Raw genomic sequence first — 72,089 nt, 5'->3', positions numbered from 1 at the left:
ACTTGTGCACGAGCACTCCGGTGAGGGAGCACTGATGTGAGCGAGCACTCTGGTGAGTGAGAACTCTGTGTGAGCACTCACACGTATGAGCACTCCAGTGAGCAAAAATTCCTTTGAGCGAACGCTCCAGTCAGTCAGCTCCGGCGATCAAGCACTCCGGCAATCGAGCACTCCGGGGAGCAGTTACAGGAGTGAGCACCTCGGTGATTGAACACTCTCATTAGTGAGCACTCAGGTGAGGGAGCACTCATACGAATAATCACCGTGGCGAGCGAGCAGTCCGGCGAGCAAGCACTCCGGTGAGCGAGCACACCGGTATGCTAGCACTCCTGTTACTGAGCACTCCAGTGAGTGAGCGCTCACATGTATGAGCACTCCAGTGAGCAAGTACTCCGGTGAGCGAACACTGCAGGGAGAGAGCACTCCAGTGAGTGAGCACTCTGGTGAGCGAGTGCTCCGTTGAGTGAGCCATATGGCGATGAAGCACTCTGGCAATGGAGCACTCTCGTAAGTGAGCACTCTGGGGAGTGAGCAGTTACACGAGTGAGCACTCTGGTAAGCAAGTACTCCAATAAGTGAACACTCTCATTAGCAAGCATTTGGGTGAGGGAGCACTCATACGAATGATCACCCTGGTGAGTGAGCACTCACGAGAGCGAGCAGTCTAGCCAGTGAGCTGTCTAGTGAGTGAGCTCTCCGGCAAGTGAACACTCCGCTGAGTGTGAATTCATGTGAGTGAACACTTTGGTGCATGAGCACTCCGGTGAGTGAACACTCACACAAGTGAACACCCTGGTGAGCGAGCACGCTGGTGAGCGATCTCTCTGGTGAGCGAGCATACCAGCCAGTGAGCACTCTGGTGAGCGAGGACTCCAGTGAGTGAACACTGTTGAGAGAGCACTCCTGTAAGCAAGCACTCAGGTGAGGGAGCACTCTGCTGAGCGAACGGAGTAGTGAGCATCACTCCAGTGAGCAAGCACTCTGGTGAGGGAACACTCAATTGAGCAAGCACTCGGGTAAGTGAGCACTCCAGTGAGTGAGCCTCACATGAGTGGCCACAGCAGTGAACAAGCACTCCAGCGAGCGAGCACTCTGGCAAGTGAGGTCTCTTGCCAGCGAGCAGTCCGGTGAGTGAGCACACTAGCAAGCGGGCACTCTGGCGAGCAAGCACTCCAGTGAGCGCTTACTCCAGCGATCACTCTGGCAAGTGAGCACTCTGGGGAGTGAGTACTCATTCAAGTGAGCACTCTGTTGAGTGAGCACTCTAGTGAGCGAGAACTCCGGTGAGGCAGCACTCTTCAGAGCGGGCAGTCCAGTGAGTGAGCACACTGGTGATCGAGTAATCCAGTGAGGGAGCACTCTGGTGAGTGAGCACTCTGCTGAGTCAGCACTCACATGAGAGAGCATGCCGGTTAATGAGCACTCATGTGAACGAGCACTCCAGGGAGTTGAGCACTCCGGTGATCGAGCAGTCCATTGAGCGAGCACTCTAGTGAGAGAGCGCTTTGGTGAGTGAGCCCTGCGGCGAGAGATCACTCCGGTGAGGGAGCACTCCTGTGAGTGGACATTCTGGTGAGGGAGCACTCTGGTGAGTGAACACTGTTGAGAGAGCACTTCTGTAAGCAAGCACTCAGGTGAGGAATCACTCCGGTGAGCGAGCACTCCAGTGAGCGAGCAGTCTGGTGAGGGAGCACTCCGGCAAGCAAGAAACCCTTTGAGTGAGCACTGCTGTGAGTGAGCACTCTGGTGAGCGAACACTCAAGTGAGCGAGCACTCCAGTGAGGAAGTTTTCCAGTGAGCGAGTATTCCGGGGAGCAACAACTCAGGTGAGGGATGACTCCGCTGAGGAATCACTCCAGTGAGTGAACAATCCAGTGAGCAAGTACTCCTGTGAGGGAGCACTCCAGTGACTGAGCACTCTGGTGAGTGAACACCCTGGTGAGTGAGCACTCATGCATGTGAGTACGCTGGTGAGCGAGCACTCCAGTGAGTGATCAGTCCGGTGAATGAGCATTCTTTTGAGCAAGCACTTTGGTGAGTGATGACTCCGGTGAGTGAGCATTCACATGAGTAAGAACTCTGGTTAGTAAGCACTCTGGTGAGTGATGGCTCCAGTGAGCGAGCACTGTGGTGAGTGAGCACTCAAATGAGTGAACTCCCTGGTGAGGGAGCACTGCGGTGAGTGAGGATTGCTGTGAGCCAGCCCTCCGCTGAGAGAGCACTCCGGCATGTGAGCACTCCAATGAGCCAGCACTCATTCAAGTGAGCACTCCAGTTAGCGAGCACTCCAGTTAGCAAGCACTCTTCTGAGAGAGCACTATTGTGAGAGAGCACTATTGTGAGCAAGCACTCTGGTGAGTGAGCACTCCAGTGAGCAAGCACTCCGGTGAGCGAGGACTCCAGTGAGCGATTACTCCAGTGACCACTCTTGCGAACGAGCTCTCTGGTGAGCGAGCTCTCTGGTGAGTGAGCCTCACATGAGTTACCATGGCAGTGAATGAGCACTCCAGTGAGCAAGCACCCTGGGAAGCGGGCACTCTGGCGAGCGAGCACTCCGGTGAGTGATTACTCCAGTGAGCATTCTTGTGAGTGAGCACTCTGGTGAGCAAGCACTCTGGTGAGCCAGCACTCCAGTGATTGAGCAGTCACATGAGTGAGCCCTCCAGTGAGCGAGCAATCACGTGAATCAATACTCCGGTGAGCATTACGGTGAGTGAGCACTTGTGAGTGAGCACTCATACAAAAGAGTACTCCAGTGAGCAAGCACTCCAGTGAGTGAACACTCTAGGGAGTGAGTGCACACTCCCCAGAGTGCACATTCCCCAGAGTGTGCAGTCACAGAAGTGCCCACTCCCCAGAGTGCCCACTCCCGGGATAGCCCATTCACGTGAGTGCACACTCAGCAGAGCACCCGCTCACGGGAGCGCCCAGTCATGACAGAGAACACTCCCCGGAGTGCCCACTCCCCAGAGTGCTCACTCCCCGGAGCGCCCACTCACTGGAGCGCCCAGTCATGGCAGAGAACACTCCCCAGAGTGCCTACTCCCCAGAGTGCCCACTCCCGGGATAGCCCATTCACGTGAGTGCACACTCAGCAGAGCACCCGCTCACGGGAGCGCCCAGTCATGACAGAGAACACTCCCCGGAGTGCCCACTCCCCAGAGTGCTCACTCCCCGGAGCGCCCACTCACTGGAGCGCCCAGTCATGGCAGAGAACACTCCCCAGAGTGCCTACTCCCCAGAGTGCCCACTCACGGGAGTGCACATTCTCTGGAGTACCCACTCACCAGAGTGCACACTCCCCGGAGTGCTTGCTCCCTGGAGTACCCACCCTCCGGAGCATGCACTCACTGGAGCACCCATGCACCAGAGCACCCACTCACCGGAGCGCCTAATCATGGCAGAGAACACTCCCCGGAGTGCCCACTCCCCAGAGCGCCCTCTCACGGGAGCGCCCACTCACGGGGGTTCTCACGGGGGTGCAAACTAACAGAAGTGCATGCTCCCCATAGTGTGCACTCACAGGAGTGCACCCTTGCCTGAGTCCTCCCTCACCTGAGTGCTTGTTCACAGGCGTGCTCACTTGCATGAGTGCTTGCTCACCTGAGTGCTTGCTTGCATGCATGAGTGGGTGAGTGTGAGTGTTTGTGTGAGTGCTCACTCACGTGAGTGCTTGATCACATAGGTGAGTGTTCATGTGAGTGCTTGCTCAAGTGAGTGCTCACTCACATAGGTGAGTGCTCAAGTGAGTGCTCACTCGCATGAGTGCTCACTCATGTTCTCACTCATGTGAGTGCTTGCTCACGTGAGTGCTCGCTCGTGTAGGTGAGTGCTCACGTAGGTGAGTGCATGCTCACATGAGTATGTGCTCACATGAGTACTCACTCGTGTGAGTGCATGCTTGCCTGAGTGAGACTCCTTCGGAGAGGAGCCTAGGCGTGGCTGAATCCTGCCCTAGTCTCAGACTTGCTCAACGGTTTATGTCTCAGGGATTAGGTGTGCAGTTAGTCAGAGATATAACTCGGCAAAGTTCGCAGGGGTTCAGCACGCTATTAATCACTTCCCGAGGATCTGTGGCGGGTAAGGAATCTCTCAGCCTCGAGGAGTGACCGTGAGAGGTGTCCCTGCTCAAGGGGAGGTTCTGCAGTGCAGCCCGCTGCTGTGCAGGAGAGCTCCATGGGCTCTGGGCTGCCCTATTTATGGGGGGGGGGGGGGGGGGGGGGGGATGACTGACTCACAGTCATATTTGCATGCTAGATGGGCCTTAATTGGCGCACGCTCAACTAGCCCCTACATAGGTGCTGCTTACAGGGAGGTCAGGTTGAGGGGGAGAGAGCACATCGGGGGGGGGGGGGGGGAAGGAGCACACTGTCACGTCATCGAGGCCTGTTGAATTCCACACCTGTCGATTGGCTTCGATATTAATATTGAAGACCATCGATAGGCACCGATACGTCCCGTTGCCGACATGCACGCATACCTTTTGGTCTGTGGCCGATGTTGCTCTTGGTAGGCACCGATGACTCTCGACATTGACCGTTTTTGACCTCGACGGGTCTCGGTGAGTATTAATTTCCACACTTATTGCCAAGGCATGACATCCCTAGCTCTCCATAGCTCTCGGTACGCATTGCTCCCACTCCATCTTGACAGGCATTGAGGCCTGTCCATTTCCAGAGTTGCTTCGAGGCATCGAAAGCACAACAGATCCTTGGTTCTTGGTAGCTGTCGCTATCGATCCTTGCCGATAGCCATCGATACCTCTCCATCTCCACAGGCATCTATGGCTTTTGCTCGCTGCCCCGTTTCGCTCTCGGTAGGCGTCGACCATATCGACATGGATCCCTCTGAAAATGGAGCAGCATCGATGCCTGTCAAATTCCACACCTATCCATAGGGTTCGATGTGGATGTCAATAATAAGTGGAGGTGGCATGAGATATGTTGGAAGGTGGCCTAACACGTGCGGATGTTGCAGTAACAAGTGGCAGGGGGATGCAAAAAGTGGTGGTGGGGGGGGGCGATATCGATCGATAAAGATATGAAACCCTGTCGACAGGTACCAATGCCTCTGCTTCCCCACACCCGTGCATACCTTCCGCTCTGCGGCCCATGCTGCTCTCCCTACGCACAGACGACTATCGACATGGACCGTTTTTGACATCGACGGGCCTTGGCGAATATTCTTTTCCAGACGTACCGCTAGGGCCCAACATCCCTACCTATCCTTCCCTCTCGGGACGCATCGATACCTCTCCATCTCGACAGGCATCGATCGCTTTTGCTCTCGCCCCCCCTTTTCCTCTTGCCAGGCATCGAAGGTATCGACATCGCTCCCTCTCAATAGCAAGCAGCATCGATGCCCCTCCAATGCCAGACCTACCAAAAGGCATCGAGATGGATATCAAGAACGAGTGGCCGGGGGGGGGGGGCAGGGTATGTCAGCAGGGCATTTAATGATTTGAAAGGGTCATCATAAGTGGCCGGGGGGGGGGGGGGGGTTGTAATAAATGGTGGGATGGGCGCTCGCAGCCCCCCCAGGGCAGGGGCCCCCAGTACTGCCCTCCCCGGCTGGGCCCTGCCGCCGCCCCGGGGTCCCCCGTCCTGTCCTGTCCCGTCCCGTCCTGTCCTGTCCTGTAGCGCCAGGCACCAGGGCCAGCCCGAGCCCCCCGGGGCAGCCGGAGCCAGGCCCGGAGCCGGGCAGGGTCACCCCGGGCCGGGACCTGCCCAGGGACCCCCAGCGCCCCCAGCCCAGGCCCCCCGTGCGAGTGGGCACTGCCGCGCTGCCCCCGAGCCCTCCTCAAGCAGCGCGGGTTTGACAGGCGCCGGTGACAGGGCAGCGCCGCGGCGGCTCCCGGCCGCTTGGGCCGTTTCCCAGGGAAAAGCGGCCCCAGCCCCGGTGTTAGCAGGGGCCTCAGACAAGGAGTCTCAAGGGGGGGGGAGGGGGGGGGGCTGCTGCCAGGAGCTTCAGACGAGAATGCACCCAAGGATACAGTTCTCGCAGCTGTGACTGATGCAGCCTCAAGGAGCACAGCGAAACCAGCAGAACCCAGTTGAGACCAAGGCCAGGAACAAGGCAGCCGTCTCAAGCAAAGAAACGAGCCAAGCCGAGACCAATATGGCAAAGGAGCTCAGCATTCCTGGAAAAGGCACCTCGTCAGGGACCACCAGAGACCCCCATCGAAGCCCCCCGGAGACTCAGACCGCCTGCGTAATGACTATGTAAATGTGATAATTCCTTCCAGGAAATAGAATGAATATGTATAATCATTCCGGGAAATTTGATGCCTACGGATGTAACAGAGCAACAGAAACTTTGGCTAATGCAACACACGGCATGCACGTTGGGCGGAGCGGAGCGACCCCCCCCCCCTCCCCCCGCGCATCCGGCGCTGTGATACAGAGAACGCCTGCTGCTTAGTGCGACACTGGTGTTGAGGAGTTTTGCTCCCGATTTCGGTGACACCGGCGCCGCCAGAAACGGCGCCCGCAGGGGCCGCGGCCGCCACGTGCCGCGCCGGGCAGAGCCGCGCCGCGCCGCGCCGGTCACGCGGGGCACGAGCGGCCCCTTTGCGCCCTGCGGCGCCGCCACGCGGGACCCCGCGCACGGCGGCGCTTGGGGCAGATCTGCCGCGGCCCCGGGCGCCCCGCGAAGCCCCGCGCGGCTCCGTCCCGGCGGGGTTGGGGCGGGGGGCGACGATGCCCCGCGCCGCCGCCCGTCACCGGGCTGCAGCCAACACGGAGCGACCCGCCCCGGCCTGCGCCCGCCCCTGCGCCGCCCCAGCCGCCCTCAGCCGGCCCCGGCCCCCGCGCCGCCCGCGGCAGGCAGAGCCGAGCCGAGCCGAGCCGAGCGCGGGGTCCCCGCGCCGCCGCCGCCGCCGGGGCCGGCGCGGCTGCAGCCCGGGACGGGGATGGCGGGCGCGGGCGGCGCAGCGCAGCGCCGGGGCCGAGGCCGGGGCCGGGGCCGGGGCCGGGGCCGGACACGGGCAGCCCGGGCCCGCGGCGGGGCAGCGGCACCCGCCGATCGCCCCCGCGCTGCCGGGACGTCGCCCAGCGCGCGGGGCCCGGCCGAGAACGGTGCGCTCGTGACATACGTGGCGGCGGGGGCGGGGCCAGGGGAGCGGGGGCGGGGCCAGGGGAGCGGGGGCGGTGTGGGAGGGGGCGGGGCCGGGGCCAGGGGAGCGGGGCTGGGGGCGGGGCGGGCGGCAGGGCGCGTGCGCGGGCTGCGGCGGGCGGCGCGCTCAGTTCGGTGCCTCGCGGCTGGCGGCCGCTCGCTGCCTCTGTGGCTCCGTCACGGCGCGGGCGCTCGGGGCCGGGCGGGCGGCGGCGGCGGCCCCAGGTGAGGAGCGGGGGAGCTCGGCCGCGGGGCCGGGCGGGGGGAGCCGGGGCCGGGGCTGCGAGCGCGGCTGGGGCTGCCGGGCTGTGGCGGCCGGAGCCGGGCCCTGCTTCCTCCCGCGGCGCCGCCGCCGCCCGGCCCGGCCCGGCCCAGCCCGCACAGCGCAGCGGCTCCTGCTGCGGCCGCGGCTCGTGTCCCGCCGCGCCGGGGGCTAAAGCGCGAAGGGCCGGAGCCCGGCGCCCCCCCACCCGCCCGGGCTGCCCCGCACCCGGGGCCGGGGCCTCCCCTGCCCTCCGCTCTGCTGCCCTCCACTGCCCTCGCCGCGGGGCCGCCCCGGCGCAGCTCCCGAGCAGGGCCCAGAGCCGCCCGGGGCCGCCCGGGCTGGGGCTGCTGCGCCGGGCCCCGCACACGGCCGGGGCAGGGGCGGGCGGGGGCGACACGGGCCGAGTGCGGGGCTGCGGGGCCGGACACGGGCTGGGGGAGCCCGGCTGCTCCTGGGGCTGGAAGCACGGTCTCATTCCCGGGCTTCGTGCCCCGGAGCAGCGGCCGCGGGGGGCTTTGGGGGCTGGAGAAGGGAGGCGAGGTCGCTGCTTCCAGCTCTGCCGGGAGGGGCCGAATGCTGCGTTTTGGGGGCCTCAGGCTCTGCGTTCAAGCGGGTGCCCAAGGCCTGTGTTTCTGAGCTCAGCAGCAGGGCTGAAGCCCTGGGTTTGGGGTCAGAAACAGGCTTCGGGGGCTGTTTTGGGGGGTGGAGAGGGAGGTTCAGGCCTGCCTTTAGGGGCCTGAAACAGGGGCTTTTAGTTGGCTGTTCTGTGGTTGCAAACAGCAACTAAGGCCTGTGTTTTGGGGGCCTGAAAGGGAGGCTGAGGTGGCTGTTTTTAATCCTCAAAGCGGAGACCAAGTCGTATGTTGTCAGGTCCAGAAACAGAGACTAAGGAGTCGCATGTTTCTGGGACTCGGCAACGGAGGCGAGGTCAGCTGTTTTGGGCACTAAAAACAGAGGCCAGTGCTGTGTTTTGGGGCCACCGAGGGCAGCTTAGTCCCTGTTTTCAAGCACAAGAACAGGTGAATGAGTCCTGCATTTTGGGGGTCCAAAAGAGAGGCTAAGTCCTGTGTTTTGGGGGCCGCAAATGGAGGCTCACTTGGCTGTTCCTGTGGCTGAAAACACAGACTAAGTCCTGCGTTTTGGGGACTTGGAAACAGAGGCAAGTTTGGCTGTTTCCAGCCCCAAAGGGGAGGCTGAGGGGGCCCTTTTTGGGGTGGGGGGAGGCGGTGGGATGGGGGGGAGGGAGGGTGCGTGGACCCTCCCCGAAGGGGGGGGTCCATCCGCGAGTGCCCCGAGGGCAGGGAGGCTGGCATGCACCAGGCCGAACCTCGCGTCTGGGATAGTTTCTGGCGCAAAAGTGGTTTTGGGGAGGAGGAAACACCAGGAGACACCATCTTCCAGGGCCAATATTTATTCAACATTCATCCAAGACTTTCACCACTAATTAACCAATTAGCTTAGAAGTGTTGAATCAGTCCTGACCAGGGAGTCAATATCGATTCAATATTCACAAGCCAAATGCTCAATTAGTTTGAGGAGTCAACAGGGAGTGGACATATAGAAACCAATTAGTCAACATTCACACAAGACTTTCAGTACTAAATAAACAATTAGCTTAGAGGTTTTGAAGCAACATGAACTAACTAGTCACTAGGGATTCCATATGTGTAAGGTCATTAGTCATCCCTGAGTCAATGTCCCTGAGCTCATTACTCAGCCTTCACTGAATATTCATAAGGGAATTAGCCAACACTGATCCAATATCCATCAGCTAAGGCTTCAACACTGATGCAACATTCAGTGATGCCACCAAGCTCTGACCTGTGATAGCAACTGATTTATGGCCCTGTCAGTAATGAAACAGTAATGAAACAGTAATGAAACAGTAAGCTATTGGATCAGTCTGAGCTCATTAGTCCAGACTGATGCCATGTGCACAAGATGCCACCAAGCTCTGAGCTGTGATAGCAACTGATTTATGGCCCTGTCAATAACTCATCAATAACTAACCAATTAGCTATTGGATCAGTCTGAGCTCATCAGTCCAGACTGATGCCATGTGCACAAGCTCATCACTCCGCACCAGCCGTTGTGCCCGAGCAGCGGCTCTGTTGTGCCTGCGGCTCCGTCCGGCGCTCGCTCCTGGCAGTGGCTCCGGCGCTCCGTCCCGCTCCTGGCGGCAGCTCCGTCCCTCCGTCCAGTTCCTGCTCCCAGCGGCAGCGGCTCCATCCAGCTCCCGCTTGGCGCTGTCCGTCCGTCCGTCCGTCCGTCCGTGGCAGCCCCGCGGCAGGGCAGAGGCGTCCCGGGAGCGCTCGCGGCCCCACAGGGCTCCGCACCGGGCCCGGCCCGGGGCTCTCCCGAGGGTGCCCAGTGCTGCCCTCCCCTGCCCTCCCCGGCCGGGCCCCGCCGCCGCCCGCCCGCGGCTGTCACGGGGGCCGGGGCCGCCCCCCCCGCGACTCCCCCCGACCCGGCGCTCCCGGCGGCTGCGGGGCCGGGCCGGGCCTCTGCCCCCCGCTGCCCCGCGGACAAGCCCGGGCCGCCCGCTGCGACCCCCCCCCGGGGGGCCCCAGGTGCCTCCCGGCAGAGCCGGAGCCCGTCCCGCCTCCCCGCTACCTGCTGCTGCTCCTCTTCCTGCTCCTCCCGCTGCTTCTGCTGCCGCCGGTTCCGGTAGCGCCCCGCCCCGCCGGTTCCGGTTCCGGTAGCGCCCGCCCGGCACGGCGCGGGGCCGCCGCGCACCTGCCGCCCCTCAGCGCCGCTCGCCCGCGCACGGCGGCGCCGCCTGGCGGCCGCGGGGGCGCTGCAGGGCCCGGGCAGCCCCCGCGCGGCGGCGCCCCGGGGCCCGGCGACAGCGGCACGGCGGGGCCCGGAGCCGCGGGGAGAAGAGCAAGAGGAAAAAGAAAGGAAGGAGACAGAAAGAGAGAGGGAGAGAGAGGGGGCAGAAAGGGAGAGGGAGGAAAGAAGGAAAGAAAGAGGGAAACAAGGAGAAAAAAAGGAAAGAGAGAGAGAAAGGGAAAGCGGAATAAGGAGGGAGAGAGGAAGAGAAAGACGGAAGAGAAAGAAAAAAAGACAGAAAGAAAAAAGAAACAAAGGAGAAGGAAAGAAAGGATGAGAGAGAGGGAGAAAGAAAAAGAGACAAGGAAGACAGAAAAGGTGATAAACAGTGAAAGGGACAAAGAGAGATGGATAAAAGAAAAATAAGGAGGGAAAGGGAAAGAAAGAACAGGAGAGGCAGAGATAGAGAAAAGGAGAGAAGGAAAGACAGGGAGAGAGAAAGAACAAGACAGAAAGAGAAAGGGAAAGCATGAGAAAGAAGAGAGGGAGGAAGCCAGAGCGAGAGCGAGAGCGAGAGAGAGAGAGAGAGAGAGAGGGAAAGAAAGAACAAAGAGGGAAACAGAACCAGAGAGAGAAAGAAAGGGAAAGGGGAATAAAGAGGGAGAGAAAGAGAGAAAAAGAAGAAGGGAGAAAAGAGAAACAAAGAATGAGAAAGAGAGAGAAGGAGAGGGAGAAGGAAAGATGGAGAGCGAGCGAGAAAAGACAGGAGAGAAGGAAACGGGGAAGAAAGAGGGAGAAAGGGGGAGAGAAGGAGGAAGAGAGGCAGCGAAAAAGACCAAGACAGAGAGAGATGCAAAGCATGATAAAAAGGAGAGGGAGGGGGGAAGAGAGAGGGGAAGGGAGAGGGAGGGAGAACGAGAGAGAGAGGGAAAGAGAGAAAGACAAAAGGTGGGAGGAGGACGGGCAGATGGGAGAGAAAGAAGAGGAAAAAAGCAAAAGAGAGCAAGTGAGGGAGAGAAAGACAGCGGGAGAGAGAAAGCAAGAGAAAAAGAGAGAGAAAGTAAGAGTGAAGGAGAGAAAAAGGAGAAACAAGGCTAGTGAGAGAAGAGAGGGAAAGAGAGCGAGGCAAGAAGAGAAATGCAGAGGGACCGAGGAAGAGAGAGCAAGAGAAAGAGAAGACAGAGCAAGAGACAGAGGGAGAAGGAGACGAGATAAAGGGAGGGAGGGAGCGAGGGAGAGAATAACAGAAAAGGAGAGAGAGAAGAGAGAGGGGCAGGTAGAGGGAGAAATATAGGCTGGGGGAGAGAAAGGACCAGAGAAAGAGGAAGGTGAGAGAAGGCGAGAGAGAGAGAGAAAAGAAAAGTATGAGTGAGAGAGAAAGAGAAGAGAGCAAAGGAGGGAGAGAGAGGGAGGGAGAAGGAGCGAGAGAAAAAAGGGAGAGGAAGAAGAGAGGAGGCAGAGAGAGAGAGAAAGAGAGGAGGAAAGAAAGAGCAAGAGAATGAGAGATGGGGAGGGAAAGAGAAAGAGGGAAAGAGAGAAGAGCAGGAAGGAGAAAAAGGGAGGGAAGGAAGAAAGAAGGAAAGAGCAAGAGCAAGAAAGGGAGAGAAGGAAAAGGGAAAAAAGAGAAAGGTGCAGAGAGAGAAAGAGAAAGCGAGAGGGAGGGAAAGCAAGGGAGAGGAGAGAAAGGGCGTGCGAGAGAAGGGCAGAAAGAGGGAGAGGCACTGAGGAAAAGAGAGGGGGAAAAGAGAGGGAGGGACAGGGAGAGAGAGAAAAAGAGGGAAAGAGGGAGGAAGAGAAGAGTGAGAAAGGAAAAGAAAGTAAGAAAGAAAAGAAAGAAAAAGAAAGGGGAAGAAAGAAAGAGAAAGAAAGAAAGAAAGAAAGGAGGGAAGGAAGCCTGAGAGAGAGAAGGAGCGAGAAGGAGCTAGATGGTGAGAGAGAGCAAGAAAGCAAGCGAGAGGGAGAGAAAGAGAAAAGAGGAAGAGCAAGGGAAAAAAGAGAGAGCAAAGGCAAAAAGGGAAAGAGTGAAAGAAAATTGTGAGGGAAGGAGGGAGGGAGAAAGAGGGAAAAAGAGAGCAAGAGAAAAGAAAGTCGAGGAGAGAAAAAGAGCGAGAGAGAAAGGAATGGCGAAAGAAACAACAGAGAGGGAGTAGGAGGGAGATCAATACAGATAGAGGGAGAAGAGGGGGGGGAGAGAGAGAGAGACAGCAGGAGGGAGGAAGGGAGAGAATGAGAGTGAAAAAGAAAGAATGAAGGAGAAAGAAAAGGAGGAGGGGAGAAAGGAAGGGGAAGGGAGGGAGAGAAAGGGAGAGAGGGAGAAAGAAAGACGACAGGGAAAGAGAAGCAGAGAAAGAGAGGGAGAAAGAGAAAGGGGAAGTGGGATAAAGAGGGAGGGAGGGGAGAGAGAAAAGGAAAGAGGGAAGGAAGAGGGAGGAAGGGTGGGAGAAACAGAGAAAGAAAAAGAAAGAAAACCCGAGCAAGAAAGGGAGAGAGAGGGAGGGAAAGAGGGAAAGAAAGAACAAGGCAGGGCAAGAGAGGAGGAAGGGCGAGGGAGAGAGAACAAGAGAGAAAGAGGCAAAGAGAGAAAGCAGGAAAGAGAAAGAGGGAAGGAAAGGAAAAGACAGAGGGAAAGAGGGGGGAAGGGAGGAAAAAGGGGGGAAAGAATAGTAAAGAGAAAGAGGGAGAGAAAGAGGAGGGTGAGAGGAAGAGAGAAACAGAGAGGGAAAGAGACCAAGCGGGAGAAGGAGAGAAGGAAAGAAGGGCAGAGAAAGAGAGTCCAGGAGAATGAAGGTGAGAAGGAGAGAGAGAAGGAGAGAAGGAGAGAGAGGCAAACTGAGGGAAAGACAGGAGGAGGGAGGAGGACGGGCAGATAGGAGAGAAAGAAGAGAAAAAAGCAAAAGAGAGCAAGCGAGGTAGAGAAAGACAGCGGGAGAGAGAGAAAGCAAGAGAAAGAGAGAGAGAGTAAGAGTGAAGGAGAGAGAAAGGAGAAACAAGGCTAGTGAGAGACGAGAGGGAAGGAGAGAGCGAGGCAAGAAGAGAAATGCAGAGGGACCGAGGAAGAGAGAGCAAGATCCGTGCCTGACTTCATCAAAATATGCCCAATCCATTGTACGCGATGCTGCACTGATCATACCAGTGCCAAGGGGTAAATGATGACCCACAGCACAAGGGACAGAGAACTGCTGTCGTTATTGAATATGTCAGACCTGATCCCAGGGTTCCTTAAGCCACGTGTGCACCCCGACTGCAGGACTGAACCTCACATATCGAAAAAAACCCTAAAAGCAATTCAAAAATGGGAATGCTGCATATGCTAAGCCCACAGAAAAGATATCTTGAGTCTGAATATTAAATCCCGTTCAGTACACAAACTCATCTTCAAGTGCCCCCGTCCCGTCAAGGAATGGGTGGCAGGAACGTAAGCCACAGTAGTGGGCAGTAATGTGTCTCCTAACTAGGCTGACAACACTGGCGCACGTTTAAGGCAACGTGCAGTGCATCATCCTACACTTCTCCACAGCAACAACTATTATCAATTGGCTGTGATGTACGGAGGGAGAGTTAGGACTTATTTTCCTTTGGGAAGGATTTATAGACCTGTTAGCCACGAGGCAGACTTAATGCTATACTTTGGAAAAGGAAATGAAAGAGGAAGGAAAAGGAGTAATAAAGCAGATTGGAGCAATTCTGGTTTAGGACAAGTTCCCTCAGCCAGCCTTGTTTTTTTATAAGTCAGTATATTCTGTTTATTATCTGCTCAAGGGCCAGCAACGATTTTGGCCAGTTTCAAACAGGATAATGCAAACAGTGCTATTAAAAGGCACGTAAAATTAGTACAGACACATATAAAGTCTCCTGAATATGAGACAATCTGAAAGTCCTGCGAATTGTGCTGTTGTCAGAGTTCAGCTGCCTCTAGGCAGCTTTCTTCCACAGCCACTTCTGTGCCATCTGCAGCACATTTCTGTCTCCCTTCATGAGAATGAGAAGCTTGTTGTGAACATTCATTGCTGTAAGCAGACAGTGTTCTCAACACATGCTAGTAGAAGACTGAAAATTAATATTTCCCCTGTGGACTTCCTTATCCCTCCTCCTCCTGTCCTTTAGAAGAGAGAGAAATTTTTCTTAAAAATTAAAACAAGCTTTGCAGCCCTTAAACCCCATCCTCCTGGCTTTGAGACTTCTCATGAGCCCCCCTAGCTAGCTTTACATCCTAAGAACAGAATCTGGATTTACCTCTATTTTCAGGCAGAAAGGTTGTTTCGCTTCCCAAAGCTCTGCGGAGGTTTACAGCCCCCATTCTACTTTGGGTCCTGTAAGCATACAAAGTCATGCTCTTGGACCTGAGAGTCACTTTCCAAATCTGGTAGTCAGCTTTTTCCTTTGTACAAGCAAGTCTGCATTTATCTTACCAAAGTGCAGGCTCCTAGGGGCAGTGTAAAAGTGGACATACAGGTAAGCAGGTTCCTCCTTTCACTGCTGAAGAGAGAGGCATCAAAGAGAGAGATTAAGCTAGGAAATGCCTAATTCTCTCTACTGATTTTGCAGGAGACACTGTGCTCCTAACTGTTGTACCTAAAATTAGGTAGGATGAATCCGGGTCACAGTGCCAGAGCTGGTGCCACTGGGCTGATGTCACATAGCAACACTGGGAAGAGACTGTAAGGGTGTTTGGGAACTTTGGGATAGGCCTTCCTTTCCCAAAGTAAATGGTTATTCTAAGAAACCCCATTTTGGTGTACACGGTTTGAGACACCTTATGGAAATCTGATCCTACTTAAAAATACTTAAAGGTATGCCAAGTTAAGCCTGTTTGCCTTAAAACCATGGCAAACAAGAGCACTAGCTAATGTTTCAAAACATTACAGATTTTTAAGATGCTTAATCTGGATTAAAGAGGGAAATCTAGGATAATTTTGCATCACCATCCTCCTCTGCATGGTGCACCTGTCATTTGAGAGGGGCATGAATTACACAGGAAGAAAGATGGAAGATCTGCTTCTGAGTGCGTTTCAGACCAATTTAGACCTCAGGTTAGGCCACTCTGCAAATGCAGTACAGCTTCTGCCTTCTCTGGAGGAAGCTTATTCCAGCTACCGGAGGAGACAGAAGACCGGACCAGTCTGAACATGGGTCTGTTCTTCTTCGGCAAGAAACACTCCTGTCAATTGTAATATACAACTTAAAAATGCTGCTGTTACTCATCATAATTCCTCTGCTCAAAGGCCTCAGCAAAAACTTGTACTTCTCCACATTTCTGCCTAAATCCACATATCTTCATGGCATATTAAATGCACAGTCTTTCTGCACGGTCCAAGCTACTGCTGGCTACACACCTTCAGAAGCAGCCGTTTTCAGCAGGCCCTTCATAAACCTCCTTTGCTGGCTAATAAACCTGTAAGAGGAAAAGGCTCGGGGCTCTAGTGTCTCCGAATCTTATAGGACATGCATATAAAAATCAACACAACTTAAAATTTGGCAAATTCAGTGGACTCTCGTAGAAAATTTTGAGTACAAGTTAACTCAGGACATTTGGAAATTACTCTGGGGAAAAAAAACGTCCTTCCCTCTAACCTGGAAACTCCTTTTGTATCCCAGGTTTTTCTTGAATTTTGTGTCTTAGTAATGGCAAGCAAATAAGTTCTTGCCATATGGGCAAGCCCATACAAACCAAGGCGGAAATTTTATACTTAGGATACCTTGAGACAAAGAATCTGGTCAGAACCTCAGCTGTTATAAATTGATTTTCTTGATTATTGCTAGGTATCTTCACTACAATACACAAATTTTGTTCTGGCTAGACTGCTGGCCACACTACCACGCATTTCTTTGAACATTAAGGCAAAAACTGATCCACAGCGAAGCTGTAGTTCCCTGAACATCGCAAGGCAGCAGCAGACAGCCACTGCCGGAATAAGCAGCCCCCTGCCCCTCTGCTGCAGAGCGCCGTCCCTGCGCCAGCATCACTGCAGCCCCAGCACAAGGAACGTGCAGCTGTGTGCTGAACCCGGTGGGAACTCCTCCGGGTTGAAACGCATCCGGCAGAACAGAAATGTTCTCTCTCAAATTCTTTTGCCTCTACACGCTGCTGTCAAGCCCCCTTACCCACGTCAGGGTTTGAGAAGCACCAGTGCAAGCTGTGTACACCCCTCGTCTCGGACTCAGCCGAGTCCTCAGTTTGGCATTCTCTACAGAAGACCCAGCTGCATACCATAAATCCTGGAAAGTATCTGCTTTCTTGCACAAAAATCCTATCTGTGGCCAGAAACTGAAAGGGTCTGGATCATATCTTGTTCCATGCTATCTGGGGGAAAAAGAAGAAAACAGCTAATTACGGCCTGCACCAACAAAACAAACCTACAGCCCATCTATAGCTTCTCATAACTCTTAAACCCACTAGTACGCTATAAACCATCACCAGCACAACTGTGCAGCACAGGAAGAGACACTAACGGGCTTAAGTGAATACGTGCATTTTTATACCTTTTCTGTTACCTGATCAGACTAAAATATTGACTCAGTGCTGGTGCTGCTTTTCCCCAGACAAGGAAGTCTGTCGGTACAGCAGAGTGAACTGAACTCAGATTCCATTTGAGCAGTGATGGCAGCACTTAATACCATCTTCTCTGGAAATGTTCTTGCCACTAAATATTAATAAAACCTTTATATTAGAGGTCGGTGGGGCTTGAAAAGAAAAATAATATGTATGGAAGGAGACAAGCAAAGCAAAAGAAACTGGGAAAGAATCATAACTAAGTGGTAAATGAAAGGAGTGATTTATCTGAAGAGGGTGTCAACAAACGTGCTGGTATATTTTCATGAGTGATAAATAAGCAGAAAAGGAGGAATAGGATAGATACTGAGAGAAAGCAGAGGGGAGAAAGAGGAAAAGTGCAGCAGGAGGAGAGAAAAAAGTGCCTTAGATAGCGAGGGGGCACTCTTCAGGACAGAACTAGTAGAAGAGTCACTTCCACGAGTGGGAGCCGTCACCTCTCTCACACCAAGTGCAGCTCTGCAACTTTCAAACCCTCCCAGTGCTGCTATATGCCAACCAGTGATAAATAATGAAGGCCTACACAAAAACCAGAAGGCACTCTCGCTGAAGCACTGCTGAAATTTTAAGGCACAACACTGGGACTAGGTAATAGCTGCGCCAAAACCCCTCGTCTGTCGTGTAGCTTGTCACATATTTTCAGCTGATTTGTCAAAAGCACTGCGTTTGGCTTAACGCCTAACAACCTCCCATTCCTCCCATTAAACGGAATCAGACCCGTGCCAGGAGCTCGTGCATTTCCATCCAGTGTCCTCGTGTTTCCGACGGGGCCTGACCAGCACTGACAGCACATTCAGGGTGTTACCCACAGGAACAACAAACTCCCCGAACAAACTCGTACAAACGTAACGCCAATGTAACCAAGTGCAAACTCAGAATAAGCCTCATGTCTTCCCTTCCCTCCTCTCCCATAAGCAGTGACTTTCTTCAGCAGGAAAGGTGAGGAAGGCATGCCAGGAAATGTGAACCCATGTCACTCATTATTTCTTATGATAAACTATTCAGAGACGTTAGGATATTTTTCAGAACTCTGCTGTAGATCCTGGTGCCAACAAAACCAAACATATGGCAAACCTGGGACTTGAGACCTGTGTATCAATGAAAAGCAATTTGCAGACTTGCTGCCTTAGTTTTCCCCCTTAAATGTCCCACATTCAGCATACTTTGTTTGGATTACTTTTGCAATAGCTACAGGGGGAGGCACTGTTTTCACAAGCAATTTCTGGTTTTGGCACCCCAGCGAAAATATTTTCAAAGAACTCAACATTCAGAACGTGGGCGTTCCAGTCTTTGACACGATCGGGCAATCCGCTTAATGGGCCTCCACCCGGACACCTCCAAAGCTGGACAAATAGAACATATGGTCACTGCTAAAGGTTGCCCACCAAGAACGGTCTGCATGATTTATCTCCCAGTGCTCTTCCAGACCTAAGACAAATCACAATGGTAGTTTTCAGGCAACTTTTTTTTTTTTTAGCATTTGCCCTGAATACCTTCCTTGACAAGAAAATAATATTCTTCACCAGAGAGCATCTCACTTTTTCTTTCCTGTTCAAGACCATATAAATGGTACTGCATAGACATTTAACCATTCCTCTTCTTTTCCAGACTAACAAATTAGGGTACAGAGAAATTAAATAAATTCATGAGGTCACCTAACAAGTCAAGACCAAAGCAAGAGATAGGACTACAGAGGCCTTTCTAATTGTTACACTGCGATTGAGAAAAATAACTTTGCTTAAAATCTGCTTAAGGAAGGAAATAGCTTCTAGCTAAAGAATTTGCATCTTGGCTTATATAAATGAATAAATCAGAGTCAGTGGATTTTACTTCTTCCTACATTTCACTGTTATCTTGGGTTTTATATTCAAATGACAGTGTTCTGACTAAGTTCAATGAAAAGCATTTTCGTTCTTCAGAGCAATTACTTCATTTAAACTAGTGCTTCAGCTAACCAAAATGCTTTTTTTTTTTCCAGTGGGCAACTTCACTTGGAGACATTACTGATTTTCTGAAGGACTATTTAATGAAATTTAATAGAAGTGTCTTTGATTCATTCTTAATCAACTTGTAAATTTTTCATTTTTAGAAACATATTAGGAAAACCTTTAATTTCATATTTGCTTATTTATTTATTCAATTTAATTTCAGTCTTGCATTTAAGTACTGCTATACTCCTCAAAATATTAAAAATCATATAACCCAATTATTATTATTTAAAACCGTTGCATATTTAGAGCAAAATATTTCAGTTAACTCTAAAAAGTATTTGATATTCTAATTACAAGAACCTCTTGGAATGAAACCAGAATGTAAAGGGTCAGCTTACTGTAATTTTCAACTGTTAAATGAATTTTGAATTAGAATATAAGTAGCAGCTTCCAGTGAACTTTTCTTAGCAAAGTATCAACACCTGCAAAGGAGAAAAATGAATGAAAGTATTGTCATAGTCTTAAATACACCAGTAGAAATGTTCCACTCAATCACGAGAGAGAGAAACAAAAGATGCGAGAGCCTTTGATCACCCAAATGCAAAGCCAGATCACAGAAATGCTGACTTTATCTGAAGCACTGAGACTCAAGAGTTACTGTCTAGCTACCCACGACTGCTCCCACCAACAGGAAGTCACCCACCTGGGGTGGCACGCGGTTTTCCTCCTCCAGCTGTCTCCCTCTTGCCTCCAGCTGCCTAACATAGGACAAGGTTGATTCTAAAATTAAAAAGAAAAAAACTCTCATTATCCACAGAGATCTGCTTGTGTAGACTAGTGTCAGAGCCTGTGCCACATGCTGACTTGTGCTCGCAGCAGCCTTCTTCTCTTAAAATTCCCTTGAACATGCAGCTCTGTTCCTCTCAAGGGCACTGCAAATAATGCTGGTACTAGAATTAATCCAGTTCTTTGTCACTTTTGATTCTAAACTACTGCACTTTAAAACAATATTTATAGTCCCTTCTCAGACAAAGGAAATCTTACAGAAAGGCAACACAGACTTGATTTCTTCTATCCCATACCCTAAGCTCTGTGAGCTTGGACAAGAGCAATGCATTCTTCTACAGGGTCACCACTTCAAAACTCAGAAAGAGAAGACTGTCTTCTGCTGACAGATGCAGCCAAAGAGGTCCCTCCACACCACTAAGCGGAGGGCTGGTGCAGCACATGCAGACTTCCCATGCAAGCAGTGATCTAGCCTGCAGGGAATACCACAGCTAGCCAGCACGGAGGCACTAGTTGCTTCACTGATGTTAAAAGAAGGTTAGAGTTTCCTAACTTTGAAGAAAAACTGTAATACAGTGGATAAACAAAGCAGACAAGCCACAATAAGAGAGAAAGTCCTCCAAGATGAAAATACTTGGAGGCTGGAGGTATTGGGAGAAAAGTAGAACACTGTTTGCCTTGATCCTAGGCATTTACTTATGGCCACTGTTGGAGACAGGATGCTAGGCCAGACAGAAAGCCGGCGTGGAGCAGCAGGCTGTCCTGATGGCCGGAAAACAGAAGAACACGATTTCATGAGAATGCAAACATCACCTTGGTTCTGTTAACAACAACATTTTTTGCTTGGAAGACCAAGTGACGCTTCGTAAAACAGAAATATGTGTGTTTATCACAGTGTGCCTCTACCACTTAGATGTGCCTATGCTTGCAAGTCAGATTTAAAACAGATTTCCATGCTTATAAGGGCATTTAGGTGGAACTTGGACTTCCACATCAAAAACTCTAATCTTGAAAAAAATCTGCTTAAACACCATCTCCAAGCTCCTTGGTCACATCACATTTTAAACTGTAAAATTCGCCAGGGAACCTGTTACGCCTCTGGACTTGCCTAAAATGGCTCCAGCTTGACAGAGCAAAGGAGCTCCAAGTGGAGCTGGCACCTCAGGCAAATGTTCGACACGCCAAGCCTCAGGCTTGGTGGGAGAGGAAGGGACCGAGGCAGAGCGGATAGTCTTTCCCTTGCTTGTCGACCATGCAAAAAATTAATTGGAGACTAAGGTAAAAACAGAGCATAAAAGGGACAGCGAAGCTATCATCCTAAGAGTCTGGTCCTCAAAAGCAAGGCGGGGAAGAGACCTACTTCTGCATTTCAGAAGAGACAGAGCAGGCTGCGAGCAGACGGGTGCAGGACTACCTTCCCCCTCTGCCCTTCCCGGCAGCAGCCCCCGTGCCGGGCCCCCCTGCGCCGAGCGCGGGCTCAGCCTTCCCGTCGTTTCGGGCCACCGTGCCGAGACGCCCAACTAACTTCATAGACTGCAGACCAAGGGGAACAACGTGCGGACCGCAGACGTCTCTTCTTCCGCCCTTCAATGGCGCTAGCCCTCGCCAGTAAATATCCCCGACAAATAATACCTCCCCGGCAGAAGGAAGCTGTGCCAGCGTCATTTCTAGTATTCACTTTTCTTCTAAATGCACCGACTCAGGCTCTCGTAATACACAGAAAATTGTTAAGATGCGAGCTCTACTAACACAGAACAATAAATATTTTATACAGTAGTACATTTACGCAATCCTGTTGCATTACATACACTGGATTTCTCTGTGATCCTTCCTGCTATTAGAACACCTGTATTCAGCACAGTAAAAGTGGAGCCACTTGATTTTTACTTCACATTATATATATATAATATAAAATATAATAGAAATGTAATATATATATAATATAAAACACATGCACGTATTTGTGTTTTCATCACCAACTACCATATCAGTAATTTCTTCAGACACCATAAGAGGTGCTCTAGTTTGTGTCAACAAGCACAGCCCCCCCCAAGTAAAGGGCAGCTGGCACCAAGACCAGAGGCATTAAATTGTCGCTGGCGTCAGGACCACGGCTGCTGACCCCAGTTTGAAACCTGCCTTTCTGAGTAAATCCTGGGTCATCTTCATTTCTTTATTCCAGATGTAACCACTTCAGGAAAAGGGACTGCCTCGGGCGATGTGTCTGCACGCTGCCTGTCCCAGCAGAGCTGCGATGCTGCCTGGCCCCATACACAGGCAGCGAGTAAACCAGCAGCCACTAAGGCAAGTTCCCTAAGGAGACGCCTGCGACCTGCCCCACTTCGGCAGCCTGGCCTTGGCTAACAGCCGAGCAACGTCCCAGCTAATCCAGTGGTAACTCTCACGCTTTCGCAATGATTAATGTAGTGGGCATATCTATACTGCGAGTGTTGTAGTGCTCTACATACAGTACTGTATGTGTGCATACGGTGAATGTATTTACACTGTAAATGCTGACATCCGCTGTAAATCCACTGTTGCTGACATGGATTTACTGTTTAATAAATTACGGGTCGGATTTTGAAAGGCAGCCAATGCCCGCTCTGTTCTCCTTGAAGTTACCAGGAAAAGTCTCTCTTGACTTCAGCGGAAAAGTTAGAGGAACACTCAGAATTTTTTTTAAATCCTAACTTACATGGAGATGTAAAAGCTTACAAAATGAGTATACACAAATGTAAATTGCTCAAACAATTCTTTAAATTTACCTCAGAAAATAATTTTGCAGTTTGCAGGTATTTCACTTCAAAGCCATAGCAGACATGAAAGTCAAGAGGAGCAGAGAGAGAGAACTGAGATTCATGACTCTCTTTGTTTCTTAAATCTGGACATAATGCATAATGTTTGAGTCTTAACCTAGACCTGAAGTATAACACATGGCAGCACAATGTTTCTTACAGCAAAAGGAGATATATCTTGTAGCAGTAACTTATAAAACTTAAGTAACACGAATAATTAAGAGGAGATTAACAGAAATATTAAATAAATAATATGTTGCATTAAAATAGCATCACATTTAGGTTTTAAAACTCTTAACAGATAGTGTAAGGAATAGTAAAGCACTTAGAGCAAATAATTTTTACCTTCACCAAATAATCTAACAGTTTAGTGTGTTTAAAGAAGTAACTACCATACACCCGGACTTTCAACATGACAGAATCTGAGAGGCTGTATATAGTTTTCTGTGCTTAGAAGAGGAAGTACCATATCCTAATGCTACAGACATTCTTCCCAAACATTGGGCTTTCTTAAGGGCAACTTACAACAGCAGTTTTGTTAAATAAATAAGGATCAAAATTGCTACCTTTGGTCATGCTGAGCTCCCTTTACTCAGGACCTGATCGTGCACGTAAACTCAAGGTGGGCATGAAGAGCAAGTACAAAGCCTTGGCTGCGCACCACAGCTCACAGGACCAAAGCCCATCAGGACAAAACCCCAATGCCCAATTCATTTCAGAAGTATCTCCCATCCAAACACTAACACACGCACCTAAGCGTGATCCTAAGTACCTGCGCATTTAGGTACATCCAAGAAGCCATATCCCAGTGAAGAATAGTCTCTGTCATACTCCTGAGCCCTTTCACCGCCTAGATGAAAAAGAGCAGACGTCAGCATCTGCAATTGAAACTGAACGAATAGGATTTGCTTGCCCTTGAGGCAAAGGTAATAGTTACAAGAATCTAGCAATTAATTATTACTAAAATGACTTCTTGCATGAGCCTCTGCAAAGGTATTAGTTAAATGAGGGGCGTTTAAATTACAGTGAGACACTTGCAGATTCATAGTTATTTGGATGCGATAGCTCTCAGTAAATGCTGTCTGTTGTAAATCATGACAACAGAATATATTGCAAAACATGCTAAGGAACAGACGACATCTGAAACCAGCAACAGTTTCAAATCGCACACGGTGGACAGATGTCTCTGTATTTCAGCGGTCACCTTGTCAAATTATTCTTCGGACCATAATACTGAGCTCTCAATAGGCAGAGCATCTCCTATCTGTAAGCGCATTCATTTTATCAATCATCTGGTTTGTGGCATTTGTGGCATCTTCCATTACCACCCATCATGAGACACACCATCCTTCAAACATTGTTACATTGTCAGCACTTTTGTACAAGACGACTTTTTAACGTATTTTTCTTTGCTTTCCCTATAAAGAATTAAAGATGAGGAAGGTGAGAAAAACATTCCACTTACCATATCTTTTCATAAAACTCTGATCAACTGCTTCTCGTGTAACTTCTAAAATGTGCCTTTTATTATTAATTCAGTGGATCAGAGAGCTCCTGTAAGACCTTCAGAGACTCTCTAGAACTATGTGCAGTTTACAAGCTTTAAGCACGTGTAGTATTAGACAGCTGCAACGGTTTATTCGGTTTGGGGCATTCATTTTTTCCCCACATATGCAAAACGGTCACCTCCAAGATCACAGTGCCTCTCACCTACCGCCCACAAAAACTGCACGCTAACCATCTTTATGTGACTTTTTGCTTAAAGAGAAATGCTGCAGCATCTATGCCACAGGTAGATTTTAACAACCACAGTCACGTTTGTATTCTCTCCAAACGCTCCAGCTCTTCCACTCCCTTGACATCTCCATTCTCCCAAAGATGAAGTCACGTCAGCACTGTTAACTGATCGGTAGGAACTAAGTTTGTCATGGACAAGATCTGGCCTGGCAGGCGTGATGGTATACGAAAGAGTAAAAAACAGGAGACTGCCTTTTCTGGCTGGATCTTACATTTGGCACTACCACAACCCAAGAAATTCTGTTTCCTCCCAGCACCCAAGTCCATCTACAGAGCTATGGGACATGCTGAAGGGGTGATAGCCTAAGTACGTGCCTTTGAGGGACTCTTCGAGGAAATCCGTCTGCTGGCATTCGTCCCTAGGCAACTATGGAGCGGCTCCATCTCTTTTGTGGAACAATCATAACCGAGCCAAAACTGCTCTGGTTTCACGTCACCGGAGATTGGAATCTGCTCGGAAGGTACAGCTGAAACATACCCCAAACAACTGGTCTGACCACTACTCTGGATTTCTAATAACAGTTGTTTAAAAGAGCATCAAATGCATCAGCGGATTTTCAAAGCAAACTATGGCCACCAGGAGCTGGATTTAGAAGCCCTACCTTTACAGAAAGATCAGTGGTTGTCTCATGATACCTTCAAAGTCAGATCTCAACTGAGATCTTCATGGTGAAAAGCCTTGAAAGCAATGGTATTTCCAATATGCTATTCAATCACCCTCCCTTACTTCTCTCCTACACAAAAATAAATTGAGAAAGACACTTTGGGGGATATCATAGGATCTAAAGAACAGATAATGGAACAGTGAACCTTTCACTGCCAGGACACCAGAGACTTCACACAGCAGATTTCACCTGAGAGTGATTTTTTTTAATGTTTCCGTCCTACACCTCTAGAAATAGAGCTTTAAGAATATGATTTTCACATTCCCTCGGCTTAGGTGTTACTCTAAAGAGAGACTGCTAAAGAAAGCTCGATTACCTGGGACAAGATAAAAAAAGACTTAAAAAAATAAAAAAAAGGTTTCAGGGCAAGTAAGTTAAATGCAGAGTGTACACGTATTTGAGAGACACGTTTATTCCATACAGTTGTATTTTTTCCTGTATTTTTCTCTTTACACAATTCTATGTAAAATTAATAGGCAGATGGTCAAAATATTTTAACTGTGCACCTATTTCTATTTTTCAGTATCTGAGTGCTCTCTGAGAATCTCTCTTGAGCAATTTTTTGCCATTTTAGCAAATACCCAAATAGGAGCAAACTGAAGAGCAAAACAAGCTGATTGCCAAATTTTTTCCAAGTAAAAAGCACAGCCTGTGGCTTTACCTACCTAACGGGGTCAGGATTTTCCAGCCCAGCAAGTGTTCAGAGAGCTGGCGCTGGTAGAATCCGTGCCCTGGTCTGGCAACAGTTCACCAGGCAGCACCCCCACGTCCAGAGACCTGGTGCTTTCCATGAAAGCCTTGTCCTACCTGTGAGCTATGATCAATGTATCTGGGGTTCAACCAGTCGGAACTCCTGAAAAGTTTCAGCCAAATTTTTCATGCAAAGTGCCAAAACTTTCTAAGTTCCAACACACTAGTCTGCCAAAACACTGCATAATCCAGACTTGCAAATCTTTCACTCTTTCAGCATAAACACCCTGTCAGGCGACAGGTTTAGATGAATGCCATCAGAACCAAGGATTATAGTATTTCACTCCTGACCAAAATTAGGGTAATATATCACCAGAAACCTAGCCCTAGTGCACCAATGAACCTGTAACAAACCAATAGTAATAGCTGTAAACAACATTATTAATATCTGACACTAACTGCTGAATGTAAATATGCTGGACCTTCCCTGCAATTTGATGCAACAGGAATGCATGCAGTGTGGGCACGTGGGTCCAAGTCACCTCTCTTTCACAAAGGAAGGAATTTGCATCACTAGATCAGGTAGACCCAGGAGAAACATCAAGGGCAGGGAACAGTCTGACAATGAATATTCTGCCTCAAAATAAACTGATGGTGACTTAATAGCCTACTCCCACCTCGCATAATCTGCTGCCAATAAGGCTATGAATGAATGAATGAAACTTCTGCACCAGAAGAGTAAGACACTTTCTGTGTGATACTGGGCACTGAAAAAACAAAAAGTTTGTCTAGTAAAGCTATATAGGAGAACAGAACTGAAGATTTCTATTTTTCATTATGTAAATTGAACAGTTTATAGGACAAAGGTCTGTTTCATTTTCCATTATTGCAATTTATACTTTAAAAAAAACCCAAGAGCTTTGCATGAAACACTCTTTGCAGGTTCTTTTTCAAGTGGGCTATGTTAAAAACATCTCCTGTTAATATTTTCAATATTGTTACCCAGTAGCTCTAGAAAGATCTAAATTTTCAAGTACTTTTGCTCAAAGAAAAGGCTGTATATGAAGGGAGCAGACAACCTAGCTGAGTCACACTGGTTCCAAGTAAAAGTACAGAGTATTTGATGACAAATGTGAACTATATGTCCCAAAACCAGTGCTGTGCCAGATACCTAAGGAACAACATAAGGAAAATTTTCAGAAAGCAGAAATACCAGTTTCCTTCTGTTTACCTTCTGTAGTGTAGTGAAGACATAATTACCCATGAACGATACAAAAGGCTGGTTTGAAACTATGATTTTTTCTGAAATGCTTCCAAAATACCCAAATGCAGCAAGGCCCTAAATGAGAACTTCAACATCTCAAGAACATCAATCTTTTGTGAGACTCTTACAGGTTATGTTTTGAGTTGCAGCTGATAATCAGAAGCGGAGAAAAACCTATCTAAAAAGTTGAAGTAGTCTCAGAGGAAAGGGGTGGAAGGAATAGAGATTTGCAGAAAGATCTTTCAAATACCAATTCAATTTTTTAGACATCAGTGGATTTTGTGTGCACGATGATCTTCAACAGGCAAAACGGTACAGTAGTGGTCATCCTTTTAAGGTACAACCTAAACCAATATTCTCAAAGATTTCTCGGCCATCTGAAATACATACGGGCTTTTTTTCCATTTTTGCAATTTTACAGATATTTCTTCTACTTTAAAAAACAACAAACGTTTAAATCAAATTAAGCTCTAAAAAAAATTACCTTCTGATAACAACCACATGCTAAATGGCAGTTGTACAGGCACTGCAGTAAGAGATTACTCACATCTGCAAGTAGAAAGCATTTATAAAAATTAGAGTCTTATAAACCATCACACATAAACCTATAGAAAAATCAATGCCCATGGCTTATATTAGCAAGGAGCAATGAATTATTACTTATCCAGCACATAACAGAAGCTTGCTTTTCCTGTAAAAATTCAAAGCCCTTCAAACCATATCCAAAGCCCTTAGAAGTCAGTGAAGGCTTCTCACTGACTTCCATGAGCTTTGGCTGACACCCATAGTCTGTCCTTAATCTTGGCAGCAAATTCTATCACTTCTTTCAGAGAAAATCCAGTGGTTGTTTTAAGTGTGTCTAATCCATGAGGACAAAACTTTAACGAGTTTCTAAATTTATATCTTTAGAAGCAAAATATATAGAGAGATATTATAAAAAAAACTGTGACCTAGAATCTATTCCAAACCACTGCTCTTCTTTTCACTGGCTCTGCTCACTCTCCTGAGCCAAAGTCTCTAGATCAAATTCATCTCACACACCTGGGCTAATGGACAGAAAATATACTATAATTCTCTCGCCACAAAGAAATAAGGTTTTTACCTTATCCCTCAAAAACAGCAAAGGGCTTGAGCTCTGCAGACCCATTATCACCTCAGGGAAGCTATCACCACATCTGGCTGCAGATGGAAGTCAGCGAATAGCTACTTACATTAATCATCATCATATGATTTGACATACAGCTTGCTAACTCGGTGTGTGCATGCATGTGCATGTGTATATATAAATGTGTGTATTAATATCTATACTATAATTAATCTGCACTGTGATCACTTCCCAGCACTAGGGGAGGCAAGGTTTCACCTTCCAACGAATAAACACATTTTTAACCAATTAGGCAAGCATGGGAATGGTTATTTCCTGTCTGTCCGAGCAAATGAAAACCATTCAGGACATCCACAAGATAAATTATCCTTTCCACACTGGGAGATGGCAACAAAATTGCTTTGTGAGTTGAATGACTAAGCCCTTTCCTGATAAACTTAAGGGAGTAAACAATTAAGCCAAATAAATAAGCACTAAAACACTGGGAACATAAACTATTTCATAGCAATTAATAGTTTAAGCTAGTTTCATCAGCCCATGGGCTGTATGGTTACAAATGACTAGCTATGTCTCATTCCAACTGACTCCTTATTTCCTTTTACTTAGTAGCTTTTAAATGAAAGCGATTTTCTCTTAGAATGACTTAAATGGGAGAATGCTTTAAAAAGTGTATTTTATTAATTACATTTTTCAGAAAACTGCCTTGATTTGGCAGAAAAAATATTATCTGCAATTTATTAAGCTTGACTCTACAGTTCATTGGCCATCTGAAGTTGCCTGTTTCTCTCTCCATTAACTAGAGGGAGCCTTGGGTGACTAAGCTCCCAGCTTTCGCAGTTGGGAGTGTGAAGATAGATGGGAGGAATACAGCCTTCAGTTCATCAGACTTGCCAGAAAGATTCAGAGACACCAGTCACTACTGAGCCATTACTCTTCCCCAGGCTTAAAAAGCACAAAAGAAGATTTCTAGGGTCTGGAAAAAAAATTGGAAAATTGAAACTATATTTGAACTGAAATGTATTTGTCCAATTGCCTTCTGAATTCCCCGCCTCCATAAATTCTTGTTCAGTAAAGGACCACAGACAAAACATTTCAGGTGGATTACTTTAGTTTTTACCAACCTGATGTGTGACTTCAGCTAGGGTTACTGGGATACCTGTCTTAACTATGGAGACCACATAATAAACCTAAGCGTTCAGCATTCCCCTCGACTCTTTTGGTTTTCCAACAGAGAAAAATAATGTTATGTAAAGTGGTGGTGGTACACATTTGATGATTGGATGCTCACTAATGTAACACCCTGCTTAGTGAATAAAAATATGTATTTGTGTTGGACATGCCATTTTCTGTAATCACTAAACCATATGTTTGATGTCCATCCTTAAGGTGGTTTAATAAAGGGCAGGATATTGCACATCATAAAATGAAAGAGAGAGAACTCATAAGAACTTCTTGCGTTCCACTGGGTTGGTTTATAATTCGGCAAGTCTCTAATTTAAAGGAATTGAACAGTACTTTCTAGGCAGACTTTATCAACCTGAAAACAGTAATATCCTCCTCTATTACCTAGGGTTTATTACATTTCTAGCAAAACGACAAATGAGAGCAAACAGTAACCTTTCACTCGTTTCTACCCAAGAATTTAAATTCCTTCACTGACCCATTCTCACAGTCTACAGGGAACTACATAGCAAAGTCTTTTACTTAGTCCCATTTTTATTTAATTTTTAAATACATTTTATTTACCTTAAAGTGAATAAACCAAAGCTGGTAAACAGCTGGGCGAGGGGGCCAATGTATGGAGAGAGGAAGATAATTTACTGTGTTTAGTTATACATACACAATGTAAAAACTACATAAAAATATGTGAACAATGAACTATATATTTATGATCACACTGATCGTTAGAGTTGCTTGGTGTAGCTCTCTCTGCATCCCTTTTTTACTGTTTTTCTAGTGTTTATCATCTTTGTGGAAAAGACAACATTCCTTTGTTTCGACAGTGCTGGACACTTTGGGGATGCCACCACAATCTAGCTAATATCTGTCCCCTTAGAACTCGTTGGCTGACACCTACAAGGCTTATTGAGTAAAAGAGAGCACGAAAGGCCAAAACAAAGCAGCAGAAGTGCAGCAACAAACACTTGCTGCAGCAGATGAAAAAGTACAAACCTGACTAATTTCGTCTTCTGTGTTCGTAAGCAGATTTGGATATTGCTCTCAAGGCTTGACCTGGAATAAGTTATGACTCCATCAGAAAAAGAGCATGTACCAGGACTGCAGATGACATAGGTCAAGAAGATGTAATTTGATGTTATCACACCCTTTGACTCATAATGGTGATAAAATAGTTACTATTGAAGTTTTGACCTTTTCCCATCTGGTGCCAGGCAGAATCCTAGAAGGATTACATATTACATATATGGGGTTGTAGAGGAGATAGAGGGGAGATTTTGTCTCATAAAAATATTAAGAAGAAAGTTAAAATAAGAGTATACCAGACATCTGAAAAATAGGGATTTTTCCATCTCGGCATACTCTCTGGGCAAAACGCTTTGGGAAACCTCTATTCCACTGTTGTCCTGCCAAGACAGCTACGGAAATATAGACTGGTTCTTACTGAATTCAGTAGCAGGCCCAGTGGTAAAGCAGGGGAGCTTGCAACTTAAATCCTGCTCTATCTCCTGGCAGCATACATCGTACTGGCTTTTGCTCAGCCACCAAATAAGAAATTGGTGCCTCCTTCAATACTTCACCACTTATCCTCTTTCCTAGCCAGCTTGCGTTCAGTACGAAGAGTCCAAAGGCAGCTGACAAGTGACACTGCTTCCTCTTCCAACTCTAGCATCTGCCATGCCCTTCTGGGCCGTGCACCAGGATGGTCTTGAGAGCAGGAGCTGGCAGTGTTTGAATTTACCCCTTCAGCCCTGATCAGTAGCACTGTCCAGTGCTGTTACTGCTGTCCTTGCAGATGCCAGATGCAACACCACCACATCGCTGGGGTGCAGAACTGGCAGGGGCAGGGACTAAAACCTCCAACCAAACACCTACTGCACTGTGCCCTTCTTCCTGTTTGGTCCTCCAACTTTTGTCCCGTTTGATCCTGCTGAATACATAATAAGTAAATAATGCCCTTCTCCCATTTGCAGATACTGCTAGAGGGCTTCTCCCTTGTCCTTGTTTCATGTTGATTTTTATTCAATCTCTTTCATAACTCTTCAGTCACATTTTCATATAAAAATGTGCACATCTGTAGGATTTAATCCATATGGTGTTATTTCGGTACATATAGCCTAAACAACATTTCTGCTTGCAAATTCCCTTAATTATAACCATCCACTAGCACTAAAATAAGCCACAGTACCTAATGCTCTTAGTCTTCAATCACAACATGCTCAGTATGAGATCACTGTGTGCAGACCAAATGATCCAGACCAGCTCTCTCTATACTGCATAGACAGGCAGACTCTTCTGCCCTTAGGGCTCCTCACCAGGTGAGCAAGTTTCTGTGCACGACAGTAATCGATTCAAAAAAAACAGGTAATACAAACAATTTGTGGAGTAGCACTTCAGGATGAAGTGAAGATCCAGAATAAAAGACTACATACAGCCTTGAAGTGGACAAACTAACTGGCTGTTTCAGGGACACAGGAATTATCACACTGAAGAGCTGAAGTCAGTCTAGCTCTATCAGTGATTGGATCAAGATGCTGCAGAGCAACAGGCAAACACTCCACCACAGGCTCATGCAGGTTAATTTGCCCCCGTCAGTAGGGAGCATATCTTGTTCTTTACTGGACAGAAGCAAACAAAATCCTGAAATACAGTTATTCTAGAGCAAAGTTTATTCCATTTAATTATGACGACACCGGACATTCCTAATATCCACGTCTGAGTCTTTTTTCAAATATAACTACATTTTAAGCATTGACCACTTCTTTGGGTAGTAATTTTATTTATATATTTAAACAACAGATGTAGATTGTTTTCATTGATTTTGAATTTCCTGGTTTTGAATTTCATGGAGTATCTCTTATCTTTTCTATGAGAGAAGTAGAAAAAAAGCTCCAAAGTGTATTCTGCAGTTATTCATGCTTTACATATTTTCAATCTGTTTTCTCTTCTTCCTCTCCTCAAAGATTAAAAATCTTTTCTCAATTGCCCTTCGCTGAATCTTTTTTATGAGACTGAGATGACCAGAACTTGACATACTATTTAAGATAAGACTTATACAGAATACACATGTATTATCATATTCTCCATAGCATTCAAGGTCCCATGCAAGCCAGCATCGCCTTCATGTTTTCTAACCAATGCCACACGAGAATATGACCTCATTCAGCTGGAATGCCCAGGTTCAATAGCAGTATTGATGATGCCATGACTTTAGAGCTATGAAAAGTATCTTAGTTATTTCACATCCCTGTTAAAATTATCCTGCCTGGACAGTATGGCTGTCATATTCAGGCCACATATCGTGGCCTTGAGCTCTTTAGTCTCAAGAATCCAAATAAATGCCAGCCTCTCTCCCTAGCCTGCATAATACCTTTCTTAGGCACAGGTTTCCATCACTCTTTACAGGATATGCAGGCTTGGAACAATACAACTCCCATTTAAGCTACTACAGTAGTTTAAGTTCACTACCGTATACAGAATTTATCGCTCTGAAGACAAGTTGTATCCTTGGTCTTTTTAGTGATCTATCACTGAACTGTGATGAGAACATTAAAGATGCAATCATTTCCCACACTTGATATCCTATAAGAAACAAGTGCACCAAATTTCAAGATTTTAAATTAATGCGAATGTGTAAATGATTCATATCAGTCATCTTGTTAAACATGTCTAGTGTATGGCATCTGGTGTTAACCATTTCTCCTATCATCAAGCTCCAACATGTAACTAGCTAGCTAGAGTCATTGATCCAACACTGTCAACCCTAGCTTCTCACAGAAAGAAAACAACAGTAACATATAATGCTTTAGGTAACAGGGGTATCCACAGCTTCCCCATGAGCAAGCAATTCACACCACCAATGAAAGTATCATGGATGTCATTAAAAACAGAAGAGGGTTAACTAGAGCTAGCAAGACAAATCCCAAGATGAAATGTTTTTCAGTATGTTGCTTGATACAATATGATGACTTTGCATCAAATTTTTGTGGACAAGTTTATTATATTCAAGCAAGCTGATCGTGAATAAATTTGTTTTGCTGTGGAATTTTTCCAGGCATGACTCACGTATTAAGCAAACACTATCCACAATGTGTTTTTACTCCTAAAGGCATTTGAATCTTTTTTCTAAAAAGAGACAGAAGGACAAATATTTGAGACTTCCTCCAGGGGCAATCTTTGTTCATTTGCTACTTTTCCACTGGGTTTTACTTGCTGTACTCACACCTTCATTGTGAATTCTGCAGAGGTTCCCTTTGTTCTCTTTCACATGTCATTCTCTTTTCATGTGCCCACCATTGATCTAAAGACAGTTTTTCTTATTTGGTAAAAGGGCAACTGGAGGCAGAGCAACAGTTTAACATTTTTGGTTCCAGTCCTGTTCAGTAGTCAATTTAATCTCATCACCTGCTTCACGCTCCTTTCATTCCTCTTGTTCAGAAACCCATAGACACATGGCAAGAGCTATCCAGAGGCAGAGTGAAACGGCATGCAGCAGGGGCTTAGAGCTGAACTAAGAAAAATTAATTCCAACAAAGGTCAAGTTTTTCACCAGAGGTAACAGAGGGTTCAGTATTGTACTAAAGCGCCCCAAACAAAAGAGCAGCACTTTCTGCATGGGCACTTACAGTACAAACACCTGATCTCCAGGTGACAGACACTGGTCGAATCCAGGCAAGGAGTAGTATTCCTCCTCAGGTGCTCTTTGCAGTTTTATAGTCAAGGTCCCAAAAGGCAACCGGTCACTAAGAGCCAGTGCCAGCGAGGAATCAAGTACTTCACACTCACCTGCGAGGTCAGTACTTTGGTGGTAGTGGAGTCTTCTCTGTTGGAATTTGTAGATATTACACCAGTTGTTCCTGCTGACAGTCCGCAGAACTGGTACAGCAAGAACCAGCGACCAGAGGGAGCATATGCAGGTGCCAGGTGGGAGACCTGCTCTTCCAGTCCCCAGGCCAGCCTTACTAGCGAGGATCAGAAGGCAGAATGAGGAACTTAAAGAAAAGGAGATAAATGCCTTACATTCACATTGACCAGGTCTCCTTTCCTTTGACCTAACATGGTCCAAAATGAGAGCAAGGACCATCCTGACAGCAAGGGCATGAAAGTTCAGGTAGCCACCTGTGCTACACACACTTTCAGGTGTAAATCAAAGGCAGAGTAACATAGAGGCAGTTCTAACTAAGAGATGGGTCCTGCTGTTTTACCCTACTACAATGTCTGCATCATGCCTTCCCCTGTTTTGAAGGGAACAGATAACTTCCCGTCAGGATACCTAGGAAGGCTGAGCTACATCCATACGTGCAGAGCTCGAAGCCCTCCTGCCAGCCCGGCTGCCACTGCACCCCGGAGGGCTCAGTCGCCGAGCCAGCTCACACCAGCGGCATTGCACAGCCCTCCTAGTCAGTCTTCTGCTGCAGTAACCATCAGAAGCTCCACAGGACAAGGACGGGGGCCCTGCTGAATCAGAAAACAGTTCTATCTTGCCAGCACCTTCTCCTCTAGGTAACTGCAGATTTTGGCTGCCTGCAGACCACCTGGGAGAAGGTAAGCTGTGTTTCTGTGCTGTATAGCACAAAACAGCTTTCACAGAGACAGTACTTTCCTGCTCAGATGTCCCCTCAGTTGAGAGAGGTTTCTAGCAACCCACCTATCCCACTATCTGGAAAATGTTGGATGTTCTATTTTAACCCAACAGAGATGCTTCTTGCCTTGTCTAAAGTTTTCCTTTATCATTCCTAGGAGATGCTGGAAAGCCTGCTGTCTTCTAGTGAGCTTTAGTTTTAAACCTTTAAGGCACAATACTGAAAGTTAATGGTGTTAAATTACAAGACGAATAAAAATAGCAGCTGATAAAAATCCCTGTAAAAGTGAAATACAGCTTACTCTTCTTGCAACTTCATATGCAGCTTACATTTCTTCATAAAGCCTCAGAAAAGGCCAGGAGACAGACCATTTATCAGGAACCATCAAGCTAGATTTTCAAGTCCGGCTAAAAAGATCCCAAGGGAGCTGTTCGCTTATAACTAAAATTACCCATGAAGTAGGGTTTGGAGCTTAATTTCCTTACCTTTGAACCCCAAAGCAGAATGTTCAAAATCAGAAAACTCTGTTCACAATTTAATTCACCTTATTTTTAAAGTCCTTCTGCAGCATCGATCAGCTTGCATTTGCTATCAGGCCTTCGTTGTGCATCAGACTATAATACACACACGTGGCCCTTTGCAGGCTGTCAGCTCATTAAGGAGAGAGCGTTAAAAGCTACAGCACTGTTGGGACACCCTCCAAACTATACGTTTGGACGTGTCATTAAGCATTCGCAGAACAGCCAAGAGATGACTGAATTGGTCTACATGTACAAATACCTTTTTGCATAGGCTTCTACAGATGAGGTAGACGAGCAAGAGTTTGGAGCCAGCCATGAATACCAGGTGCCATGGCAATAGAATGAAGTGGTTAAAAAAGCATTAGAAATTTAATAAATCAGTTCCAGTCCTGAAACATATCACTCAATACAGGTGTACCTCGTTTTATTGTGCTTTGCAGATTTTTTTTTTTTTAAACACGAACTGAATGTTTGCAGCAACCCTATGTCAAGCAAGTCTATCGGCACCATTCTTCCAACAGCATATGCTCACTTCGTGTCTCTGTGTCACACTTTTTTTTTTAAGACATAATGCTATTGCACACTTAATAGACTACAGTATAGTGTAAACATAACTTTTATATGCACTGGAAAACCAAAAAATTCATGTGACTTGCCTTATTGCGATATTCGCTTTATGGCGGTGGTCTGGAACCAAACCCACAATATCTCTGAGGTATGCCTGCAGTCATATTCATATTCAAGCAAGTCCATGTTAGGTACATGGAATTCCCCCCCCCCCCCCAAAAAAAAAAAAAAAAAAAAAAGCAGCTCCGTAGCGGTCTGTGCTTAGCCTGAGGTTAAGGGAGGTATACTATTCACTGCAATGACAGAAGAGTTACCTCAATGCTGTATCTAGCTCTGAATACATAACGGCTCATCATTTTCTTCCCTCCTCACTACAATGTCTTTACATTTTTAAAACTCTTTCATGAAGAATAGGGAAAAATGAAAACAGCAAGAAAGATGTATTAATAAGTAACCAAAAAGCCTCTCTTTTCTGGCTATTACTAAATTGGATTAAATGATCTCCTGCAATCAGAGCCACCTCTTACTGGAAAAAGGAGAAATGAAGAAATGGTTCTGAGATGAGAATTGACCTTAAGAAAAATATCATTATTGCCTTCTTTCTCCGAAATGTTAAACATAGTCAAGTCTTACTTGATCTCATCAAGATACTCCCTAGGCAAGAGAAAAGATTCCAAAAATACTACAAACACTATGACTATTTGCACTGCAACATATTCCCAGACACTTTCCTTGCGATCTATTCCTTCTGACATGACATTCAGAACATCACTAAAGCTCAGTATCAGGCTGTGTCATTCAGCATCTGGCGTTGCAGCAATTATTGAGTTACTGTGATTGAACGCCTTTCCCTGACTAATCCACATAGACTGAGGGTACTCAGCAGGAGAATTTGACTTCTGAAGACAACACTGATCTTTCTACACCTCAGCACAGGATGTGTTTCTAGGTCCTGCATGTTTAGCATAACTCAAACCAGCCACAGTAGGAATTTCAAGGAGTAGATTATTAAAGCACTGGCATTCTGCAACTGCTATTTACTTTCAGAATACCTGCTATTAATGTCTTCTGTCTAAACAAACATCACCATCACTGCTCCCAGTGCTTCCCAGTTTTCTCCCCTCTTCTTGATCACACTACAATTTCCTTAAAGCTTGACTATAAGTCTTCTCATCATTTTAACTAGTCATTGCATTGTGTGTAAGGAATACTGAGGATCAACTAGATCTTGCACTTTTTCTTTATTCTCCTGCTCTTCTCAGGCTTTTATGATTCCTGCTGACATTGCTTGCCTAGGAAATCTCAGATCTGGAAAAGGATTTTGTTTCGGTTTCTCTAAGAAAATGGAAAAAAAGAAAGAAAGAAAAAGAAATATCCCATCAAATCTATTGCCTTACTTAACTCATTAATCAGTCAAATGCATTGGGGTGCTTTCTTTGCAAGAGCTCTGATTTTTTTTCTTTCTAGATTAAGAAGAACCAATGCTTCCTCTAAACTGCGTGTCAGCCTAAGCAGGTGTAGAGACAACGCGACTTCATCCACACTGATGGATTTGGTCCTCCTTTGTTTTGGACTTCCAATACAAGACAGACATTGACAAACTGGAGTGAATCCAGGGGAGGGCCACCAGAATGGTCGGGGGCTGGAACACATGGCATATGAAGGAAGCGGGGTTGTTCAGTCTGCAGAAGAGAAGGAGAAGGGGGTCTTACTGCTGTCTATGACTACCTAACAGGTGGTTACGGAGCAGATGGAGTCAGACTCTTCTCAGATGCACAGGGAAAGAATAAAAGGTTCCGAACACAAGGTGCATCAAGGGAAATTCTGATTAGCTATTAGGAAACAAAATTCACAGTGAGGGTGATCAAATGCTTGGCCAGGTTACCCAGAGAGGCATGCAATCTCCACCCTTGGAGATACTCGGAGCGCAACTGCACGAGGCCCTGAGCACCCTGAGCTAAGCTGGTCCTGCTTTCAGCAGGAGGTTGGACTAGAAACCTCCAAAGGTTCCACCAAGACTAAACTACTCTGTGTTTTTACGATTCCACCCTGATATCACTGAATCAGAAGAGGCCCATTTTCCAGGCTACTTGATTCCTCCAGATAGTTCACTTCTCTTTACAACGAAAATTCACAACTAGTACAATATTTGAGTATAATAGGCAGCTTGTAACTGGCACCTCACATTTAACCTTTCCTTTCCTCTCATACCAAGCAGGGTGATGCAGTTCTCTGCTCTGTTCCTGAGAATGATCAGGAAACATTAATCTCAAGAATGCTAATAAGCTCTTTTCTGTCAGTAAGAAAGAACATGGGAGGCATGGACCGTCTACTGTAAGGATCCAGGGCCTAGCGATCCGTGTTCAGGAATAAATAATCAGTGATTGTAAGGAAGCCAAGATCATATATGCTCTGCAAATGAACTAGGGCTAAATTTTGTCGTGCACATCAACAGCGTTCACACAGGAAGAAGCTCATCCATGCCTGCCGCCTTCTGACAAACGCAAAACAAGATCGCAGAAGAGGAAGAACAAGCTTGTGGGTAAAGCTCCCAACCAGCTCCATGGAAAACACGATTCACTTGCAGCCCTGCCACAGGCCTTAGCCTGCAGCACTACCAACAAGATTGCCTGGTTACAGGGAAATTGGAAAAGGTCTCTCCTAGGCTCTGCTTGTCAGTGGGAAGCAGGTACCTAATTCTCAAAACTCACACTCACTTTCTCTGTACATCCTCAGCATTAGCTGCCGCCCATCACCATCAGCGTATCTTCCACATAATAGGAGCAGAGATTCCACAGGGTTCAGGCACTCCGTGAATCCGAAGGATAAGAATGCTGCCTGGGGCAATTTGCAGCCAGAAATCTATCCCTCACAGGTACTTACACCTAAACCAGGGCTGCAAATGCTCAAATGTGGCATTGTTCTGATCATGTAATTCAAAGCCCCAAAAAGTTTAACATTGCCTCGTTTTGTCATTTGAGGGTTTGAGCTACAACATTCTCCTGTCTTTTATTTCTCATTTTCTCACCCCGATGCTTAAGAAAGAAGTTAAACACTCATTTCAGTTCATTTTCCTACCCTTAGAGGAATAACAAATAGAATTTGAATATGCAAAAAGCAAACAAAAAAACCCATAGCTTCATCCCACTCTAGCAAGTACTTCATTAATATTGAGAAGCTCATCAATTTGAATTTATTTGGAATCCACGAGTCACAGTCACTAGTAAAATGACCTAGAGACTACAGTGATAACTCCCTTGCATTTCAACACAAAAGAAAACCTTCCACAATACACAATGTGAGCAAAACTTTTGGCTGAATATCATCATTTTCCTGTTTGCTTCAGCTACTACTTCAAGTGATGCTGTTGCTATTTTTCAGTGCACTGTCCCTAAGTAAATGGCTGCTCACACCATATAAGATAAAATTAAACAACAACAAAATATGTATATATACACACACATATATGTTTTCCACATTCATAGTCTTTTCAGGCCAGTACATTCTCTGAAGATAATGAACTACCCTGACATATTCTGGAACTCTTCTCCCTGTCGCTGTAGCAATGGGAGAATGGAACCATTCATCAGCATGACATATCATGGCTTCCAAATATTGAGACATCTCGATACAGTCAGCTGAGTAATATCGCTTTCTGTATCTCTGCTGTTGCTTTCAAAAATGATCTAGTAACAACCAGGGAAAGACAAAGCTGTGATAACTTTCCACAGGCCGGGTGAAAGCACAGACCAGACCAGGTAAGGCACAATTATTCTGAGCTTCGTCTTCTAGCTCCCTAGGGAAAAGTTTTAGGGCTGCTTTCTTCTCATGTGACTTTGCTGAATGCGCCATTTCTGACAACAACACATCCAAAGTACTTTCTTTCTCCACCACATTTTTGCCATTCCCTTGTCTATTCAACCAGGAAACACTAAAGCAAATCATATAGTACAAAGTACGTATTCGACATAAAGTGCAATATATCTTAAAGTATGCATCAAAACTAAATGCTGCCTTTGGATGCAAACCTAAAGCTTCTGCAAGTATCTAAGGGAAAGAATTTTTTCAGGATTCAACTGAGATCACCAAGTACAAGTGTAATACTCAAGTTGTCTGAATTGCCAGAGTCAGAGGCTGGAAGCATGCCTGTACTTTTTGGCAATACAGCACTTCATATGATGCAACACATGGCTCCAGTCAACACTCCTTTCTCTGGTACAGCAGGCAACAAAAGATCAAGCCATTAGTCCTTCACTGTTTTCTATTCCAAGGTTTTATCCCCTATGTTTTGAGATGCTCTCTCATTCCATGCTGTCTGACAGCACTTTTAGCTTTTTAGAAGTTGGATTTATAAGAATTATTTACATTTGAAAAAGTAACATTTTGGATGCACATTCTGTTCTTGGCCAGAGGCTTTTTTTTTTTTTTTAAACTTTTCTACCTGCTTGGCCTATAGAACCATTTTAACTCTGCTAAAACTTCCAGAGAAGCAGCACTTTTACCAGCCCTGAAATGCACTGCATCTTTCATGTCTTCAAATAAAAATTAAGCCCAACCTGTCATCTGTTAGATCTGTTACATCCAACACTTCCTGCAGAAGAGTGCTAGTTTGATTATCCTCTAGCTAGACTTTGCTGGAGTGATCACAGGATCCTATCTAAAGCATAGTAACAAATCTTAGTGTCTCTTCCATTAGCAACCCTAATGTATTGTAAATGGCCATAGGCTTAAAGCCTATGACTAGATTCAGCAAAATGTTCACTACTATACATATACATTGTAAATAAATAATAGAACCTTTTATTATTATTATTACTCACATTGTAAAGGAAGTCAGGAGTACACCATGGAGACAGAAGAGAAACTTATTTACAAAAGCAGGCAGTAGAACATATTCTACCATTGACAACAAAGCCAATGTTGAGCGGTCCTGAAAGAGTTTGTGCCTTGAGCAGCCTGACAGGTAATGCAGAACATCTACAGGCAATGCAGGAAGGCTATAGCAGAGGGAACAGCAGAAACTGGATCTTGATTTTGGCCAACTTTTTTCCCCACTATGACCAGACAGTACAATCCAGTACTAACATCGCCAAATTAGGATCATTTCGGAGAGCTGGTGAAGAGCCCACAGAGGCCTGGCTGTTGAGAAAGACAAAGGAAACTATTTGTGACCTAAGATGCATTTCTTTAATAAAAAAAGATTTTCCATAGCTGAAGTTTCATGACTTCACATTCCAGAAGTCAATAATTTGAAATCATTGTTTTATGACTACACTGAGCTTAAGCTTAGTCTTTTAACACACACCCATGTTTACTGCACCATCAACATTCACTCATTTTTTTACAACTTTTTCCAGTGGTGAAGACTGGGATGCCAACAGCCCCTTAAAGAAACCGTCTCTTTCATAACTACGCTTGTTCATCAGACAGTCAAGCCAGATGTAACTATGAGAGTCCAAATGCTGTTCATTCTGATAAATACAAGATGACATTGAAAAAAAGGGAGATGCGTAAAGAATAATCATAATCATTTTTTACCCGGCAGAATATTCTCTGGTTTGCAGGGCACTGCAGTGGGTGGTTCTCAGGTAATCAGAGTAGGGAGAATTGCATAGTCACCAGGTACATATTGACTTTACCAGCCAGGATAAGCAGAAATCCAGCTCAGATATTTTGAAATGCTTTAACACAGATTTTTTTTGAAGATATATAGTCAGAGAGGAAACAGCATTTCCAACAACAGGACAAGAAGAGTTTTTCCCACAAAGGGAATGATCTCTTCCAGACACAGTTGCAGACTATTTCCATTCTCAGCACGTATTTTTGCTTATAATTAGATCTATTTGAACTTCCAAAAAGAAAATACTGAAGGCTGGCAGGGAACCTGGAATGAACAAAAAGGGGCAAAGAGATCATATAAGACAAAAGACGGTTTTGATAAAGAGAATAAATAGTTACTACTATGAGAGAAGAGAAAGTGAGTCTGCTTCAGGACTTGAAGCAGATCGGCGTAAAAGGCTGTATTTGTTCAGAAGCACACAACAGTATTATGCAACAGTTCCTGACAAGAAGTGAACGGTAATATTTTCAGCCAAAATAACAGGAGAAATGCATGCGAAACAAAATGCATCAGCTATGTTAGCAGAGAGCCTTGGAAAAATTTTACTGCTCTTGGTCTTTGGGACTTTAAATAACAAGTCGAAAGAATCTTAGCTTAATCTTTCAGACTTTACTCTAACAGGATTTATGACTGACTCAAAGGAAAGACGATGTTTTCTTCCATCACTTCCTAGAACACCTGTGTTCTCTGCAGAGGTTATACACCCAAGCAATAACCCAGACTGACCACGCTTAGCTTACAAATGCCAAGAACAGCCTCGCTTGCTAAAGTACAGCAGCATGGGAAGGCCCAAGTGAGCAGATGATCTGCTCTCAGATTCCACCTGCTATTTAGATACGGACAAACTGCATTTTGAAGACGCTATACAGAACACACGTAAATAAAGAAAAAACAATACTTCAATAAAAACCTAGGCACATATACATTTCTAACATGCTTGTCACTTAAATGGGGGCAAAACTAAAGCTCTAAAGAACTAAAGAACACTTCCTATTAGGAATTAGATTCTCCTTTTCTACACTGAGTCTTTGCTTCAGTTAGCCAAGACACTGCTGAACCTTCTGCCATTCTGAAACTGCATGAGAGCCTATGTATAAGTGTGGATTATGCAATAACCTCTGAACAAAGCAAAACTGTAGGATCACCTGACCCCTCTAGGGTCAGAACCCAAACCACTAAGAATCTGAAAGAGCAAGTAGTCGCTTATGTCCAGCATTTAGGTGCTAGCGAGACTGTCAAAGTCTTTACTATATGTGGCCTAACTCTGCGGATTCCCAAAGTCCTGTAGACACTGGCGTTTCCACCAGTAGGCACATAAAACACCCCTCACCCTGCTCCTGCAAAGCCTGATGCAGCTGAGCTATTCACCAGCTGAGCTGCTCTTTACTCTGGCAAGACTCTCAAATACGCACTGCTCGTCTCCAGGATCTAATGGACACTGACAGTTCATTCCATCTATTCAAGATTACCAAGATGAGATTCTCAGCAGGAACCGGCTGTATATGTTCACATAACGCTGCATTTAAGATACCCACCTAGGAAACAGCACAAGTATTTTCAAATCTCCACAGCGCCCGACTCAAACCCAAGTCTCTTCTGTACCAACAGAAATCCCTCATCTCTGTGTCATTAAGCATTTTCTCTCCAGGGGAGAGTTAACATCCATACCACAGCTGACCAATTACCTTTAAGAGGTGATGCCCTGATGTACTTCTCCCCTCCGCCTCCTGTTGGCTTCTCCGCTCAGTTTCCTAGCCTTCACTAATCCCATTCCTAAACGCTTTATTCTCACCATAAGTTAAAGGGGAAGCCTAGGTACAGAGGTTGGCGCTGAAGACTCCCTTAGGCACTGGAACGGGGCATCCCTTAGGTGATCTAGCCCTGAAAAAAATACAGCGACTTCTCTCTCCCCGCCTGGGCTTTCAAGCAAAGGCCTGTCAAGAGATTAGCCCAGACACTGCAGTGGGTAACAAAGCACCGCACACAAAGAGAGGGACGATAGGCACAGCATTTAAGTCAAGCCCCATGAGAGCTTTAAAGAATAACACCAGGAATTTCACATGGAACCGGATTACAGTGAGCTACAAACATCTTTTGCAGCATAAACTGCTGTTAGACTAGCTTCTTAAGCATCTCCTGGGGAAAAAGGAAGTATTATTGTTGTGAAAAGCACAATTCTTTAAATCTCTCATATCTTATTTTTGAGGGTTTCTTAAATGATATTTATCAATCATATAAGAGTCCAGGGGGTACCAAAAAGCGATCAAGTGAATAATCCACTAAAAATTTTGCATGCTGGTCCCACAGTTTTAAAGGTAAGACATCACCAAATCACCAGCACAAGACTAGAGCATCTATTTCATGCATGAAGCAGCAATTTATCCTGGTAAGTTTAGCTGTGTCTTTTATTAAACTCACTGCAGTCTCTGGCCAGGCAGTAGAACCTGAAGAGGCTTTCACATTATATTCCTCGGAGATTCAAATAAATCGAAAACTCTCTCATTTTCATGTACCTACTGGGTTTTTAGAAAATTACTTAACCATTTCAACTACTGAACTAGTCAGCACCTTCCTCCTCTTCTCTCACCTTCTCACATACCAACTGAGATAGTGTCACTTCCTAAAGTTTACCCAAAATTTTAAGCAATTATCTTTTATTTCATCCCTCAGATTACATCAGAAGAACAGCAATAGCCTGTGTGTGGATGTCACGTCATATTTATTCTATGAAAAGGAAGGCAAACAGCATGAATTTGCATTTCCTAAACAAATTTGAGGTACAAGTTGCAGAGTCCGCAAAAAGTCTTTGTGGGTGGGTGTCTGCTACAGACTGCCAGATCAGGAAGAAGTAGATGAGGCCTTCTTCAGACAACTGGAGGAAGCCTCATGTTTGCAGGCCCTGGGACACATGGGGCACTTGAACCACCCCGATACCTGATGAAAGGGCATCATGAACTGGTAGGAGTGGTTGATACTCCAAAGGGTTGGGCTGCCACTTAGAGGGATCACAACAGGCTGGAGAAATGTGCAGAGAGGAACCTCATGAAGTTCAGCAAAGGGAAATGCCAAGTCCTGTATTTGGGCAGCAACAATCCCATGTATCAAAACAGGCTGGGGGCCAACAGACTGGAAAGCAGCTCTGCAGAGAAGGACCTGAGCATCAACAAGTTGACCATGGCCCAGCAATGTGCCCTCACAGCAAAGGCGGCCAACAGCCTCCTGGGCTGCACTAGGAAGATCATTGCCAGCAGGTCCAGGGAGGTGATCCTTCCCCTCTACTCAGCAGTGCTGAGACCACACCTGGAGTGCTGGGTCTAGGTCTGGGTGCCCTGCTACAAGAGAGACATGGACATACTGGAGTGAGTCCAGCAAAGATGATTAAGCGACTGGAGCATCTCTCATATGAGGAGGGGCTGAGAGAACTGGGACTGTTCAGCCTGGAGAAGAGAAGGCTCGGGGGTGGGGGGGAAGGGCAACAAGTGTATTAATGTGTACAAATACCTGATGGGAGGCAGTAAAAACGACAGGGCCAGACTCTCAGTGGAGCCCAGTGACAGGATAAGAGGCAATGGGCACAAACTGAAACACAGGAAACCCCACTCAAGCATAACGAAAAAGAATTTACTGTGAGGGCAGCTGGTGGAAGAGCTTGCTCAGAAAGGTTGTGGAGTCTCCATTCTTGGAGATAATCAAAATGCAAGTGCGCATGGTCTTTGGCAGCCTGCTCTAGGTGACCCTGCTCTGAGCACGGCGGGGGGGGACTGGACAATCTCCAGAGGTCCCTTCTAACCTCAGCTATTCTGTGATTGTCTCAAAAGTCATACCGAACAAATCCGTTCCCAAGGAACGAACCCTAACCTAACCTAACCCTAACCTAACCTTTTCTAAGTGTCAGTGAATTAGTCTATACCAATGGAGAAGCACTGAATCTTAAATAGTGAGGCTACATCCGTTTCCTCTAGAAACGACGGCAATATTTCTATCGATTTCAATGACAACAAGATCAAAACCTCTACCATCAACTTCTCATTCAGATTTTTCCCCCGTGCCCAAAATGAAATGAAAGCAACTTCAGCAGTTTCCAAATTCCTCTGTCCTTTCTCCCCACGCTTTACTGACCATTCTTTTCTGGTGCGATCCCCTGTTTAATGTTCTAAAGGATGAATTGTGGCCTAGTGCATCAAGGTTTTATTCCAACCCCACATAGCTGTTTCCTTCGCATTGATTTTTCAAACTTCTAATTATCCTGGGAAACAAAGGTTTAGGGAAAAAGTTCACTATCAAGTATGAAACATACGTTCCCATGAAAATAAAATCAAAAGGCAATTCTGTACTACCAGCTCTGAACAGTAAGATAGGTTTTTTCCTCTCCTTCTAACATTCCACTTTTCCTCAAAAACCAAAATGGTGTTGAACAGTCTGGAAGCAGCACTTTGGAACCACCCATGTCACCTTCTAACCTCCATCACTCCAATTGTCCAGGGGTTAATTGTTGATCTTGGTAGCATTAATTCTTATTCATGCTTCAAAGAACACTGCTGTTTGGCAAGAAAACAAGCCCTACAATTCATCTAGTTCAGTATTTTCTTGATTCTACTTTGGATTTCTCTCCTTCTGTGTGTGTGTGTGTGTGTGTATACGCGTATATATATGTAATTACATGAGATGAGCATGTGTATGGATTTCTCTCTTTTTGTACATATGTAGCAAAAGGGTTTACTGAAAAAGCATACTATACTCTTATTATTCAAAATACATAAGGACCAGAACATCTGATGTGAAGGAAAGTTCAATGATTACAGGAAGTTCTGCTAATTTACCCTCAAGCTTTTAGGCTTATCATTTCAACAACGTGTCCGTTGCTCTGATGAACGCCAGGTCTCAGTGCAGGGATCTCAGATACTGGTTACACTGACAATGACCAGCTAGCAAAAGATAGCCAAGGAAAATCTGTTGCTTTTGCCTATCTGACAAAATAAGAAAAACTAACCTTAAAGAGAAAAGTCTCTCATAAATTTAAAAACATATTTTACAGCTATATGGAGTTTTATATGAAGCTTTGTGTCTACTGTAAATTTTTGTTTGCCTTTCCTTTTACTCTGTGCTGCTTGGTAAGTCTTGATCACTTGGCTTTCTTCATATTCCTATTCACAGGACCACTGCTCAGAAACAGGAGTCCATGGGAGTCTTCACATTGACTTTAATCTCATCTAAAGTAATGACAGAACTAACTGTAGCCCAGCAGAACGTAATCCAAGGGCAGTAAAATCCTGTATTTCTCTCTCTCCAAAGCATTAACAACAACACACTTCCCAATCTAATTCCATTTTCCTGAAAAACAGTGAAATATTTAATGCAGTTCCTTTACTTGTGAGGAAAAAGCTCCAAACAGCATGGCCAAAATTACACCCACAGTAATTGTGACTTTTAAGACATCAGTGACTAACATCTGCACATCACTCAGGGAGCAGAGTTGTCTTCTTTTATCAGTCTACCATTATCTCTTTAGCAAGCAAACACTGCCAGCCCTTGGCTGTCACCGAAGCAAAGTCAAAAGGAAATAAGCAACAGATTAGTCTCCAGAAACGCAATCATATTCCGCGTTAGAACAGCTTGAGTGCTCACTCATGTATAGTTTTCTCCTAGAAGCATTACATATAGCCTGGCATACAGAAAGGCTGTCTCATAGACGCTCATAAAATTAACTTCCTGCACAGAGGAGGTGTCACTTCGTGCCATCAGGATAGCAATAGCCTGGCAACAGGTGGCAACACTCTTGGATTAATTCTACTTTACATCTCTTGTTAAATCCCAGACAGCCCGTATATTTGAACATACAGTTCATTTGTAGAGCTAGAATACAATCTATACTTTATTACATTGCATATGTTCTTGCATTTGACCTATCTTTTTGAAACATGGATATAGAATTTTCCAGACAGAAGTGCATATCATACCTGGAGTTTTGCACAAAAGTATCTATAATACATGGAAGGAAGGGGATGGGGGAGAACATAGCCCACATCCATATCTTTTCCTGAAGGAGCACATATCACTCTGTGCTGAAATCTGAAACATAAAAATCCTCTCTGACAAACATTTTTGCTTTTCACCAAAAACCTTGGTAGGGTGACCGCAGTCCCCAGGCACTTGCACCGTTTTACTCTCCAATCTCCCCAAGACAAAGCATCTGCTCTCTTAACTTAAACTTTTTAAAACAGAAAGGGAATTTCATGTTAATTTTGTCCAGTTCAAAAATCTCTTTCTCATCTCATTGATCTTCCTTGAAAGTTTTCACTCCCACAATAATTTTGATAAAGTTAACATGAACCAAAGGTAACATTTAGACAAACTGAAAAATTAAAGGTAATCAAGGCTATGCTTAAAAAGAGTCATAACGCTAAAGGCTATGGATTTCAAGTTACTCAAGAAAGCTTTCTCATCTACAGCCTTCAAAAGATTATTTAGTTAGTTCCTTGATAATCTTCAAAACAACAACAAAAAATACTCATAATGAATTACCAAAAAGCCTCAATTTGTCTTCTGAATTGTAGGAAATTGTTTTCAGACCTTAACTAAAAGGCATACATTTACTTAGTAGGGCATTACTAAGGCAAAGCTTGGAACAAGAAGTAGTCATTATTTTTAAAGAGTTTATTGTTGATGCTGTATTTTCTTTATGAAAATATGCTAATGTGAGAGGATATTTCTACAATAAATAAAAATGCACACAAACTCACTCATTCTTCATAGGCATTTTCTTTCTTCTCATTGGCATACTGTCAATGAGATTTGTGATCCATTCTGGTGTTGTATCACAGCACTGTTCACTACAGGGAGCTAACACTAAGACAGCCTTTCTTATCCAGCCACCTCCCTTTACTCATTTTTCATTTCCTCAGATTATGTAGTCCAGTACTTTTTCATGCTAAGTAAGAACCAAAAGACATTATTTTGGAAAGGTTTATTAAAATCTGCTCAGTCATTATGGTGATTCCAGTCTATTGGGGGAAACCATTTAACATTTAAGATTTTTTTTTTTCCAGATTTTTCAAATTCTACCCTGTTCATTTAAGTACTGCCTGGTTTGCAGGATTCGTTTCATGTACGAATTATGAATTAGATAATGCTTCGAGCGAGGCATGGGAAAGGAAACTTACCCACATTAAAAACAGAAGAAACGGGGAGAAATCATTATTCAAACTTCTGCCAAGGATCATTTCCCCTCCTGCTTCCTCCTTGCTCCACAAGTGCTGGAAAGGTAATGAAACATTGACTTACACCAGCAACAAACTGCTGCCTGCAATGTACTGCCTTGAACCCTTTGGCTTGAAAATGAAGACAAGAGACCCCTCACTACCTGCTTCTCTCCCTCCATGAGGCAGCAAACGGGCAATTTCATTTCAGCCCTTCCTGCATGTGTGGATTCAAAGCCTAGATAACGTCAATAAGACTCTAAAAGGACAATTCTTTCTTCTTCCTGCTCCATAATCCCTTTAGCTGAAGGATAGACCAAGCGAGAATCCATCCTTTAGGAGTGTATTCACATTGTCCATCTTTGACTAACTTGGGTGCCTAAATTAGGTGCTTACACTTCCCAAAGTTACTAAAGTCTTCAGAAAATACCTCATACCATCCCCTGGACACTCTGAATACCTTGTATAATGTGTAACATACTTCTGAGAACCTTCATCTGCCACTGATTTTCTATGCTTTTCTGGCTCTGAACAAATCCTTTGCTACCATTTTCATCCATGAGTTTACTTTCCAGCACCTGAAATACAGACTCCAAAATCCAAACACTAGGAAACAACCTCACGGCAACATCCCTTGATAATGCTACCCAGCGCTACCCAGTTCATCCACTTCAGAAAGCTGCATTTCTTCCTCTCTCTCTCTCCAAACATCTTACAGGACTGAAGTTTATGAAAAATTACAGATTCAGCTATTCCCCACCCCCAGCTCTGTTTCTGGGTACGATTATCCAGAGAGCTGCAAGTCCACCTATATGAAATGATGGCGGAAAAAAGACAGGTAGGAAGAGCTTAGTGCTTTTGTTCCAACTAGTACTCATTGCTCTGTTTCTAAAAAAAACAACCTCTTTCTCTTAGCAATAACAACCTTTCCTTTTTTCAACTTGTGATGAGTTCAGCAGTTTTTCACTGCTAGTGAAAAGTGCTAGTAGAGCTGGTTACAATCCTGCAGAAATAGAAGAGCACTGGGGGACCAACAGGAGGAGGAAGGCACACTGAGATACTGTTAAATATTGTGTCCCCTTTATAACTGGAGTCAATGTTTGAGTTTGCTATTTATCACTACAAGAGAGAAGAAGGAAAAAAAGAAAAAAGGAAAAAGAAAAAAATGCCTAGCCTAAACTGATAACTCTAAAGACCAGAATCTGAGCAAGTAACACACAAACAACTTCCCTGAGGCCCATAGAAAAACTTGGAGAATTGGCTAGTGGAAAACATATCAGGATTCTGCTGGAAGATATTAGAAGTTTAAAATGATATGTAGATGGTAGTTTAACATGCTAGTTCAGTGGCGCCTTACATCTATGCAATGTTTAACTATATGATTATCAAGTGACACATGACACAACCTTAGTAACTGAAATTAATTTGTTAGTTTTAATTTAATTTGATAGGTCTACCCGTCTGTCACACCTATTATCATGGCATTCGAGCAGTTGACTGAACACTTTTTACTGAATTTGAAATGAAGCAACAAGTGGTTCCCTAAATTCATAACTGCTACCATGTAAGGAAACACAATGTGAATCATCATATTCTTCCCTCATTCAGATAATCTACACGATTTTTTTTTTCCCCCTGAGTGCTAAAGCATAGGCACATTTAGGAAACACTGTGGGGTTCTTCATACCACCAAATGATGACTCTATATTAGCCAGACAGCACCCATTAAAACAGCTGCTAGACATGGAATAATAAGATGAACCAGGAGCAATTCCTACATCCCTGCCTCCCTCTGAATAATACCTCATCTGCTATCAAAAATAAATCCAGGTGAAGTAAACATTTTAGAAGAACCTATTATCTTTTGTAGTCACTGCCAGATTTGCAGTAACAAACCTCAGTATTGGCTAGGGGGAAAGTCCCTCTTCAGGGGAACAGGGATAGTGCTGTTGAAAGCAGAAGAATCACATCAGATCTGGATGTGACCCCAAGTTTATCTAACGAGATGTATTACACAAACGTAAAAGTCATATACACTAAACTTTTTCCAATACACAAAAGAAATTAAACCTATTTACTACTACACTGCACACAATATATAAGAGATGATGAAATAAGACTGAAACAGAAAACATTAACTAAGTGCTGCATGAAAGGCAGCAATCATAGGATGATGTGTTTTACGAGGACAGACAGGACTCTCACAGCTGGGTTTGTGTTGCAGAACAGAACTTGTAAACTAGGTCTGGAAAACATTTTCTATGACTTTGATCTACGTTAGGTTTGTTTTGCAGTGTCCAAAGCACAGTTTCCAAACCCAAATTTAATTAAACTTTACTTATCAACACAGTCTGAACTTTAGGTCTGCAACAAATTCCCTGCACCATGTGATTTCTTGTAATGAAAAAAAAGCTTTGCACAGCTTTGCCCTTTAAAACAAGACCAAGCCCTCATATCAGCAAATACTGCATTTGTACTTAAAATAAGGAACACACAGACAAGCCTGCAGAAGTCAGCAGGATCACTTCAGCACATTATGTTAGAGCTGTTGGTAAATGACCACGATTTAGAGCCAACAGTGTAAAGCTATGCACTTCATAACTGCAAGGGGAGAGGGAGGAGGGGGAAGGGGGAAATAAATGAGGATTGCAACCCAATGCATCTGCTAAGCTATTCTTTACTTCAGAGCAATGTGCATTGTCCCTGGCCCGACAGATCATTCTGATTATGCTTACATGCACATCACTATGCTTTTAAGCAGCTCTACAATGCTGAAGGAACAGTGCTGTGAGAGCCATCTGGATCTTCCACTGAAAATCTTCATTATATCCTTAGGTACTGCTGGACTCTCTCTCTTTCGCCATATTGCTAAACCCATCTGATTTTGCTAGACTTTTCTTGTCTATTCCTAGACACAAACACACGCCTCCAAAAAACCACACATGAAATTTGGTTGCCAAGCAAGGACTCATGAAAATTCCCTGTTCTCATGGGGAAGATGTTTCTTGGCTGAATCTTCTGTCAAACCCAACAGCATTGGGGTAATGCATTTTGCACTTTGAGGAGAGATGGCTGACACACTAATTTGAAGAATTTATTGTTGCAGCAACAAATCACAAAAAGAGAAGAAACTTACCTAGCAAAACTGAAAATCCAAATAATTCCTCGCTTCCATTCTACCTGTAGATAGTCTAAACTATGCACATAGAATGTAGCAAGAGACTATCCCTGCCCAATACAGGTACTAGCACTGTAAAGCTTTTATCTTGTGTTAGACTTTTAGTTGCTCTTCTAGCATAATTTCTCCATTCTCAATCATAAGACGAGACTTATAGCAGACGTCTCAAGCGCTTGAGACGTCAAACGCCACATAGAGTCAAGATGTTACAAAAGTGTCCTGACTGCCCACTGTGAGCCAGTCAGAATCAGTACTGCCATGAGGCTAGCCACATTAGGACTGGCAGATGCTGTAAAACATCTCCTAATTTTTGTCTGATAATGGAAAGGGGGGAGGGATATCAATCTGATATCTGCAGCTCACAAAAACCATGCATATTCAATGACAAGGAAACCTTCAGCTATCAATCCTTTTGAAAGTAGAGGGTAGAAGAGTAGAACTTCTTGAAACAGAAGTTTAGATTTCCTTCATATCAGAACAGTCGGCAAAAAGGGATTGCTATCGCTTCCCCTGGAATAAATTTCCAAGGCCCAGCTTGTTTGCATGGTGCCATGCAAAAACTACTGCTCCTGGAAGGCTGTGAACATGGTGGGAATCTGCAAGTGTATAAAGCCTGTCACCTGCATAAACAAATGCAGTATCAAACCCTAAACAGTCTCATTAGCAAGAACAGTATCTCCAGTGTGACAACACGGCGAGTCATTTTGTTTTCAGAAGTAAGATTACAGCACACATCTGTGCACACGTGCATTTCTATAGTACAGTATACAAGTGTCTAAAACAGGCAAGCATTTATTCTAAGTAGCATCAACAGGAGTTTCACATGTTGGTTTAATACTATTCGTGCATACTCCTAAAAGACATGCTAAAATTCTTTATTGAACCTTAATGCACAGGCTTAAGGCTTCAGATGTTAAAGGAAGCATTTTCTGGGAGCTTGTCTTTCAAAGCCTGTCCAATTCAATCCTTATGTGCACTCAAGCTGCAGGCTCCTCTGTAACATAGCTCCTGGGAAGGCACAGGGCAGCACAAGGCCCTGTCATCAGTTTTTTACTAGTTGCATGCCCTAGAGCATTTCCTAGATCGACAGGTAATACGGGTAATGCTTATCACATGCCCATATCTTGATACCTTACATTACTTCAAGACCACCACATTAATCAGCATCCTTGCTTTTCCACTGCTGTGGAAGAGGAGTAGTTTTAGATCTATACCACTCCTTGAGAAAAATATTTTTGCCCACTTCTAAAGAGCAAGTTTGTTTAACAAACTTTTGCTAATTCTCTCTCATGTTCGATAATGGTTTAGCAATGTGCAAAAGTACTCTGGTTATTCTGTTCCTCTAAAAGAACTAATACAAACTGCGTCAGCTATGCCAGGGTCTTCAGTCTCAAAAACATTTTCAGTTTTCCTTCACAGTATATAATGTGTTATTCTGCATTCTTTGGTAAATGAGATTTCTTGCACATTCCAGAATAAACAGTAGTGAAGGTATCTGCTGACCTTTTAAGGCTGTCAAACACCAAAACTCCTTGCTGTGTTCACTGCAAAGTAAATAACTAATATTAAGTATGTATGTGTGTATATATATACACACACACTCTGATATGTTCAAAAAGATAACTAGAATTACGCAGGATGCAATGTAGAAGTGTCTGAAAGACTGATTAAATTAATTTTTGCATGGTTTTCAATCGCAATCCAATTGCAAAGGAGAACTGAAAAGCCCAAACTGATACTGAAGGCAAATAAGTAATTAGAATGAGCCATTAATTGCTCATCATAGAAACTTTTAGTGGCTGCCTGATGAACTGAAACTGCACAGCAGAAGGCTTGAAAGGAGGGAGAAAGAGTAAAGAAAAGAGGAACCACCACCCCAAATAAACTCCCTTTACAGCCATCTGGAGAGACTGTCTCTGAAGGAGGCAAAGTGGTGCATGCACTGCTTACAAGTGTTCCTAAGAGTGGTCTGACTATGTCTCTGCATATAACATCCCGCTCCCAGGGCAGGAGAAAAAAGACCATACAATTTGCCTTTCTCAGCTCTTTATGACTAACACATCCAGTATCTTTTCCATGAACACTAGAAAACTACTCCTTAGCAACTTTATGGAAGAATGAAGAAAGAAGGGACATCAAAAAAAAAAAATGTCCTCCCCACCTCCACCAGCTTTTGGAGGAAGCTTCCTCATCATCAATATCCCTTCTTCTCAAGGCAAGTCAGATGAAGTCTTATTGCCTCAGGTGATCTCCTTTAGTGCTAAAAATTGACAATGGCCTGGATATGACCCAACAGTGAGGTTTCTGCAGTTGAAGTGTGACACTTTCTTCTGGATCCCATGAAAATCTTGTAAGAGCAACACTCATGCTAGTTACTGTAATGCACGCTTAGGAGAGGTTCTCCTTCGCTTGCATCCTCTTCCTAGAGCTACTCAACACAGCCAGTCCACATGTTTCACTACTGCTGACTTCAAGAGCATTTTGGTTCTCAGACCAGACCGACTTTAAACATCCCTAGTGGTCAAGAAACCAATCGTACGAGTGATTTCATCTGCATCTGGGTTTGGTAGACCTCTTTATTTGGACACAACTTGCTCCTCAAGCTGGGATGCCAAGCATGCACCAAGACGGGGAATTTACTAGTCACCAAAGGATCTACAATATTCTGACATTAACCCGCATATTGCTTGTCCTTTGCTGACACTGACTCCACTGTCGCATCAGCGCACATCTGTTTCTCCATGTCTGGCCATTCTCTTCCTATCGCCCTGTATTTAGAACCATCTCCCTGACACTTTCAGCCACTCCTCCACAGGAGTTTAAACATTTCAGACTGCAGTACTTGATAGATAGCAGCAGCAACCATCCACCTGCCAGAAATAAGTCTGCTGGAAAAAATAGAAGAATAATCAATTAACCAAAAATCTCAAAATATACTAGTTCACCAAGATCCAATCTTCTACATCTGCCAAGTCACACAGATGTTCACACTATGGGAGGCGCCATGGAGATTTACATCTAAGTACTACTTCCCCTGCTCCCTGGCACATTTGCAAGGTGGCACATTACTGATTGACACTAAGGGTCAAATGACCATCTTGCCACAGGTTGTGCTCAGATTTTATTTATTTATTTATTTATTTAAGTCTAAGACCACTTTCTTTTTCCATATTTAATCTCATGGAAGATGAGAAACCTGAAAGCCCCAGCTAATAGCTAACTGCACCCCAGATTCATATCAGCATCTTGATTTCCCAAATGAAGACAATTACAGTTACATGACCATTTCACAACAGCAAAAACGGGCCACCAGAACCAAGACAGAGAGATACAGCTTGCTTTGCAAAAGCTATCACAGCACTTCATTTTTACTCAAAGTTTGGATTTATTGTGAACTTTGTTTTAAACCTGCAAGAAGAGTTCTTAAGCACCCCATAAATGGAAAAGGTACATTAACATATCCTGATGTCTGTTCCATGAAAAATATATAAATAAAAATAGCTTTGTTCCTCACTGGCCTGGTTAGCATAATTCAGGAAGGAAGGAAACAGTTTGCCTTAAAACTTGATTTGGAGAGGAAACTCATTGAAAATGTTTGTATCAAGCTAATTGTTCATAAAGGTGTTTTCTAGGCATGTTAGTAACCTCAGCCCCATTCTTTACTCCACACACGAAACACAGATTTCTATAAAAGAAGCTGTTAGAAAAGCGGTGTGATGCAAAAGAATAAGCAGCAGCCTAAAACTCAGAAGACCTAGATTTAAGGTCTAATTGGTGGTTGACTAATCCTGTTTTGTTAACAAGCATAATATTTAAGTCAGGTTAACAGTTCATCCATAGTTCTTCATAAGCATTAGGGCCTCCATTTTGCAAATACATTTTTTGACCTGTACTACTTCTGAGCTGTAGAGAAAAAAGGACCTTCTGATCGCTTTTCATTGCGATCAGGAGAACAAAGGAAGACAGCACTGTCTTGCACTCCTTCAGGTCCTCCAGCTGCTACCACAGCCCCCACCTCTGAAATTGCAGACTTCTTTGGGCCTTTGAGAAGCCGATAGGATCACTGAAAAGCAGAAGCAAGCTTGGCCAGCAAGAACCAGAGCAAGATTTTCACATCCAGAAGTGTAACAGATTGGGCCCAAAGAGAACAGACATACTGCAAATGCCATTTTCCAGCAGATGCACTAATCTGATTAGTCTGATGACCAATATATTGGAGATTTTCAGCCTCTCCTTTTGCCAGATGTTCACGAATTCAGCAAGATTTCAACATAGCACAGAAAAAAGGTTACCACATAACATTCATTTTGGTGGCTTTCAGATCCGATATACATTTGGGTTTGGTTGTTTAGGGTTAGGGTCCGAGGGTTTCTTTACTTTTCTGCACAATACACCTCCAGATTCCTCATTAGGTTTCTGGAGCAATAAAGGAACTGACCCTCAGACAGCCTTTCCCAGTTTGTTTTACCAGATAGACTGGGACACAAGTTCAGTACTTAGCACTGTATAAACAGTCACACTACCCAGCTGAGGAAGCCAGTTGGTTGATTTATTCATCATCTAGCTAGCATGACTAAACACCTGAGCTCAAGAGTTACACCTGAGCATCTGAATACTACACTGATGAGCAGAAACACACAGAAGATACACTGAGCCTCAGTGTTTTGAATTAAGATGTTCCTGGTCCCCTCGGAAACAACATTAACTAATGTTTGCACTCTCTGGATTTATTCTCTCTATTTTTCCACATTTTGGACAGTGGAAATTCTACCACTTTCATCTTCTACTACAGACCCCTTCTGACCAGTTTCAAGATCCTATGACTTCCTTGCATCATGATGTATTTCTGGGTAGCACTTCAAAAACAAATCAAGAAAAATTTAGCCAAGTTTGGGGCTTATTAAAAGTACCTACTTAAAAATGTTAAGTTGGAGAGAAAACGTCCCCTGACTGCATTTCCTCAGTCAGCACCTTCTTTTCCTATAACCAAGGCAATGAATACCCAAAATCTCACAACAGGAGAAGAATGGACATGTAGGACTGATAACTCTCATCAACTTACTGAAAGATACATCTGCTAAGTGCACCTTTATCAAACACAAAAACAGACCAAACCAAGACCTGCCACATTAAAAGCATAGAACCTTTCACACTGATAAATTCAACAAATATTTTGCTCTCAAAGAGTAATTATTTCATATTCAAACATCCTTATTAATCCTTCAAATGTACCTCCATTTTCCAAACAGATATCAGAATCATCTCTGTCAACTGAGTGGGTTAGTTAAATAACTATATATATTAAAATAAAAACAGCATCAGGCAATAGAACATGTTGCCCAGGAAACTGGCTCCTAGCTTCAGCACCCACAGCACACATTTTCAGGTGGCAGCTGATATGCATTGACTTACCTGTTCCATGCAACACACTTTGCTTGATTTGGGTGGTTGTAGAGTTATCATGAAAGAGGGTAAAGCAAGTCCCTTTTTAGGCTTCCACAAGTATCTTTTCAGTACTCCACGGGTCTGTAACTGCATATAATTGCAACAGTGTGATCAACACAAGGAGTTAGCACTATCCAATTCATTCTTGACAAAAGAAGGATGATGGAATGACTTGAGGTGATAAAACTCAGATCCAAGCTTCCAAAATAGTCTGATCAGTCATTTTTCATGCTGTCAGGCAACCCAGCAAGTCATTTTTATCAGCCTAAGTACAACTCTTCAGCACATTATAAAAGATATCTTTCCATTTTACTACTTTCATATGGAAGGCAAAATGTCAGTACAGACACCTAAAGACTGAAAGCAGAGTTTGGCTTAATATGCTCAAGATGCTTTTTGTCCTCCTAACTCTCCAAATCATTCACCTGTGCTGTGGCAGCAAGCAGTCAACATGTAGCATTCAGTATTATTGATTGGAGTGTAGAGTTCAGGTGTCAAGTTCCAACAACAAGGAATAACTCAAAAAATTCTTAGCGCCTGTACCTGTAGGAGACCGATTCTGGGATCTTCTGCCTTAATTTAAGGCTGCAGAGCCTTTGGTCTTGGAGGTTGGAGATCTGGTTAGGAGAAAAGAGTTGTTGGAATGCTTTGCTTTTATGTTATCTCTATGGACTGCATAATCTTTACTGCAGTATCTTTAATGATGCTGCAAAAATCTAAAATTCAAAGTCTAACTTCAGGTTACAAAAATCTTAAAATAGATACAAGCAAGCAAGACAAACTACAATAACAGGCAAGCGATGTCTGTAAGAGCGCTGCAAGAGCAAGGATATCTTGCTCTTGTCTGGGCAGCCAGCTTGAGGGCAAATCAGGTGCCCAAGGAGTGAAATGATCAAATACTTTAAAGGACTAAGACAATCTGCATGTTTAACCTTTAAGCATTCAGTTGAACGCATTTGGTGTATTGTTTTATTAGCTGCCTTCAATGCAGTGTTCTTTCTCTTTCAGAAACAAAGAGTATTTTTTAGAGACCCATCTTCAGGCCATCAATAATATTCTCAGACCACAAAAAAACATAAGATGGACATTTAGCATTAAGATTCACCCACTGTAAAACTAAAACGGACTCACAAACCAACAGGGGATGTGGGTCACCCATCAATGCTTTTCCCCAGGTTTATCTGAGCTTAGCATGAATATGAGCAACGTAATAATGAATAAACCCTGCAACCTTTGGTAAAAGTATGTATATTTTTTGAATCCAAGTTGCAAATATATATTCCAAAGCCTACAGCAAGCGCTGATCAAGCCAAATTTTAAAATCCACAGGAATTTAAACAGATGCACTTAAAAGAAACAATCAGTTTTGAGGCCAAACATTTGAAAGAGATCTCACTATTTATCAAATAGAAGTTTGATATTGCAGGTTCTGTCTCACTAGAACCTTAAATTTAAACAATATCACAAAAGCTTCGGAACATTTAGGTAACTTTGAGGAAGTACCAAAATAGAGAACTCCAAAAGATATTCAATACTGTCGTTTATCACAGGGCTCACTGATCATAGCTGAAAGATAATGCATCTCTTATTCCTGACAGTGTTTGAACAGTGCTGTGTTCGATTAGTCTAAACCACTTAAAATTATGATATGGATTTTTACAGGTCAGCATTACAAATACTGTCATCTTTCTCCCCATGCTCTGTCACCTGACACAATATGTATAATCATCCAGTGCAAAGTTCACACAAATCATGCACAGGAAAAATACAGGGTCAAAGATTTGCTTGCTGAAGTACACAGGTACAAAAAACTGCTAGATCCCTCCCCTCCCCAAACAATGTATAGGGAGGAACCAGTGCAAATAAACCAGAAGTTTTATAGCAAAACTGACACATGTTGAAGTAAGCTTATTTATTATTCACAATCAGGCTTCACAGATCTGTTTATCCTTCAAGATAGCCTAGCTCAATATGGCACCTTTCCCATTTGCAATTAATACATCTGCAACTTTTTTCATGGTGTGGACCACATGCTCATGGACAGATCTCAAACTATGATCCTGTTTCTTTTCTATGGATTTTACAAGATTAAAAGCATTAAAAATTTCACAAAGATACTAAGTGTGCATAGACTAGTATCATTAGGGCTTTTTTAATGACTGATGTATTTTTTTCCCCTCCCATGTTATAATTGTAGAATTAATTTCCTCTGAAACAAGTTACTGTTATTAATGGTATATCTCACTGTCTTGCAGTCCCACTGTCCAAGGCTCCTTCCAGGCTAATCCCTCCATTTCCTTATTTCATTTGGTATCTTTGAGCTGTAAGACTGTCTGAAAATTTGATCACAAGTGATCAGATTTCAAAAGAAGGACCTGAGACACAACAAGCTGGGGGGGGGGGGGGAAGAGGTAAGAGAGAAAGGTAGGTTTTTCTTGCTTGTTTATTTAGATGTGCTTTTAGGTTTCTTGATTGTAAATGCCCCACACATTACAGAAGATTCTTAATTCATGTATATAAGCACCACTAAAACCCTTCACAGTACTTCAGGTTTGCCATGAAGGTAAAGACCATACTATTAAGCCCTTGAGGCATATTACAAACCACTGCTGGAGAACAAGGATAGGGAAAAAAAGAAAAATGCATCCACATACAGAGGACTACAAAAGAACCACCTACAACAATTACAGCTTGCTATACTGGATCAGGCAATTGACCCAATCAGTCTTTTATTCCTTTTTCTATAGTGACCAGTACCAGCTGCTTTAGATGGAGGCGCACAAAACCTCTTGCCATAAACAGAAATGGAATAACACGTCAGAGTGAAATTCATTCTTAGTTTCCATTAGGTAGATGGCAATTTATGCCTTAGACCAAAAGGATCACATCTCTCTTCCAAAGTGTCATGCATTTCCATGTTTTTACATTTCTTTGAATGCTACTGTATGAAAGATAATATGTATGATCCTTTTTAGGACCTCGACAGCTGTTGGGCTCAGTGTCATTTCACAGCAATGAGCATCTGGCTAAATGTGCTAATGGGGCTTAAGAGCTCAGTTACAGTTGAGCATCCTATTAAAATACATTTCCAAATTCCATGGTCAAGTGTTCTAGCCCTTTTTCTTTACTAAGGCTTAATACTACAGTTTTCTTCAGACAGACAAGTGGATACAGTGGACTCTTCTGCAGCTTCAAGTATGCGGTTGTAGTAAAACAAGCACTGCATGATTCAGGTTTAACCTTTTTGCAAGAACAGATGTGGTATATTAAAGATTGACTTCTTCCTGCGTGAAGCAGCAAAATTCAGAGCTCAGTGTTTCCATCCTAGCTACTTTGCTCAATGGAACCCACCCTTTAACTGTTCAAGAAGCACACACACAGACAAGATTTATATCAAGATCGTTACTTGAACATAATTCTAAGTGTTCTCTCAGTTACTATAGATCTGTGTATTTGACAATAAGACCTAAGATAAGCTGTGCTTCAGTTCACTAATTGAGACATGACTTACTAGCTCAGAAACCAATCAGTTTTCATTGCTAGAGTCATTCTAAGTACACAAAGCTTTATTACACCTCGTTAAATACCCTCTAATTTGGAATGCTTCACTGTCCTATAGCACCTGTCAACACCTAAAGAATGTACGTGGTGTGTGAACGGTAAGTACAATATTTTCAGCACCTCTCTACACTGACTGCTTTGTTCCTCACTGGGTATTATTAACCCATTCAACTCGCTGCACAATCTGCAGCCCCACATTATTACTTTTCTAATAAAATAAAAACCTCACAAGAAAAAGAAAGGCTCCATTAATAGGTAGAGCTGGAAAGACAGGACACCCTTTGATTAACATGCACAGTACATCCTGCAAGGCTGAAGGGCTTAAACAAGCAGCACTTACCAAGAATTATAATAATATTTCAGCTCTGCATTAAAACTGCCAGAGTTCAGAGAATTTGACAATTTAATCACTGCAATAGTTCTAAAAACATTTTACTATAATAATACCATAACATAGTAACCCAGAAAGCTGTTTGAAGGGCTACATTGCACAATGGCCCCTCCTGAAGTTAAAGGTGCTCTCCCCAAGCAACGATTCCAACTAGGCTTTAACGTACGGACTTTTCATTCTGGTACAAAAGTAGTCTGCCTATATATTTCAGGCAGGCAACACTAACTGCCCCTCCAAGCTCCTGATGACTCAGAAATCATCAGGAAGGCAAAGAGAAGGCAAATATCTTACAACTTGGCCCAATTATCATGAAAATAAATGAGCTTTTATGTTGGCTTCAGTACATGATGAAACAACCTCCTACTCACTACTTGAAAAATCTATTGTTTTCAAAACATACATTTAAATAAACCAAAAAAACCCTGCAACGCATCAGATGCGTCCCACGTAGAACACCAGTAAAGTCAGGGGAGCCACACAAATGCTGGCTTGCAGAGTTGGTCAAGACTCTGACAACACCGGCACAGTGATGCACTACGTCAGCCTTCCGCCTCTGGAGGTCTGCGCTCAAATGCCAGTGAAGTTCTAATGGACGCTCAAAACAAGAGATAAGGCCATAAATCTCAAATTAACCAGCCAGCTGGCATAGCCGCTAATCTCCATTTCGTATTGGTTAAATGCTTGGAAGATAAGGGCACTACTCAGGTCTGAAGCAAGGGTTACTGACGGGACTGTGTCAATGCTTCTGTGCAACCGCAATATGCCTGGCCCTGGCCACATACACTGGGGGAACTGAGGAACTGATCCAGCAACATAAAAGACTAATTCACCCATAAATGATTCACCCATAAAAGACTAATTAAAATTAAACATATTTTTAAATCTCTTCCAAATAACTTGCCTGAACTAGGGGTATCTCCCATTCCCTCTATAGGAGCCCCATTCACCAAAAAAAATTTTTTTTTTTTTGAACTCTTCTGGCCTTCACACTGAAAGATATTTGTGTTTAAAAGAACAGGAACACATTGAGGTGCTATTCAAAACGGATAAAATCTGCACTCCACTCTCCACCTTTTGAAAGTTATTTCCGATAGCCTTTGAAACATTACCTTTATTGGTGAGTCCCTCTTTGAGGGCCAATTAATCAGAAGGAAACTAGTCTTTAAATAATTTGTCTTCAATAAACTGCCCATCTTGTCCAGCCTTGAACCTGTCTAGCTCTGCTGTGCTTACCTTTGCACAAACTGAAAATGGTACCTCAAGAGGGCAAAAGCTCTTGCTTGTTATTATATTCACCATCACTTCCCTCCTGCCTTATTAATGCACACAGTCATCACAGGCTAGCTAACAGAGACTTTGCTCTTAAAGATATGTGGCATACTGGTGATGATTTAAAGATAACATATCACTTCCAGGAACCCCTTCCCTGCTCTGGCACTCAGAGTGAAAGGGTCAGTGCCTGTATCAAGGAAAGACTGAATTAGCATCAAGTCCTGACAGCCAAAATAAAGACATCTGTGCAGCAGAATAAGCACTCTAAAGGGAAAAGTAAGGAAGCAGAGAAAAGAGATGAGAAGGCGGCTCTGTACAGGTAAACCCTAGGCAGGCTTATCCTCTTTTTTTTTTTTTTTTTTTTTAAGTGCATAACAAGGTTCATGTTTTCAATCAATCAGTGATTCAAAATAACCTCCACATCTGTATCTGCAGAACAGCTACCTAACCAAACATCCCCCAGCCTCTAATGGAGCAATAACTATTCCTACCTAAATGTAGGATTTGGCATTCATCCTTATTACATTCCATTGCATTGTTAAGACTAGTTGTCAAGATGCTATCATTGAAATTGCTTTCGGACCTTCCCACAAAGTGTGTCATCTTGAATTTTACAAAGTATACACTCCATTCCTTTAGCAAGTTATGACAGAAAACAGTGAAGAACGACAGACGCCTGTGAAAGCTCAGTTCTGATCTTGCCCTTTCAGAAAGGCTGTAAGTACAGACAATTACTGAGAAGATGCATCTCTAGACACATTTTCCAAACTGCTGTGGACCTACCTTATAGGAGTTTAATCAAGCCATGCTTCCCTAGCTTGCTAGGGGATATCAGGTGAGACAGGGCCAAAACCCTTCCTAGTTCAAGATAGTTACATTTACTATCCCCCACTCTCCCCAGCACCTATTACTTTACAATACATAGGAGAGAGATTGTTTTGTATCATTCTTCTTAACAAGTTTACCTCAACTTATTTCCTCCTTACCACCTAGACATTTAAAAAGTTTAGTTACTTGTTCCAGTATTTTTCCAGATATTATTATTAAATTGACAATTCCACAGTCTTCTCATTATTCTTTTCCCCCTCAAGACTGGAAAAATCAGCATAGTCTCTCTTCCAAAACTTCACTCATCTTCTTTAAAGATATCAAAGAAGAGATTGAGATTCTCCTTAGAGAATTTACTATGAACTTTATCAGGCCTAGTTTACTTGGAGGGGAAAAAAAAACAAAAAAAAACACTAATTATTTTTCTCCTCTTTCCTTTCCTTTTTTTAAGTTTGAGGTCTTACTAGAATGGTTTTAACCATCCGATCACAGTTCACTAAATGGACTAAGATGGAAGCAAAAAGTAAAAATCCATCAATGAAAAAAATCCAGCATCACTTGTAGATGGTATTAAGTAGAAGAGCAGCCGTCATCCTCCTTGTGATAGTAAAATACTTGCAGAATGCTTTTGTCCTTTAAGCCCTTGGTTAGCTGTACTTTCCAACAGCCTTTCTCATTACATCCTCATGTGCTTCTACAATACACAAGTGCAGAAATAGTACCGTGCACACATTTTCATGCATGTGGTTTCTTTTAAGTATGGTCTCAAAAACACCTCAGCTCACATTCTTCTTCTACACTCAGAGGAACTGGATCTCACTCCCACTTTATGTGAACTTCGGTGTTGATTTCCTAATCACTGAGGAGCTCACAACCTAAATGCACTGGTCTTTAACTGTACCACCTACCCTTCTTCCACACCGGGCCCTTAAATGGCAGGGGGACAGGCTGCTTGGTGAGTGATATTTTTGTTTGTTTTGAAGAACACCACAGTAGGTAAGAAAATCCCACCCAGGATGCTCTCAGCTGACAACAAGTCTTCAACCCAAGACAGGTGTTATTCATTTACTGCTTGTCCTGCCTGCCCTAAAAGCATTAACAAAACCAAGGGGGTATGTAAGGCTTCAGCTAAGCATTCAACTCTTAAGCATTCAGAAGCCTTCACCAGGCACTTCAGAAATACTAGCACAGAAGCTGGAAGTGGTGAGTTCACGCAAAGTGTTACATACCATGTGTGGCTGTGGTTTATTTGCAGTCCTGGAAGGGGGGTGACTGTTAAGCTGAATCCTTCCTATGCATTCCCACTTTAAAGTGTAGTGCAACCTCCTATCTCCCACCAAATAGCTACAGAGGGAAGCATATCTCTGCAGTCAGCACTGGCTGATTCCCACTCTGATCCTCAGCTGAACTTCTCAGTAGCCAGAGTGCTGGAACATTCAGCCAGCTGTTTTAAACCAGACAAGCTTCTTTATAAACACACAGTCTTCCCATTAAGATTCACATACTTTTACTGGAAAGATGATCCAGCATATACTCAAACATTTAAAGCAGAACTATTTTTGCCAGTGAAGTTAAAGAAATGTAAATGTAAAGTTCTCCTGTAAGCCCTCAGACATGAGTTTCTAGTAGTTTCATAGCTCTCATATTATAAGCCATGTTTTAGCTTGGCAAATTACCCCACAGAAATGACTTTGTCAATAAATACAGCATGCTCTAATCACACACATACTCACCTATCAGGCCTCAGTTCTCTTGCAGTCTGTAATGCCTGAACCCGATTTATGAGTCTGATGCAAATCCTATGGAATTCAACTGAAAGACTCCCATTGACATGGAAGTTTTAGACCTCCACACTTAAAATAATAAACCCCTGAAATAAATAGTAGATTAATTCACAGTGACAAGTAGAAATTCTATCGACCCTGCAGCCTTTGTTTATACAGCAGGTTACTCTTAAGAGTAAATAATACTGTATTAGGCTCTAAATGTCAGATGTATATTGGGTGCCATCAGGAAAGCTCCATTTACACAAAGTATTGTGCACTGCTACGAATGACAAGCAAATTATTTTCATTTCAATTGTATGAAAAGTAACATGTAAGCAAGCTTACACAGACACGTGACATCATTTCACTATTTGAGCAGCAGTATATGAGCTATTTCCACTGAAATTAACTCAGTAACATTATTACCGATTTTTGCTCTCTGAAGTCACATTGCACTTTCCTCTTTTTACTCAAAGCAGTAGGTTCTTATTTTATTTTCCTTATAAGCAGCAACGCATTTATAGCAGAATTTTTCAAAATTTAAGCTGAGTCTCCATTTAAGCCAACAAATACTTTTGCTCAAGAGAGACAGCATTGCATTTGTTCTGTGCATGAGTCCTCGCACCTCCAGCAGCGCTTACGGTGTTAGTCAGCACTTTTATTTCTAGTCATTAATAACCTCAGCAGGAAGCAAAAAGCACATCTGAAAGCCTTCTGATATTTTCCTTTCACACAAAAGTCAAAGCCCAGAATAAAACAAAAGACTTCTAAAACAGAAAATTTACAATAAACTGCTTAGAATAAAAAAACCACTTAGATTGCAAATCCTGAACACATATTAATTTATATTTTTGCACCCACATATTTGTGTCAGAGTTAAAGACTGTCATGTATTATTTGAGACTGCATAAGTGTTCACTGTAAAATGTTTTTACCACTGCTGTTTTCTACCTAATTTCAGCCATCTTCCTATCCCAAATAGCCCTGTGCTCATTAACCAGAACATTTTAAGAGGGATTCCAGCAAAAGGTCATTAACTGCTACAACACACCTCGTATTTGGTTAGAGCCTTTAAAATGAAATGTTTTCAACTAACAAGCACCAAGCCAAAGGGAGCTTTCAGACCCCACTTCTGTGACTCCACAGCTTGAGGGCACCCGTTTCAGAAGAGACAACGGACCAAAGACAACCTCTCATGTCCCTCATGGGAGCTTAAAAGATGCAGGAGGCCCAAACAACGAATGCACATACCATATCCTGTAATGCGGACTATAGCTACACACCGCATTTCTGAAACCATCATAACATTATATTGCTTAAGAGTTTGACTAAAGCCTGCAGAGATTCCACCTCTGTTCCCTGTACATTTACATACAAAATTTTGGTATAGATAACTGCATATGACTGAATACATTGCTTCCCTGTGGTCATGCAAGTGCTAACAAGACCAGAACTCAGGGTAAATAGGAGCTATTAGTTATGGATGGAACATTTTATTTCAACAGAAACAGCTGGGCTGTCTGCAAACATGCTTTCCAAGAAAGAAGAGCAATTTCAGGTGGACAGTATAGTACTTCTCAGAGCAAGGTCTGATATGCAGAGGAATACCTTCTCCTCTCAGACCTGATTTGGAGTCCACATAAGGCAATGGAGGCCATTCCATCTCATCCAAAGGGAGATGGGCCAGGCCTCTACCGAGCCGGGTAAGTTCCAATTACATGATTAAAATATTTTATTTCTACAGAAGAGTCAAAAGATGTTACTCTTCACTATTTACCATTTATCAACACAAAAACTTCATTCTTGCTGGTCAAACAAATGACAGTCACAGAAGTACTGCTGTAACATTGGAAATGCCCTGCAAAATAATCAAATGGCCGTGCAATCAGCCTACTAGCTGAATATATTCTGAATTTTAAAGTAAACTAGGTTTTCACCAACATGATATAATAGACTTACTACTTGATTTGGGGATAGGAATCAAAAATAGCATCCTTTTACATTGCTCATCTGAGTTTAAGGCCAGGTTTCCACACCACTTTCTTACCTATGTTTGTACAATTTTAGCATTTCTTGCTGCAGATGCAAAATTGGCATTTTTGTTACAAGCTCAATGTACAGCTCCCAGTCTGTACTCAGTTGGCAGGTTCATGTATACAGGAACACATAAAACATGCCAATTAAGGTTTACAGATTACATTTGCAGTGATGGTAAATTATATCGGTCAGCACTTCTAGCACTTTTGTGTAACTTCTTCCCTAAAAGGCCGGGGGGGGCAGGGGGCGGAGGTAGGAGAGCAGCAGTTGAGCCTAGCTGTGAGGATGCGAAGACAAAGTCTTTTCCTCAAGTTTTTAAGGGTTATTCCTTACAGCAAAGCTCACAAGAGTTTAACATTTGACCAAAATGAGACAAAAAGTCAGACCAAAGCCAGAAGTAAACTCACAGCTAACATCTACCTCATGCTTATGTCAAATTACATAAACATAAGAGAGGCTTGACAACTTATCGGGGTGCAAATTCCTCTGCAAAAGTGATTAATACAAAGGGTGGGACAGGCGATGCTCTGATTCAAGTCAATAAACAGACTCCCAAATCACTGGCTCCCCTCTCCAGCTCCCTGTTATCTGAGTCACAACTGCGGCTATTTGAGATGCCCTGCACAAAGCGGGTCAGTCACCTCAGGTTTAAAGTAACAACTGCTGTCATCCCACTCTTAAAAACACAACAAAAAAGAACTATTTGGATTGAAAATACCAGAAAGCCCACTGTGCTGGGAGCAGAAAACCTGTATCCTTGTCTGTGAATGAGTTTGAAAAATGCATACTTAAGACCTTAAATCACCTTTCTACGTAACCAGTGAATACATTCGTGAACATCATGGGCAAAAGTAAGAAGTCTCTAGGAAGTGTGTTTCCATACTACATGCTACTTACAAGTCAGTGTTGTTCGCTTATTTTAACTGAACTGAATGGAGAAAGAAATACAGCATTTAAAGGAAGTTTTGCAAGGTCAACTTTTAGAACTTACTTATTTGCATCTTCACATAGTTTTCATACATTCGCCTCATTAATTACCTGTTTTAAAAATTAATTTGAAGTCTCCACACTTACCGCTTTGGGGTTTATCAGCCCTGTGGAATACGCACATGTCACTGAAAGCAATCTGGACTTACACCTACAAAGCAGGTTATCTCAGCTGAAGGCATTCTGCAAGTTCTTCATCAAAGACAAATGGACTGATGCGAGACAGCAACATGATAAATGCTGAGGACAGCACCCAGCAGAGAGCTCACTGTCTCCATCTCACAAGCAGATCCAACAACAAGCAGTCAGTTCCAATGATGGCAGAAAGACTTCTCGCAGCTGCTTATAAAATGGCAACACATGAACTCCATCTGAGACAATTTACTATGGCAAAATCCTCACTTTCTTCTGAGCTCTGTTTCAAATCTACGTACAAAGAACTGAGAAATGAGTTTTCAGCTATAAATAAGATGCTGACTTCTTTTATGAAAAGATCTCAGAGCATGTAGAAGAAAAGAGCAGACTACAGAAATTTTGCTAAGTCTACAAAAAGTTATTTCAACAACAGAAAGATGTTTATTTGAATTTTGTTTTTAATTATTTCATTTACTCTATTCCAATCCATATTCATTTCAATAATATTGTCATAACCACTTGTCTCCCAAAATACCAAGACACTTAAATTGTGCCTATCTTAAAAAAAAAAAAGTTAATTGCAATCAGTGGGGATATCAGCTCCTTAAAGCCAGGCATGTTTATTGGGTATCTTCCTAAAGGGCAGCAACAACAACAAATATCCCTTAGGATCTTCCTTAATTTTTAATTTGTTATAATTAAATACATGCAAAAAATCAAGGCTTTGGAAAGCTTTAGGAGTATCAGATTCATTTATATTGAGCCTAGCTCTTCATCTGGCATCTTCTCCAGAGTTATATGCTTTTCCATAAAGAAGCTTTCCATCAATAAAGAGGAAATGCTAAAATCTTCAAAGCTATAGACAGACTAACTTAGAAAGGCAGAAATGAAACTGGAGACATTCATCTCCATTCTGCTGACTCAAATACAGACAGCATAAGAAACACACATAACTCCTCCCTATCTGATACCTGATGTAAACATAAGTCTACATAGGGACAGTTTATGTCTACCAACCACTGGGCAGAATCAAGTCCAAAAGTTGCTTCTTGATACCTTACACAAGCACTCAAGATGAACTTCTTCCTCCACTCTTTCATCAATCCACCTAAAACCTGGCAGAAGGACAACTGGGTATACCCCGATTATTTATCAAGTCAGTTAATACTAACATCAGACTTGTTACCTTTCATTTCACATAAAATACTATTCTTTTTCCAAAAGTGTTGACACAGAACTGAAACTACCTTAGGAATTTTGAAAAATGAGCTCTCACTAAATATATTGACCCACCATTCATTCCATTGTATATACTTCTGTGGTGAGGTGACAGGTCATCTGCTACTTGTCTCCTGAGGGGACCTTCTCTGCTGCCTCCACTGAGATGTTTGAGATGCTCTGGGCTCCCTCCAAAATGTTGTTTGAGGTGCTCAGGGCTCGTACCCCTCACTTTGCGCAGATGTTCTGGGCTTCCGCTTGGTGTGCGCTTTTGAAGATGATCTGGGCTGCCACTGCTGTGCTTTTGATGCTCAGGGCTACTGCCAGGCCTGTGCTTTTGAAAGTGTTCAGGGCTACTACTCAAAACGTGCTTTGGGAGAGTTTCTGGACTGCTGCTGCTGTGCTTTTGTTGCTCAGGTGCTTTGACAAGGGTTTTGTGATGTCCTGGACTTGGTCCTTTCAGGTGATGATCAGGACTGCCAGAACCCCCAGGCTTCTGGAGATGCTCTGGGCTGATGCTCCTGCGTTTCTGATGCTCAGGGCTTCCTTCACCCCTGGTTTTTTGAAGATGTTCCGGACTAGTACTCAGATGATGTTTATGATGGTTTGCACTGTCTGGACTTCCAGTGCTAGAAGTACTACTCCCATCACCAACATCTCTTATGGATGTGCTTGTTGCAGTTAACTGGCACAGGCTGATTTGGCTGTCAACAGAGCTCCGGCTGCCTGCTCCACCAGTCTTCTCCTCATCCAGCAACACACACAATTCTTTTAGCTCCAGCTTTTCCTTAACCACTTCTTCTTGCCTCACTTCCAATTCTTTCAGCTTCTGTAGGTAGGAGGCAACCTCTTTGTGCATAATGCTAGCACTGTGCCTGCCCAGTCTCTGCCACTCACGGGATGCTTTCTGGATGATGATAGGCAGAAAGGCAAGAAGGTAACAAAGGTCTCTCAGTTCCTGGTTATCTTCTTGCAGCTTCTGATTGATATCCTTTAAAAGAAAGATAAGCATGAGAGAAGAGTGTCTAAAAAAATTAACATTATACCATTAGCATTGTACAAGTCAGTGAACAGCACTGCTACAAACCATCAGCTAAGCACTCAAGTAAGGCATAAACAACTGTGTGTGTAGATCTGGCATATTATAACTGCATCATGTTTCATACTAACAGAACACCTGTCCAGTACAAAACTGAATATGCAGAGCTAATTTGGAAAGGTTCAATGACTAACTTCCAATATGGTATGAAAATTTCAGGTGTTTAATTAATGCTCAAAGGAAAAACAAAAAAACAAAAACACAATGAGAAATCCAGATGATCATACTCTCTCATGATGTTCTCACTCCCTCAAAAATACTCACTTGTAAAGTTATTGCTAACTAAAACCAGAAAGTACATCAGAAATGGTAATCTCGCTCAGATAATTAACAACATTTATATTCTCTATTCCCTAAAGCATATTCACATATAAAATGAACTTTTTAGAGATTTAAAATATTTGGGTTTGTTTGATTTTGCTTCAGATTTGCATAAAAGAATCTTGTCTGTTCTCACTTAATCAGAATTGGTTCAATCACTCTGAAATGAAATAATCTGCTTTAATAGATTTTTCACTTCTAACAAAACAAAGCAGTACATGTTCCCAGTGCCCTTCTCTAACTGAAGAACAGTAATGCTCTGAAGAAAAAAACGTTCAGGCTCTTACTGTAGCAGAAGAATACAGCAAAGAAAACATTTTCAGTATTTCGCCATCCTACTTTTACTAAACTGGCTTGTAACCATATTTGTCTTCTCTGGTCTAAATAGTCTTCCCTTATGTCTGGTATTACAAGCTTAGCCTTATGGAAAGGCCATTTTAGCACAGTTTCTTAAAATAAAAAAGGAAGCTTTTGCAACTCTGCTGGGTGCGTGCCTGAGTGTGTGACCTTCCTCTCAAAATGACTTTGAACTTGACCAGTTTCAACCCAGGTTTGACAAAGGAAAAGTCTCAATGAGGTCGCAAGGTAACCTGAAAAACCTGTACAGGATAGGGATTCTTCAGATGACCCCATGGTGGAAAAAAGTTGAAGTGACAGCCCACAGTTTAGCAGTCAGAGTATCTAAGCAGGCAGCAGCCATCCACTCAAGCCAGGCACAGCTGTTCATCGTTACTCATGGACCTGTTCCTTCACATGGGACAAAGAAGCAAGTAGGTACCCACACACCACTGAAATCCATTGGAGCCCAGAGACCTTGCTCTCCCAAATTCCTTTTAAAAGTTTCAGCTGAGACATCTGAACAAAAGGTGGAAGTTGAACATCACTTAGGAAGTTCAGAATTGAGAGAGGAATTTGTCACTCCTTCCTACACATTTTGGTGTGCTTTGTTACTTACCTGGCAGATATATAAACCCATATAACATCACAACACCTTTGAACATAACCAGGAGAATGCTGTAATTTAAATTGCATTTAAAATGTAAGCTCTGTTTTCACTAAGCTAATATCATTGATGGGTCTCTTTTACCCCCAGACACCTTCTATTGTCAAAATGGAGGGAGGGAGGATTGCTGTACGCTGCAGAACAGGAAAGCTTGGATTATCAAAGACACTTGCTCAATAATTTAGTTGTCTAAAACCATTCTACAAGTCATGAACTCTCTTCTGTTGTACCCTCACATAACAATTCAAAAGGCCACACTGCATCTGGGTCTCTCCTCCTCTCCAACCTCACCTCAACTAAGGAATTTTACAAAAAGTGCCACATGTCACAGCAACAAGACAGATAATGCTTTGTAGTCACGTCCGCTTTAAAGTAACTTTCAAGTTCTCCAACACAGTTATACGTGGTACATCAGGGTAATTCTCTGGCAGTAGTTACGCTGTCTTCTCAATT

The sequence above is a fragment of the Apteryx mantelli genome, unplaced genomic scaffold (assembly GCF_036417845.1).
Source record: "Apteryx mantelli isolate bAptMan1 unplaced genomic scaffold, bAptMan1.hap1 HAP1_SCAFFOLD_61, whole genome shotgun sequence".
NCBI classification, from domain to species: domain Eukaryota; kingdom Metazoa; phylum Chordata; class Aves; order Apterygiformes; family Apterygidae; genus Apteryx; species Apteryx mantelli.
This window is presented reverse-complemented; position numbering follows the sequence as displayed.